A 58,889-nucleotide genomic window follows, 5' to 3' on the forward strand; every position below is an offset into this window, starting at 1 on the left:
CAGGGAGAACATGCAAACCCCACACAGAAAGGACCCAGTCGGCCCATGAATTGGAACCAACCAAAAGGGAAAGCCAGGGTGTCTTGCATTTTGATTAGTAAATCAGTACAATTTATATAATCTGAAAACATATCAGACCCAATGTCTGACCCATGAATCTCCTTTATCCCTCAAGGAGAGAATACAAATTTTTTCACCTGTCCATCACACATATTCACGCATAGACTATTTTTTCATACATAAAAGCTTTTTACCCTTGATAAGATCCTGTGACTACAATAGCATTGTTATATCTGATCATGCCCCGGTCACGCTGGTTTTGAACCTCCCTGATCATAAATCCTTGAAGATTCAGATGGAGTCTCAATCCACTTCTCTTGTCAGATGAATATTTTGTTGCTTTAAACTTATATCTGATGTAGACAAAGTCTATGCAAATACCCCAACCCCAGAGCTTTATAAACAGTGAATTATGTATAAGTCTGAATTTGACATACTATCCACTGGTCAAACAGAGCAGGCTATGTTGAAATCTAAACATAGGTCATATGAATACGGTGAGAAACCAAGCAAAGCTCTTGCTTATAGCTTGAGACATGTTACCACAACCCATTGACCAAGTTAGGACTGATTTCAGGACTGATTTCAGACCCTAGGGATATTAATAAATGTTTTTATGATTTCTATTCCAAATGATCTGAGCAATGGACGCCTTCTTTGAGGGGTTTGGAAATCTCCACTGTGGATTAGAGCATAAGAGTGTTTACATAATCCTATGTCTTTAGAAGAAATCAGTCACGTTATTTCATGCGTGCAAAGAGGCAAATGTCCAGGCCCAGATAGCTTTCCCGCCAAATTTTATAAGAAATTCTCAGAACAACTTAACCTCATACAAGATATGTTTGAAGAGAGTTTTAACTCGGAGCCTTCCACCATCTTTACGCTTGGCATCAATATCCCTTCTTCTTAAAATGGGCAAGGGCCCCCACAAAGTTCTTCATACTGTCCAATAAGTCTCCTTAATGTTAATGTAAAGATTCTGACTAAAGTGCTGGCTCTCCGTCTTGAGTCTATCTTGCCTACTATTATATCACATGATCAAACTGGATTTATAAAAAAATAGACATTAATAAATAAACGTCGTCCTCCTCTCAGCGTCCAGAAGTACTCTTGGCTCTGGATGCTGAGAAGGCCTTCGATCATGTGGAACTCCACACGAGCTTTATTTCTTGGGTTAAACTGTCGTATAATTCCCCTTTGGCCTCTGTCAGAACTAATGACAATTTTTCATCATATTTTCAACTTCAGCGTGGTACAAGACAGGGTTGCCCCCTCTTTCCTTTGCTTTTTGCATTAGTGATGGAAACTCTTGCAGTCACCATCAGACAGTGTAAGGATGTCAAAAGAATTTTTAGGGCAAATCAGGAACACAAAACCTCTCTATATGCAGACGATGTCCCTCTGTATATATCTGACCCTCTCACATCTATTCCACATCTTCTCTCCGTTCTGAAAGTCTTTGGCATTTTCTCAGGCTACAAACTCAACCTTGACAAAAGTGAGTTCCTACCTATTACTAGAGTGTCCTGTCGGCTCTCATTTCACTCTCTAACTTTTAAAGTGACAGATAGTAAGTTTAATTATCTTGAGGTGTGTATCACAATATTTCACTCCCAACTTTTGAAGGCCAATTTTACATCGCTTGCAGAGTGTACACAGCAAGACCTCAGTCGTTGGTTCGCTTTGCCCCTGTCCTTAGCTAGGCAAATCAGTATAATTGAAATGAATGTTCTCCAAATTTTTATTTTTATTTCAGTGCGTCCCAACAAAGGCATTCTTTAAAAAAAAACTTGACAGTCTCATTTCATCCTTTATTTGGAATAATAAAGCACCTGGCATCAGGAAGTTATTCCTGCAAAGACCTAAAATATGTGGTGGTATGGCCTCACCTAATTTTCAAATTTATTATTGGGCTGTCAATATTAGGAGCTTATTATGTTGGCAATGGGATACATCCTCCCAAAAAGGTTGCAAATTTAATCTAGTTCCTACCATCCTATTTCACTTTCAGCTCTCCTGTGTTGTTCAATTCCCTTACATATAGGCGCTATAGGTGACCGCATAAGTGATGATGATTGGCTAAGGTAGGGTAAGATTTCATGGTAAGCCAATCAGTGGCAGGGCAGTGTTCAGTTGGGCGGGTGTTGTTTACACACAAACGCGCGCATAGCAGTATCACACAAGCGATCAAAGATAGCCTGCAGCAATGGTGAGTTCGGAGCATCCAGAGGTAAAGTTGCCTTTTTCAAGGTGGAAGTATAGGCACTACTTTAACCTCATTGAGGTAAAAGGCAAGAACGTACACGTGTACAAGTGTACATTACGCTCAGAAAAAAATTCTAATTCTTAAACGTATTTAAACTTTTTTTTTTTTTTTTTTTTTTTTTTTTTTTAAAAGCAACGCAAATAGTTACTTTCCCTGGTAACTAATTTATTCTTCCTCCATCTGTGTGAGGCATAGCTTCATTAGGTGTCCATGCAACGATTTTGCAGGATCCGTACTGATTTTGTTGTGATTTTGCTTCTTCTTCTTACTGTTTATAATAATGATATCTCTTGTTCTGCGCAGCCAAAAGTATCTGCCCAGGACAAACTGCAAGGGCGAAAGGCATCAAACCTGGTAACTTGGTAGAAGTCCTAGCATGTCACTTTGCCAAGGTGTCAATACACATGCCTGCAGCTAAGTGGCGCTATAATAACCCAATTTACTTTTTGTCTCATATCTCAAGAACCGTGTGCCCTAGAAAACAAAATTCTTTCTCCCTCTGATTCCTTAGATAGCACTGGTTCTAATGGAGTAGGCCACACCCATTTCCACCTGCCTTTTTCTTCCGCAATTTTGAAAAAAAATTGCACCACAAAGCAAAATCAAGTCCTCCTAGCCCGTTCATCCAATTCTCACCAAACTTGTGAGACATGTATCATGTGTGGAAAAAGATAATGAAAAGTTTTCAAAAGAATTTTAGCTGGGTTATTGATTACAAAGTTAATGGCTACTTAATTTTTATGGCGTGCAACAGTAGAACTCAAAAGCTAATATTTTGTGAAGTTACATATCTAAACTTAATCAAACTTCAGATCATTGATAATAATATGATTCTGTACAAGCACCCCTACTTTTGTGACCCTTGGTCTCTAGGGGGCGCTACACAAGCAACATTTCAATATCTCCAAAACTGCAATAGCTACCTTCATGAAATTTGGCATACACGATCTGAAACATATTGTGTAGACGCCCATCAAGTTGCGTGACATTACCTCAACAGGGGGCGCTACAGATGACACGGAAATATTTCATATGACTTTAAGGCCTATAACTTTTGATTCAAATCAAAAATCAAATCAAATTTTATTTGTATGGCACTTTTCATACTAAAAGCAATACAAAGTGCCTCACAGAGGCTAAAATCAGCAAAGACAAAACACAGGCTAAAAACACTAAAGACAAAACCCAACCTTCCCACCCCCGTAAAAACACAGAGATACACAGAGACACACACCCACCCACACACACACACACCCCCCATCCCCCCCACACGTAGAAACACATACACACGCACACACACACAAAGGCTCACACTCACTGTACACGTTAGAGAGAGACATGGCTGGCACTGAGACCTGAAGCAAGGAAAAAGCCACCTTTGGGGGCCGACCGCATCGAGAGGGCCTCCAGCCCACGACTATAGGCAGTGCCGCCATAGAGAGACAGCCCCGACCCGGGTAGACAGGAGGCCCTACACCAAGGTGCAGAGCCCCCCAGCAACCAGGGCCAGAGCCGCCCACAGGACAGCACCCCCGTCAGTAGACCAGACACTGGAGCTAAAAACTGAGGGACTAAAACTGTAAGACAGAATAAAAATGACCAATATAGATAAGATGCCTTCAGCTTGTAAAATTAAGACATGTAGTTAAAACATATTATTAAAGTAAAAAAAAAAAAATGATAAAAAGTCTGAGAAGAACTGCTAAGAACTAAAACTGCTAAAATCTGAGGGCCGAAAACTAAAACTTTAAAATGGGGTAAAAATAAAAAGTATAGATAAAATGCTTTCAACTTGTACATGAAGACATGTAGTTAAAGCATATCAAGAATCTGATTAAAAGGTAGGGTAATAAAAGAAATCAGTTAAAAGCCTGATTGAAAAGGTGGGTCTTGAGCCTCTTTTTAAAAACATTAACAGTCTCTGCGGCCCTGAGGTTCTCCGGCAGGCTGTTCCATAATCGGGGACCATAATAACTAAAAGCCGCCTCCCCGTGTGTTTTCGATCTAACTTTTGGTATGGTTAAAAGGCCAGTGCCGGACGACCTCAGGGTCCGCGAGGGTTGATATGGTAAAAGTAAGTCAGATAAATAAGGAGGCCCAAGACTGTTAAGACACTTAAAAACAAGTAAGAGAACCTTAAAATCAATCCTGAAGCGCACGGGAAGCCAATGCAGCGATTTTAAAACCGGTGTAATGTGCTCCCGCCCTCTGGTCCTCGTCAGCACTCGTGCAGCTGAGTTCTGAAGTAGCTGAAGATTAGAGATACTTTTTTTGGAAAGACCAGAGAGCAGGGCATTACAATAATCTAAACGACAAGAGATAAAAGCATGCATCAGTACCTCCGTGCTGGCCTGAGAGAGAAATGGGCAGACTCTGGCTATATTCTTAAGATGGTAAAAACCAATCTTTGTTATGTTTTTGATATGTGGGATAAAACTAAGCTCAGAGTCAAAAATCACGCCCTGGTTTTTTACAGTTTGTGATGGTTTAAAATCTTGTAATTTTGTTAAAAGTTTCTCTCTCTGGCCTTCAGGACCAATGACTAAAACCTCTGTTTTGTCCTGGTTGAGCTGCAGGAAATTCGCTGCCATCCATGACTTGATGTCTAAAATGCAGTTAAAAAGGGCATCAATAGGCCCTGTGTCATCAGGAGACACGGCCATGTACAGTTGTGTATCAATAGCATAACTATGAAAGCTGATGCCGTGCCTCCTGATAACATCCCCAAGGGGAATCATGTAAAGATTAAAAAGAATTGGACCTAAAATTGACCCCTGGGGAACCCCACACTTGATCTTAAAAAGACTGATGATTGTATTCACCCAATCCTTGTGAAACTTAGCAACCCCCATTTTAATATGCTTGCGTACAATCATAGCACGTTTCGTGGAATTCGGGCTGTAGGGGGCGCTACAACGACTACATGTTTATATTTCACAAACCACCACAGTCACCTGCTTGACGGCATGGACCCCTTTATGATCGCTTGCAGTCATCTAGTATTATTAATGTCTGTAGTTTTGTCTAACATTGTGTTGTTATCTCTGCCTTTTTTGATTATGTCTATTGTAGTATGTAGCTCCATACTACATCTGTTGTCGTGGTCTCATCAACCTGCCCAGTCTTCATGGCCTCCTGCAGTTATCCACTCCAACCTAAATGAGCAATTTTCCACCCTGCCTATGATTCCTCTTACATTTTCAAACTGTCACGTAACATCATCAGTTTGTATCGTAAGATTCCACATGTACGCTTTAGTCAGATATACGTATCTATGACAGATGTATGTTTATCTCATTTCTCCTGCTGTTCTCTTCTCTCTCTCTTTTCTGTCTTTACCTGGCTGGCCTCAGGCAGATAGGTCCCTCCATATGAGCTGGGTTCTGTTCAAGGTTTCTTCCGTCGCCTTCAGGCTTGCTCTGGGTCTTTCAGGCCGGGTTTGGTAAAGCGTCTTGAGACAATTTGTATTGTTATTGATGCTATATAAATAAAATTGAGTTGAATGTCTATTTAAAAAATTAATAAAAAATACATTGACCAAAAAAAAAAGTAGAGTGGGTGTTTGCCTCCAGAACCAAAACTTGGGACTGCTTGCTGAAAGCTCTAACTTCAAGTAGCAGTAGCAAACTGGCTATTCTGTTTCTGAGAAATCCTTTATGACCCCCTCGATAGAATTTAATAGTTAATAGTGGTAGTGAGAAAAAAACAATATGCAGGACAATGGCCACCACCACAACCACCAAACAACAATGCACTGTTGTCTACCCTAGTGAGGAGCTTCTTCAGTACAGGGATCAACTGTCTGAAGGATATGCCAGTTATGTAATTTTGAGGAAAAAGAAGATGAAGAGGAAATGAGCAAGCTGTATTCTTTCTGTTGTTAGGAACGATTGCTGAAAAGAATGTCACTATGAAGACAAAAACCTTCAACTTCACACCTATTAGTGCATTTGATTGTGTTGTGAATAGTCTAACACCTTCAAAACTAAACTGTCCCTTTGAAAATAGTGGCTTTTGAGGAAATTATTAAGATTTTGCCAACTTTAGGAAGCCTATTAGTGTAAAAACGCTAAAACATCCGGGTAAACGCTCTGCACTAAAAATGCCATTAAACTTTCAGTTAATACACTGTCCTGTTGTGTAATTTAATCTAGGGTATCACAAGACTTCAAAGTTTAAAAGCGTGTCATTTGTGTTGTAGATACAATCTTAATGTGCAGAGAAACAAACAAAGTATTGTAGCAAGAACTTGGCTCAACCAGTGGTGGAAAGTATTTAGTGACATTAAATAAAAATAGCACACTGTGAAAGTACTCCATTAGCCATGCTTTGGAAATTTAACTTAAGGGAAAAAGCATATTAGCAGCTCACTTAATGTGTCAAAATAAAAATAACCACAATGCAGAAAAATAGTGTATATTATAATGATTAATTAGTCTAAAAACTGGACTGCCTACGGTTGCAGCTTTCAGTGTCATATGAATTGGAACAATAACATTGGATCATATTTTATAAGACCATCACATGTTTTAGTATGCTGTGACTTCAGCTGTTAAACAAACATAGCTTGTTACCCTGGTAGAGTATCTGATTCTACCGATTTCTTACCGGCGTTGTTGACCAGTATGATATGATCTATCTCTTCAGAAAAAAATTCCTGAGACGTTCTGACGGCGCTATCCAGTCCCTCAGTCTGACCCACATCTGCCACCACACTCTGCACCTTCAAGCCCGCCCTGCCTGCCTCCGACTCGGCCAGCTCCACCTGCAGAACCCGGAGGTCGTCACCGGAGCGGGCCACCAGGACGAGCACCGAGCCCGGCTTTACCAACCGAGACATCTCCCTCGCTACAGTCCGACCAAAGCCTCTGGAGGCCCCGGTGATAATGCAAAGTACTCGGCCCAGGTCTGTACTTTCAGCAGAAGACATGGTGTAGAGACACGGAAGAAGATACAAACACTTGTATGAAAACGGATAAATATGCTTCTACGCAATGTTCTCCCACCTCTTGAGGGTGGTGATTCTTCTTCTGGGATGTTACTGACCTGTGGATCCACTTATTGCAATATCGCCATCTCTCGGTTTAACTTGTCCTGACATTTTTATCTTATTTGACTCTAAAAGTGACAACCAATTTCTACTAAGTCATGCCAATTAATTAAGACACAAAGTATTATATGTTGTAGGCTATATTATATAATGTATACAACGTAATGTGACAGATTTCCAAGAAGAAAAAAGAAAGCAGGACACAAGTGAAGACTGCAGTTCTATTACAGGTGAGTTAGCTGGTATATTAAATACAATATAATTAGGGGTGGGACTCGATTTAAAAAATGATCTAATTAGAGGCTTTGTAATTAATTAATCTCGATTAATCAAATTTTAATCACAACAATATTTGCCCCAAAAAGCAACTTTTTTTTTAAATTTTTTTATTTAAATGAATTTTAGTGGAAGACTGAATCAAATAATAGACCCAGACATGAATATTGTAAACTGCAATTAACTGCATTTCAATTCAAAACTGTAGAAAAAGAAAGAAAATATCCCTGGCCAAAACTTAACAGACCTAAAGTTAAAATGCCATTTAGAACAGTATTGACTTTAAATGGTAAAAAAAATCAAATAAATCAAATAAAAAATACTTGCAGAAATTTTGACTGTGCATGCGGCTGCCGTCCTGTTAAAATTGTGCGTGGTGTCTGCCCTCCAACTTAATTCTCTTTTGAAAGGCATGGCTTCTACTGAAAGTACAAGCAAATCATAATTGATCATTAATCATAATCATTTTAATAACAAAAGTGATTACTGCTATCGAAGCAATCGTTTAACAATTTATGGCACAGTCTTACATTTAGTTAACACATCCAAGTTAACACATCAGTGATGAAATGACGACTTTCAAATTGTAATATGCACTGACGAGAAGTCCTGTTAGTCCAGCTCATAAGAAGAATCATGCTGGACATCACTGCAGCCTGTCTGGATCACCTGGAGGAAAACTATACACTATCATTTGCATTTGATACGGTAGATCATACCATACTTTTAAACAGACTAGAGCTCTGGGTTGGGCTCTCAGGCACTGTACTTAGCTGGCTCAGCTCCTACCTTAAAGATAGAAACTTTTCTGTCTCGATACGTAACTGGACCTCACCCCCCTGTGCTCAAGTCAAGTCAAGTCACTTTATTTCGTCTCCCCAGGGAGAAATTTGTATCGGGTATAAGGGAAGTTACTGCATCAACTAACAATACATACACATACCACAAGCAACAAACAGCATTATAAAAAAGAGACAGTCAATGCATAAAAAGTACAAACAAACAACAGACATTTAGGTTTCTGTGCAAACTCGCCTTACATGTGCTTGTGCAAAAGAGCATTCATTCTGTTCTGCCTTACATGCCTCACAAACACTCATTCTTGCTTACATAGTCATCCATACATCCAGTCCATTCTATATACATTCCTTCATCTGTACCTCCATACATTCAACCTTAAAAAGTATTTTACTTCCTAGTCTGTATACAGTCATGTGTAAATACTCCATTTCTGCATTCAGCCCTGACCATGCGTTACAATTCTACGAAAATATACATTTGTTGTTCCATTGTGCCCATACATACAGCCATGTGAATACATTACTTCCTGAAGTCAATCCTTGTCACTATTTCTCATTTATGAGCTTGATTGACAGGGGGATGAATGAATGTTTGTACCTGTTGTGCTTGCACCGAGAAACCCTGTACCTCCTGCCTGAATTCAACAATATATATTCAGGATACAACAGATGGGAGCTGTTGTTGTTGCCTGGTCAAAGAGCTCCTGCGGGTTGAAAAGTGCTGGTACACCCATAATTTTGCCTGCTGTCTTAACTAGGTTAAAAATCTGGGTTTTAGATTTGACAGTTAGATTCCCAAACCAGCTGGTAATACCATACCGAATAATAGACTCAATTGTTGCCCTGTAGAAGATTAGCATGATATTTTTACTAATCCCAAACACTCTAAGTCTACGCAAGAAGTGAAGGCGCTGATGAGTTCTGGCACAAACATCTGCCACATGTGTGCGCCAGCTCAAATCACTATCTATGTGAACTCCGAGGTATTTAAAGGAGGTCACCTGTTTGATGTAAGCACCGTGAATGGTCACAGTGCTATGGTCTCCAACTGATCTGGGATCTACCAGCATTTCTAGGGTCTTTTTTGTATTGATGTGAAGCTGATGTAGATTACACCAATTAACAAACTTATCCACACCAGCTCTGTGAACGCTTAAGTTGGTGTCTTCAGTGAGAAGACTGAGAATGACAGTATCGTCAGAAAATTTTACTATGTGTTGGTTGGGTTCGGAACTAACACAGTCATTGGTGTATATTGTAAACAGGAAAGGTGAGCTGACGCACCCTTGGGGGGCGCCAGTACTGCAGACTGCTGGGTCTGACAGTGCCAGGTTAAATTTCACCTGTTGTGGCCTGTTAGACAAGAATGAGTGGTACCACCTGATTAAGAAGGGGTTGACTTTTAACTCCACTAATTTCCTGAGAAGGATGTCTGGCTGAATCAAATTAAATGCTGAACTAAAATCAACAAAAAGCAGTCTGGCATATGCATTAGGACTTTCTAAGTGCTTAAGTGTAAGGTGCATTATTGTTGCTATGGCGTCACTTGTGCTCCGTTTTTTGGTGTAGGCAAATTGGTGTTTATCTAACATAGGTTCCACTTCTGTACGAAGTACCTTAATCATAAGCCTCTCAAATGACTTGAAGACATTTGAAGTAATGGCCACTGGCCGATAATCATTGTCCTCCTGGGGACATGCCTTTTTGGGTACTGGGATTATGATTGACTTTTTCCAGAGATTTGGTACCGTATGTGTGTCTATAGACAGCTGAAATAGTTTATGCCATACTGGAGAAAGTTCTTTAGCAAAGGTTTTAAGAAGAAAGGCAGACAGATTGTCCGGGCCTGTTGCTTTGTTAGTCTGTATGCTTGTAAACACCTTTGTAACAGTGTGTAGTTCTAACACAATTCTGTCCTGGTTCACATTGCAAATTACATTATCCAGCACTGCCGCACATTCATTAACATTATCTGAATTAAAACGCATGTAAAAATCATTCAGTTCATTTGCCCTTGCCTCTTCATTCTGGGCAAACAGGGGCTTCTTTTTTGGGTCCATATTAGTCATTTGTCTGATAGAGCCCCACAGTTTCTTTGTGTTGGAATCTGACAGATTTTGTTCTGCCTGTTCCCTGTGTTGCAGCCGAGCTGCCTTCATTTGTACGTTCAAGTCTTTTTGCGCAGCCCGGACTCCTGCTTTATCCCCAGATTTAAAGGCTGCTCTCTTTCTGTTGATGCATTCCTTAATGCTTTTTGTAACGTATGGTTTGTTGTTGGGATATCGTTTGACCGTTTTCCGGGGTATAATGGAATCTGAACAGAAAGATATGTATGCAGTGATTGATTCCGTGATACTGTCTATGTCTGCATCCTTGAAAAATATGTCCCAGTCTGTGGAGAGAAAGCATCCTTTCAGCTCCTCCATTTTGTCCCTGGTTTACTAGCTTTGAAAACTGACTTATATGTAGGAAGCAACTGGATTGCATTGTGATCAGAATTACTCAGGGGGGGTCTGGCTCTGGCTGTGTAGGCATCTTTGATATTGCCATAACATTTATCAAGAATGTTGTTGTTTCTCGTGCTACATTTAACATATTGATGAAAGCCAGGCAATGATTTGTTAAGGCTGCAGTGATTAAAATCTCCAAGTATAAACATTGGGGCGTCAGGTTTAGTCTGTAGATGGCGATGGACACAGTCACTGATTGCATTAGCTGCTCTGCCTGCGTTCCCGCTCGGCGGGATATACACAACACACACAAATAAATTAGTGAATTCCCTTGGGAGGTAATGTGGCCGCAGGGTAACACACAGCAGCTCCAGATCAGGATTACAGATTTTGTCTCTTACTGCAAAGTTCCGACACCAACTATCCTTGATGTACATACACACCCCTCCCCCCCGTGTCTTGCCTGAGTTAGCGTCTCTATCCATACGTATATGTGAGAAACCTTCAATTTGAATGTAGTTGTCCGTCACGTCTTCGCCAAACCACGTTTCCGAAAAAGCCATTACGCCAGACTCTCGGTATTCGTAGCAGGCTCCCACCTGTTGACGCAAGTCGTCCAGCTTATTTTTCAGAGAACGGGGGTTGCAAAGAAGCATAGGTGGTAGCGGTAGCTTGGTAGCTCCTCGGGTGCGATGTCTGATGCCGCCTCTCCTCCCTCGTTTCCTGGGTTTCCTGCCCTGCTGGGTGCCCGGTTCAGGGTGTCGTCGTAGTTCCCCCGGCACTTCATGCAGCAGATCAGGCGGCGGTTGCACTCCACTGTTCTGCAGTCCAAGCAGCTCTGCCCAGCTGTACTTCAGCAGGCCGCCGTTAATGGACTCGTCAGCATAACACCAGATGACTTGGCCAGATAGAATTAGCCATGTCAACACTAGTAGCTCCATACTCCTCCAGTTCATTTTGCACACGCGCAACTTACAGTTCAAAGCACGAGTCATGTCCAGCGAGTTTGCACACTTAGTCCACAAGTGAAAAACATAAAACAAAGACTCAGAGGACGCCGTAACAAACGAACAAACGACCGAACAAACGAGATGCAGCAGGAGCCCACCCAGTCGCCAGCAGAGCAGCGCCATCGTTGCTGTGGTGTCCCCCAGGGATCCATCCTGTGCCCTCTATTATTCAACCTTTATATGCTTCCCCTTGGAAAGGTCATACAGAAACACCAGATCTCCTACCATAGCTACGCTGATGACACTCAGCTCTATCTTGCTCTCTCACCTAATGACATTAGCCCGCTTGAAACAGCTGGATTAGTGATCTTAACAACTGGATGAGTCAGAATTTTCTCCAGTTGAATAACGAAAAAACTGAAGTGATTGTTTTTGGAAATAAAGACACAAGGTTTAACATCTCCTCTTTTCTCAACACCAAAGGTTTTCAAGTAAAAACAACGGTAAAGGTTCCGGTAATGGCGGCTTGCTGAGAGGACGTGCCCACTTCTGCTCCGCTATCTTTCTGTAAAATCTTGAATAATACTCGTTTATTAGACATTGAACGACGCCTGTAGGACAGCTGTGATGCCTCTCTCGCAAAGGAAACCCGGTAAAAACATTAGTAGACCGACTCAGTCGAAATTATCTGACTTCACTTCTAAGTTGAGCTCTGAGGCTAGCTGTGAAGCTAACGTTAGCTGTGAAGATAGCGAGACTAATATCAACGCTAGCCAGGCGATGGAGGAGGAAAATGACAAGCTGACTGAGAGGGAAAAGACGGCCGAAGGCTCAGACGCAATACTGGCGGCTATTGCAAGCTTGAAATCCGATTTTTCCTCCAAACTGGATGGTATTTTGTCAGCAATAGAGACTGTGAGGAAGGACGTTAATGAGTGTGCCAAGCGGGTCAGCGAGGCGGAGGCCCGGATATCTGCAGCAGAAGATAGCATCACCACCTTGGAAGCAAAGGTACGGACTCTTGAAAATAACAACAAAGATCTCGAGGACAAAGTGCTGGATCTGGAGGCCAGATCGCGACGATCTAACTTGAGACTTGTTAACCTGCCCGAGGGCGCAGAAGGGGAGGACGCGTGCGCCTTCTTGGAAAACTGGCTGCCGGAGGCCCTGAACTTGGCACCGCTACGCACCGCTCTGACGCTGGAGAGAGCGCATCGGGTCGGCCAGAAGAATATGTCAAACACCGCTGCACCAAGGACTATGATCATGAAGTTCCTAAATTACAAGGATAAAATGACCGTGATAAGAGCTGCCAGGGCAAAGGGACAGATTCTTTTCAAGAATCGCCCGGTGAGATTTTATGAGGACCTGGCGACCGGCGTACACAAAAAACAGAAAGAGTTTGACACCGTGAGACAACAGCTTCGCTCCATGGGGATCCGGTACGGCATGATTCCTCCCGCGCGACTGATAGTGACACACAACGGACAGTCTCGCATCTTTAACCAGCCAGGTGAAGCGGAGAACTTTGTGAAGGCTCTGAGGTCAGAAAGTGGACCGGGGTGAGATAATGTAATCTCTGGCATACTACAGTGTGTTGGCATGGTGGGATAATTACTGAGCTTTAAGTTTAAAAAAGAAGAGAGAGAGAGAAAGGCCAGTTTGTTATATTTGTTTATTGGTCCAGAGGCTCACAGCCACTATTAGTAGCCTAATTTTCTTAACGTATCCAATAACGAGTTTTCTGTTTATGTAGCGGGGTGGGGTAAGGGGGAAAAGTGTTCAGGCACAGTCGGTTGATCCTCCCTTTTGGGTGGAACAGCCTTCAGCTGTTAGACAGGTGCCAGTACGTATAGGGGGAGGGAAATGGGTACCCAAGTTCAAGTTAAAGGGGCATATTCAATATTCATTGTTATGGATGTAGTTTTTGACATTCAGGTGTTATTTGTTTCTCTGTCTTTTAATATTTCAAATGTGTTGGGAAGCTCATTCAGTGCTATATGTTATGTCTGGTGGAATAAGAATTAAAATTTCTTCTTGGAACTGCAGAGGACTACAAAAACTGGAGAAGGTAAAACAAGTAATGACTAGGGTGAAATCTATGCACTCTGATATCATGCTACTTCAGGAAACACACCTGTTGTCTAGTCAAGAGGTGAAGATTAGGAGGAGGTGGCAGGGCAGTATATATTCTGCGCCCTTCACCTCTCAGGCAAGAGGTGTTATGATTTTGATCCACAAATCTATACCACTTCATGTGACAAGGGTTATTAAAGACAAGGCGGGGAGATATATTATTCTACAGGGCACACTTATTATGGAAAAAATAATCCTGATAAATATCTATGCTCCAAACATTGACGACCCAAAGTTTTTTCATAATCTTTTTCTCACAGTATCATCTCTGTCTGGTAGCTATATTATTGCAGGGGATCATAATTGTACATTGAACCCAGAATTGGATAGGAGCTCAGGTATTGATCTCTCTCATCCTAAAAGTAGACAAACTATTCAACATTTTATGAAAGAACTTGATCTGAGGGATATTTGGAGGGATATGAACCCCAAGGTCTTAAAATACTCCTGCTACTCAAATACACATAAATCATACTCGCGTATTGATTATTTTGTAGAGGGAGAATATTTTCAAACTTTTTGTCCAAGAGTACATCAAAAGCTTCTGTTACTAAGAACAAAGTATAACGAACTTTCTGCTTCTAAAGCAGCCTCACATCTTTTGCGTCTTAAACAGACATTTTATGATCAAGGGGAAAAGCCCGGGAAACTATTAGCCTGGCGCCTCCGACAATTACAAAATGAGAAAAACATTGCCTCAGTTGAAAACAGTGATGGACAGATTATTGTTGACCCTCTAGGAATTAATGAAACTTTTAAGTTTTTTTTTGAAAAATTATACAACTCAGACATAACACATATGGGACAAGAGCAAAATCTCTTCTTAGATACCCTTCAGATACCCAGCATTTCAGGACTAATAAGTGCAGACCTTGATACACCTATAACAAAGGAGGAAATATCTATAGCAATAGACCATTTGAAAACAGGTAAAGCCCCAGGCCCAGATGGGCTGCCGACAGAAATTTATAGAAAATTTAAAACTAAATTGCTGTCTCCTCTTTTTGACATGGTCTCGGATTCATTTGAAAAGGGAATCCTTCCGGTTTCATTAAGAGGAGCTCTGATAACTTTACTGCCCAAACCTGGTAAACCGTGCAATAAATGTGGAAACCTAAGACCAATAAGTCTTCTTAATGTGGATTTAAAGATACTTTGCAAAATTTTGGCTCGAAGACTGGAGAAGTTTTTACCTGATCTAATTGCCTGTGACCAGAAGGTCAGGTTTATTGCAGGTAGACAGGGATTTCATAATGTGAGACGAGTGTTGGATATTCTTCATAGTCAGGAAGGAAAAACAGACTCTGCTTTACTATCATTGGATGCCGAAAAGGCCTTTGATAGAGTTGAGTGGCCCTATTTATTTGAAATATTAAAAAGATTTGGCTGTGGGGATAATTTCTGTCGGTGGATTAGACTTCTATATAATGAACCATATGCTGAAATACTGACAAATGGAATTATATCTAAACCATTTGAAATTAAACGGGGATGTAGGCAAGGGTGCCCTTTGTCCCCCTTATTGTTTATTTTAGCAATTGAACCGTTTGCCATTGCGGTGTGGTCTCATAAAAACATAACTGGTTTATCAGTAAACCAACAGGAACACAGAATTGCTTTATTTGCAGATGATGTCATTCTTTTCTTGGAAAAACTGAAAGATTCTATCCCAGCCTTGTTGGATTTATTACACACATTTGGACGGATATCAGGATATAAAGTGAACAAAGAAAAATCTTCATTAATGATACTTAACTCAGAAGAGAGAAAAAGTGCTGGAAATTCTTTCCAATTCAAAATGGTAGACTGTTTTACCTATCTGGGGATTAAGATAGTGCCATGTTTGAGAGACATTGTTGGAGCTAACTACACCCCTATGGTAGACTCAATCACCTCATCTATAGATAGATGGAAACCCTTGCCCTCGTCACTTATAGCAAGAATTAATGTTCTTAAATTAAACATAATGCCCAAACTTCTGTACTTGTTCCAGAACATCCCATTGTCACCTCCTGCTAATTTATTCTCACACCTGAAAACAATTTTTGTACGTTTTTTGTGGAATAATAGACGACCGAGGCTACGTTTATCACTCTTGTACTTACCGTATGAAAGAGGAGGCCTCAAGTGTCCTAATCCACTTTGGTACTATTGGGCAGCCCAATTGAGGACTATGATGTATTATTTTACAGATAAATCCCTCCCGCCTTGGACGAATATTGAAAACTGCTCAGTGCCTCTTCCCCTTCCCCAGTATCTATACTCAGCAAAAGTCAAAATGTTGAAAAAAAAGACATAAAATCCTATAGTCAGAAATATGATTATAATCTGGTATCAGGTTAAGAAATATCTGGGTGAATCCACCTCTGTCGCACGTTTCAGCCCAATATGGGGTAATCATTTTTTCCCTCCAGGCAGAGCAGACCCTGGTTTTAGGAAGTGGGCTGACAAAGGTTTAAAGACAATAGGGGATCTCATGGGATCAGAGGGTGAGATTTTGATGTCATTTGAGGAGTTGATTGCTAAGTATGATATTCCACGCAAACATCGATTTAAATATCTACAAGTGAGAAACTTTATTAGATCATCTCAAAATCAGTGTTTGTCAATCCCTCCGTTGTCCACTTTGGAAACAGAAATGAAAAGAGACTGCTTTGGAAAGGGAATAATCTCCAAACTATATAATATGTTAGTAGAGGGTTCCCCTGAATCTTCTTTAGGAAAACTTAATGCCTGGAGGGAAGATTTACAGGAGGACTTATCCTCCGAAGACTGGGAGGAGGTATGTGCTGAAGCACAAACACAAACTACCAGTACTCGTCTCAAAGTACTGCAATATAATTGGCTAATGAGGACATATGTGACTCCAGAAAAGCTTAATAAGTATAATGGTGATATCCCAGACTTGTGTTTCAGGTGTGGAGAGGAGAAAGGGACGTTCTTCCACTGTGTCTGGGAATGCAATAAAGTACAACAGTTTTGGAAAGAAATTAAACAAGCTCTGGACACTATATTGGGTATACAATTAGCTCTTGACCCTAAACTTTTTATTTTAGGTTTATATCCTGATGGACATCTTATGTCTAGAAAGATAATTACCGCCCTGGACTTATGTCTACTGCTGGCAAAAAGAGTCATAGCACTCTCATGGAGGAAGACCAGTAAACCAAAACTCATTAACTGGATTAAGGAATTGTCCACAACTTTACCAATGGAAAAAATTACTTATATTATCAAGGGGAAACTATCACTTTTTCAAAACATTTGGGGTCCCTTTATGCAATATATGGAAAATGTGGATCTTAGTAGTATGGTGAATGAGGCAGATGAGGTGTAATTGTTGTTGGTCCTCTGCAGTTTCCTAAACTAATTCCCTTAATCTTTAATGCTGTGTGAATTGTACATTTGAGTTTGTAATTTTGAACCATGCACAACAGTGCAATTGAGTTGAAATTGAGCAACCCTTGGAAAATAGAGAAACTTTTTTTGTTTTGTTTTGTTTGTTTTGGGGGGTTTTTGTGTTTTTCTTTTATTTGATTAAGTTACTATTTACAGGTCATATATTTTGTACTTCCACTTAAATGTTGCTCTATCATCTTATAAATGTCTGATTTGCAAGGAAGGGCGATTGATTGTTATAAAATAATTTAGCTGCCCTGGATGTTTCCTTTGATGTGGAAGCACTCTAATTTCTGTATATCATTTTGAAACTCAAAGATATTGTTGAAAAAAAAAAAAAAAAAAACAACGGTAAAAAACCTGGGTGTCCAAATTGATAGCGACCTCTCCTTCAGCAGTCAAATTAAAACAGTTACGAAATCAGCTTTTATCATTTAAAAAACATAGCCAAACTTAGGGACCTAATGACACAAACAGACCTTGAGAAACTCATTCATGCTTTCATATCAAGCAGACTTGATTATTGTAATAGCCTCTTCTCAGGCCTCCCCAAGAAAACTATCAAACAACTACAATTAATCCAGAATGCAGCAGCAAGGCTCCTGATGAGAGCTAAAAGAACAGATCACATCACACCACTACTCAGACGCTTACATTGGCTCCCTGTGAATCACAGAATCGATTTTAAAATACTGCTTCTTGTTTTTAAAACTGTGAATGGTAGTAGCCCCATCTATCTAAAAGATTTGCTCCACCACTACGCACCCCCAAGGTCACTCAGGTCGCAACAGAGACTACTCCTGGTTCCACCAACTACCAGAACTAAATGTGGTGAAGCCGCCTTTAGCTCATATGCAGTCAAACTCTGGAACCAGCTTCCTGAACACATCAAGACCGCACCCTCAACAGATTGTTTTAAAACTAAATTAAAAACTTACTTCTTCTCTCTTGCCTTTCCATAATTTCATCTTATTTGATTTTCCATTTCCTTATGTCCATCTGTTTTTTTTATGCCTTTTATGGATATGATATGTATGTATTTTTATTAACTAGAGTATTACCCAATTGATTTTATTTTGATGTATATATGACATCTCTCTTTTATGTAAAGCACTTTGAACTGCCATGGTATGAAATGTGCTATATAAACAAATTTTGCCTTGCCTTGCCTTTTGCCTTATCCCTTAATATGCATAAAAGTGATAAGCTCAAGGAGGCTCATGGTTGTTGATGGCAGGTTAGGGAAGTTCTTGATTTCCTGCACAAGCTCTCTATGTCCGAGTCAAATCAGAGTCAAAACATCCATGAATTGCAAATTTAAATAAACATGCCCTTATATGCTAAATGCTATATTAATCTTTCACGGAGGAACAATTAGCTCCTTGGTTACTGCCTCAAATTATGTGCTTGGCACACTTTTAGTTATGACTGGTTAAACTATGTTTTGTCACGAAGTAGAGTTGTAGTGTAGAACTCGTAATAGAATACTCATATTAAACAATGCACAATAGATATGAGTAATAATAAGCTAGGCTACTATATGTAATTATTAGGATAACGCTGGGCTAGAGCTAGTGTAAGGTTCGACTCGTTGAGCTGTGTGAAGATTAATGAAGCACAAGACAGTACTGATGCTACCGGTATTGTATTGAATATTCTTATAACAAAAAATACTTGAAATGTATCAAGGAAAACAAAATGATAAAGCAAAACAGTAATACAAAATTCTCTCAGTTGCAATGCAATAGTTTATATTCACAGTTCTACTAGTAGTAGTTTCAGTACAAGTTCTTTACGTGCACCTCTAAGTTTCAATCAAATTCAAACAGTCAATTAAACCAAAAGCATTATGCAATGGCAGTTCTTTGTTCAAGAGGTGAACAGTGAATGCAGTATATGTTGCTATGTTCCTACCACACCACTGAGAAAAGGCATGAGGCAGGTAGGCTTGAGGTCTGCCAATAGGTGGGGTGGGTGAATGGGTGAATCCTCTCATAATTTGTCCAGTTCTTTCGAAGGGTAGCTTGCCATCAGTCCTTTCTTCATCCATAAAAGCCTAACCTGTTTTGCAAACAGGCGTCATTAGAATCATCATCATCATCACCATCTTCATCATCAGTCTTTCCACACTAATATATGCTCTTTCCTCAGTTTGTCTCACCTCCACCACTTCAGCCAAATGTCATATCCAGAAATCCAAGGCAGCAGTAGAAATAGTTGGGTAATGGAGTGGTGGAGGGCTGTTAGCATTAGCATTTGTTAGCTCTGATACTGAACAGCTTCCAACTTGTTTCAAATGAGATTTAACTCACCAAATCCTGTTTCTAGTTTCCTGCTGGTTTATGATAGAGATTTCTGATGCCGAGTGGTGTGGTGTGATCAAGTGGCTGCTGCTTGTCTGAATGAAGCTGAGTTCACTTCAAACAAAAGAATACCAGGGCTGCAGGAGACTGCAGGTGATTGGCAAGACTGCAGGTGATTGGCTCAGGTGACAGTGAGGAGGTCCAATGCTCTGGAGGTGTCTGACTGTTTCCTGTGATCCATGTTGTGCTTCAGGTTAAATGCGATCCCTTCTGGGGTAATTATGTTATTTAAAAGTACATTTGTACAGAACCCAACACTTTTGCCCTTTGATCCAACCAAATCAGATATAGGCCAGGTTTGTTTCTCCTCAACACGTAAAAGTAATCGTAATATACGCTCTTTATTTCAGAAAGAAGTCGTATCGATTCCATATGTAGTAACTTATTGGAATAACTTTATTAATAACCTTAACTGGAAAAAAATATGGAACCTACCTGCTAGATTCATGATTAATAATAAAGTAAAAGAAGTATCCTTTAAAATAATTCATAGAATTTATCCATCTAAAGTTTTTTTACAGCGTTTTATAAAAGATATAGATTTAAACTGCTCTTTCTGTGCAGGACACCCTGAAGATGTTTTTCATTTATTTTGGTCTTGCCCTTTCACAACCAAGTTATGGGAAGATATTTGTAACCTGATTTGTCACTTGATTGAACCTCTTTTGTCCCTGTGCTTTGAACATGTATTGTTTGGCTTCACTGAAATTCCTTCTGCTAAAGAAAAACAATATTACATCATCAATCTTATTTTACAGTTAGCTAAATGGCACATCCACAAATGCAGATACTCAAATCACAAACCACTTTTTCTTATTTTTAAAAATGAAGCCAAACAATACATTAAATCTATTGAAAAATCCATTAATATGAAAGCCGTAAAAACGCTGAATTTATGTTCGCTTTATAATGTTTTTGTATGAAAGCTTGTCTCTCTACTGTATTATTTGCATTGAAACCCCCTGGCGATATTTTATTTTGTTGATGTACCAATTTGTATGACTATTTTGACCTAATAAAGTTTATAAAAAAAAAAAAAAAAAAAAAAAAAAAAAAAAATGTTGTGCTTCAGGTTGTGATTCGTGTTGGCCAACAATAAACTATGGCAGAGTGATTTAAGTTACCAGTACTACAGTAGCAAATGGCAAATGTTCATCTTTGAAACTACCTACAGATATAAAAATTTCGTTGGCTAATTACCAGAGGTGGCAAGTAACGAAGTACAAATACTTCCTTACTGTACTTAAGTAGATTTTTCAGGTATCTGTACTTTACTTGAGTAGGCTATTTCTTTTTCTTACGACTTTTTACTTTTACTCCCTACATTTGTACACAAATATATGTACTTTCTACTCCTTACATTTGAAAAACAGGCTCGTTACTTTTTTAACCTCCACGGATGACGAGACATAAAACACGTGACATGATCGGACATGATTAGAGCATCGGACTCATATGATCGGACCATTGACTGTATATACTATCGGATACTATCGGACTATCGGATCGGACTAGAGAAGGAAGGTCGACGATGCCAGACGATGCGCTTCCTGTGTTCTTCTTCTACTGTTTTGAACAGGCAGCCTGTTGATTAGTTTGAGCTCTGCTGCCACCTAGTGACTGGAGGAAAAAAAAAAATAATAATTCAGGTATGGTGTGGTTTTTGTTGATATCATTAGCTTTTTGAGGATTTTTTGGAATCTAGTTTACAATGTTAGCAATGCTATGGGAACACATCGTTTTGATAGTATAGCTAACACTAGCTAGCGGTTTAAAAACAACAACCCAGTAACCCTCAATTTATTATTAAAAATTATCCAGATGCTCATGCAGGACATCTGGTCAATTCAGTCTAGATTATTCTGCTAGAACTTTTTCATTTTGCAAAATTATCTACGGATGAATTGTTTCATTAATGGCAAAATCATTTTTACTTTTTACTTAAGTACATTTCAGAGCCTGTACTTTCTTACTTTTACTTGAGTAAAGGAGTTGAATCAGTAGGCTACTTTCTACTTTTACCAGAGTATTTTTTTTTTTACACAAGTGTAGGCCTACTTTTACTTAAGTACAGAATGTGAATACTTTTGCCACCTCTGCTAATTACAGGACCCAATGTGATGGAAGTAAAAAAATAACTGAACTTGTAACAGTTTTGCTGCAAAACATAATCGGTGAAATTAGATGATCTGGTGTTTGTTAAGACGAATTACTGTTGTATAAGCACTGCATGCATCATAGCAAAAAGGCTAACAAACGTATACCACCAATTAACCTTAGCCCTTCATTCATGACATGGATACTATAATCATGGGCGTCACACCCGTGGGGGATGGGGGTGTTGCAACACACCCACTTTTTCAACAAGGTGATTATGGTAACTGAAATGAAGACAATGAAATGCAATAATAATAAGAAGAAAATAATAATATAGAGTATGATAAAGGCTAGGATGAAAGATTAGTTAAAACAGATTAGAACAACAAAATATATGTGAAATAATTAATAAAAAGCAGACGAAAGAACAACAAACGGAATGAATGTTTCCTCATCAAAATCAAGGCTGTAGAGGTTTGTTCTAAGTTTACTATATTTCAACACTTCCATGTTCAGGAATATTAACATTGAGTTATAGGATGAGGAAGGGAAGTCCAGGAGTCAGGACAAAGGAACGCATGGAGAAGATGAGGGAGGGAACAGGAGAGAAGAGAGAGAGAACATAAACGAAGAAGAAGGGGAGAACATGAAAGGAGAGGGAGGGAACACAGTGTTCTTGTCACTCACACTTGTTCCTAATAAAACATAAATTAATTGCTTAATACCATGGGATGTGATTGTTTGTGAATATATATCTTGGGTTATATAGCGTTGTGCTATAATGTACATTTTGAATGCAATATTATTTGCATATCCTCATGATGAAAATCTAGAAATGCATTGCATTAGTTTTGCAGACTGAAACAGGGGCCAAAGGTGGTTGCAGTGCTCAGTACCCCTAGAACCTCCCCACTTTCAAAATTGCTGCTCCACCCCTGACTGTAATCATATAGAGAGAACATAGCATACCTTTATCTTTTCTTTATTTCCTAAACTGGGCACCTGATGGCTTTGAGCTTTCTCTGTCCATCTCTGCATTTATTTGACAATCAACAGATTTCCTATCCCCCAGCGCTGTCACTCACGACCAGAAGTCAAGACTAAACCAATTCACCTTGGTGACCACATAATCGTTTTGTATTACCTATTTTTATTTGGCCATTTCACACAATTCATAAAAACAAAAACATGCAGGAATTATAGGCCTGTATTTATAATATTATAAATGAAATGTGCGTTATATGGAAGAAAGTCGAGGTGTGACTGACTTTAGCCCTTTTATATAGTGGGTAGCGGTGCAGATTTATTTATTTTTTTTCCAAGTGCTCGTGCCGCCCCGGCACTTCTTAGGTGTCTCATATGCTTTATTATGTGTCGAGTGAATGTACTGGAAACACATTGGGCCATTTTGGGTCAAGTGACTCAAGTGACTCGCACAACCCAGCTCATATCAGTGAGCGACTCAGAATGATCCAAATCCCTCGAAAGATCCGGGTTTTACACTACTACTGTCTGCCTCTCTGCTTTCACATAGTGGTATGATCCTACGTTCTCACATGTGATTGGCTTAACCTCTGTAACGGTTTCAGTACGTCCTCTGCTGGACTCTTAGGTACTGCAAAAATCCTATACACTGCTGTTAACTCAATGTAAATACACTTGAAATAATGTTTATACTTGCAGCAATTAGTAATAACAATACAAGTGTAAATTTGTAAGTTATAAACGATAAGCTGCGATACCACAGTTGATATCGATATTTGGATCAATCTGCCCACCACTAACATCCGGTTAATAGAAGCTAACTAATACGCAGCTTATCATTTTAAAGTTTAGAAGTCCTAAGTGAAAAGCTCTGTTTGAGCTCTGTTTCAAATTGCATTATAATAGTTGGTGTTATAGTGTAATTTTAATTTTTAATGTATTTGTACATATTGATTTTATAATTTCAATACGTTTTACCATTTTTACCATTCATGCCTGTTGTCGATAATTTGCATCATACCTAGAATTGTATCTATACTATGTACTATAGACAAAAGAACAATCTCCACTTAATTTAGCATCAGCTGGCAAGAAGAAACACAAATGATTAATTTTTTATATAATTGGAAATCACAGTGGCATGGTGGTTAGCACTCTGGCTTCCTCTCCCTGTCCAAAGACATGCTCGTTACGTTAATTGGTGATTCCAGATTGGCCGTAGGTGTGCATGTGTGAATTGTTGTGTGTCACTCTGTGTTAGCCCCGTGATAGACTGGCGACCTGTCCAGGGTGTACCCCGCCTCTCACCCAATGACAGCTGGGATAGGCTCCTTCACAGGGCAAGCGGTTACAGAAGATGACTGAATGAATGAATGAATGAAAGAATAATTGTAAATCAATTCAGGCGTGAAAAGGTTAACTACAAGAAAGGCTACAACTCAGTGCCTCACATATGGATCGTGGAATGTTTGAAGGTATACAACATCCACCAGACTCTAAGATCCTTCATCAAGACCTGATAGGGCCGAGGAAAACAACACTTGAGGCCAACTTCAAACTAATTGTGCAAGTCACTATCAAGTGCATATAACATATAAAGTGGTACATAACAAGGAGATGCTCACCCCTGCTAGTCTGTATAGGTCTGAATACCCTCAATTAGATCTTTACCAGATATTTTAAGAGTGGGTATAGATACAGTCTAAGAAACCATAAGTCACCTCCTCTATATGGATGGTAAATGGCCTAGCGCTTTTCTGCCTATTGGTACTCAAAGCCCATTCGCTCACACAAGCACACACACATTCACACACACATTCACACACCAGTGCCACTGCACTGGGAGAAGCTGGGGGTGTCTTATGGATGACATCAAGCTGTATGCCAGAATTGAACGGGACATCAACTCACTGATCCACACATCCAGTCAGTCTTTGTGACAAAGTGGGTGAGAACCACACCATTTGTCCCATTTACCGTTTCTGCATAATCATGTTTATTTAATATTTGTTTGTCAAATTCCACCTTTTTCTGTAATATGCCTACACTTACTATCCCGGGTGTTTGTTTGTGTTTGCATTATATTTGGTTACAAATCATACTCCAACATTTCCATATAAAATCAGACATGGACAAGTATTAAGTTAAAACTAGTTTATTTCAAATGTGCATTATTTAAGTTAATTGTTGATTTACTTACCATACCCACCATGCGTTCCAGAGACAAAAGGAGGGAAATTTGGATTTCTTCCTGCTTTTAAGGTCTCTGTGACGTCATCACCCATCACCGAGGATCACAGATAGAACCATCAATGGGGGTATTTTGCAATGAGGTTATAGTTTTGTTATATTTGTTTGTTTAAGATTAGGTAGAGAGGATAAAGAGCAAGGGAAGTTAAAGGCCAATGGAAAGGTGCCGGTCTGTTTGAGTAAAAAGTATATTTAAAACTTGTCACTTACCTTTTCCAGAATGGAAAAGGTGAACATACCTGCTCAATGGTATGCACCAACATGATGTCGGTGAAGTGCTAATGAACAGCACTATAAAAGCAGTTGCTTGTCAGCCCTCAGGGGAGAGAACAACCATGTCTGTGTAGCTGGGTGCACGTTACATTACGTTAAGTTAATCTAAGTTGCTATACATTTAGTTTTATTCAGTTAAGCTTTGTTAACTGTTTATTTTTGTAAATTTTGTAGATATTCCTTTTTTTTTCCATTATATGTATGTTTTGGTGACACCTGGGCTCAGAGAAATAAACACTTTTTTTGGACTGGAACAACGTTTTGAGTCTGTCTCCTACTAATTCCTATCGCTCTGGCCAGGCTTCCCCACAGTCTTAAACAGAGTTTGTACCTCTGTGGGACATAGGCACCGTAACCTATGCACATAGTCTGTGCTGGTGCGAGCCATTTATACTTTTGCACTCAGTCTGGCCCACTCTGTAAAAATGCCACCTAAATGCTAGTCGGCGGTGTGTCTTTTTTTGCTAGTCGGGTTCATTTTTAATTCTACTTCTAATATGACTTCTTTGACTGCCCTGCTCCCTCTACTTCTCTTTCTGCTTTGGCTCAGCTAGCTGCTCCCCCCACACCTCCCCCCAAAGCATCACCAGACTTTGTAGCGCCTCACCATCACCCCCACTTTCCACAGTCAGTCAGGCACTCCCCCCATGTTGCTGCAGACAAGTGGCTTGTAGCCACTCCTCACGCCACCACCATCACTTCGGCTCAGATGAGTGGACAGCTAAGGAGGCTCCGTCCCAGCAAAGCAGCACGCCCAGATGGAGTGTCCTCACGATTACTTGGGGCCACGATTACTGAGCCAAGTGAGTCGCTTCAGCATGTATTTAACTTGAGCCTACATCTTAAAAGGGTCCCCCTGCACTGAGTATTGCGTCATCTCTGTCCCCAAGAAACTACACCCAAGGGAGATGAATGACTACAGACCGGTCGCCCTGACATCCAGCGTCATGAAGACCATGGAGTGGTTGCTGATCCATCACATGAGGACCCAGGACTGCCATGCTCTGGACACATTGCAGTTTGTGTATCAGGAGACGGTGGGAGTGGAGGCCGCCATCTTCTACCTGCTCCATTAGACTCTCTCAAACTTGGACAGGGGAATGTTGCTGGGAGAATGTTTTTTGATTTCTCCAGTTCATTAAACACCATCTAGCCCCTGCAGCTGAAAGACAAGCTAATGGAGATGGTTGTGGACTCACACCTCATTTTCTGGACAGCGGACTATCTCACTGGGAGACCTCAGTATGTCAGGGTGAGGATATGCACGTCCAGGACTATCGTCAGCAGCAATGGAGCACCTCAGGGGACTGTGCGTTATTTTTTTCAGTAACGAGTAATCTAACTAAGTACTATTTCCTCCGTTACAATGCCGTTACCGTTACCGACAATTAAATGTGGTGCGTTACTTGCGCTGTCAGCCAGTCGCAAGATCTACAAAGGTGTTTTTTTCCCCTCTGGGTGGGGTGGGGTGGGGGTAGCCGCATAAGTGATGATGATTGGCTAAGGTAGGGTAAGATTTCATGGTACGCCAATCACGTGCCCTATAAGTACCTGGGTCTACAGCTGGATCACAAACTGGAATGGTCGGCTATCATAGATTCAACCAATCAAGGGCTTAATTAGTTGCATCAGGTGTGCTTGTGACAGAACACCTCAAATACCTCGACTGTTGACGGTGACATTTGATAGCTGTTAGAAACATGGCTAAGTCAAGAGAACTGTCCAAAAAGGTCAGAGAAGAGATCATTGCCTTACGCAAACAAGGAAAAGGATACAAAAAGCTAGTAAAGGCACTGAATGCTCCTAGAGATACAGTTAGAAACACAGTTCACAATTTAAAGTTAAAGGAACAGTGGCTATACTACCTGGACGTGGCAGAAAAGGGAAACTATCAATGGTTGCCACCAGATTCCTGACAAAGCAGGTGCTCAAAAGCCCTCGACCGACTGAAAAAGACCTTCAGCAAGACTTGATGGCAGCAGGCACTGAGGTTTCAGTTTCCACAGTAAGGAAACGCTGGCCTATGGATCAGCAGTATGTCTTGAGGAGGAAGAATGAAGTATAGGCTAAAAAGAACACCCTGCCTACGGTGAAGCATGGCAGTGGCTCAGTGATGCTCTGGGGCTGCTCTGGTTCCTCTGGCACTGGAAAGCTGCAGCGTGTGGAGGGTAAGATTGATTCAATCAAGTATCAGGAAATCCTTGGGCGTCATTGGACCATCCAACAGGACAATGATCCCAAGCATACCTCAAAGTCCACCAAGGCCTGTGTTTCAGAAGAAGCACTGGAAGGTACTAGAGTGGTCATTACAGTCGCCTGACTTCCACTCCATTGAAAATCACTGGCGGTATTTGAAGAAGGTGGTTGCAGCCGGAAAACCCGAGAATATTAGTGAAGGCGTTCGGCCTTTCTCCATGAGGAATGGGCTAAGATTCCCCAGGAATGCTGCCAGAAGCTGGTGTCTGGCAATGTCAAGTTTGCAGCAGATCATAACAGCAAAAGGGTGCCCTATTAAGTGTTAAAGATGTTTGTCATGAAGGGTTTGGATAATTTTGAGACGGCAGTAGTCATTAAAAGTGGCATTTTGTGTTGAATTTGGAGAAACCACTTGTAATATTAGTTGTGTTGAGCTATTTAAATTGTTCTTGATTAATTTGTTTACTGCAAACAGCTTCTAGTTTGCACATTTTGCAAATAATGTAATTTGCAATAGTGGTTGAAACCATTTAATTACTACTCTATAAACTACACTGCCTGGCCAAAAAAAAAGTCGCCACCAAAAAAAAAAAAAAAAGGTCCCACACTCTAATATTTTGTTGGACCACCTTTAGCTGTGATTACAGCACGCATTTGCTGTGGCATTGTTCCAATAATCTTCTGCAATGTCACAAGATTTATTTCCATCCAGTGTTGCATTCATTTTTCACCAAGATCTTGTATTGACGATGGGAGAGTCTGGCTACTGTGCAAAGCTTTCTCCAGCACATCCCAGAAATTCTCAATGGGGTTAAGGTTAGGACTCTGTGGTGGCCAATCCATGTGTGAAAATTATGGCTCATGCTCCATGAACCACTCTTTCACAATTTGAACCTGATGATTCCTGGCATTGTCATCTTGGAATACGCCCATGTCATCAGGAAAGAAAAAATGTGATGGAATAACCTGGTCATTCAGTATATTCAGGTAGTCAGCTGACCTCATTCTTTGGGCACATAATGTTGTTAAACCTAGACCTGAGCAACTGCAGCAACCCCAGATCATAGCACTGCCCCCACAGGCTAGTACAGTAGACACTAGACATGATGGGTGCATCACTTCATCTGTCTCTCTTCTTACCCTGATGCAACGGTTTCCCACTATCCTTCCAATTTTTAATAATGCGTTGGACAGTTCTTAACCCAAATTTAGTATTTTCTGCAGCCTCCTTAAATGTTTTCTCTGCTTGATGCATGCTAATGGTTTGACCCTTCTCAAACAGACTAACATCTTTTCCACAACCACGGGATGTGTCTTTAGACATGGTTGTTTATGAAATGAGAAGCTACTCATTGCATCACTTGAGGTTACATAACTTGTTGCCAGCCGAAAGATGATCGCCCATGAAGTTATTATCCAATAGGAGGCTTGTACCTATATGCTTAAATCCAGGTGGCGACTTTTTTTTTGGCCATGCAGTGTACTTGGACTGTGCATCACATGCTACTCATTTCCTGATTTGGATTTGTCCACTTTGCTATACATGCATCCAGACCTTCAACTACAGTCTCATGGGTAATCATTGAACCCACATATCCCATACATTTTGTATTTCTGTAAGCGTACCACATGGAAATGCAGAACGCACTGTCATCAAGAAGGAAACCTGGAATGTTGTTAGAGAAATGGCGACAGGAAATATTGCCCTTCGAGCACATTCTGAAGGTTTAAGATTTTTTAGAGTAAAGAATTTTAAAATTTTTATTTATTTTTTTCTTAATGCACAAATGCAAACTATGGGGCGGCACAGTGGCGTGGTGGTTAGCACTGATGCCTTACAGCAAGAAGTCTCTTAATAAAATAAGGAGTAGTGTCCAAAAATGTTTAGGTTAGTTGTGCACACACACACATGCATGTAGTATATACAACCGTGTATACCAAAAAAGTTTGGACAACATAAAATATAAATTGAGCACAATGGCAATTATTTAAATCCCACATGACACAGAAAATAACTTGTCGATGTGTTGAATTTTGTAAATGTTTTTCTTTTAAATATTCCCTCAGTTTGAATTTAAAAAATGAGTAAGACAAATGCTAAATGTTGTCCTATTCTTGCTCAATAAAGAATTTAAGCTAGCCAACAGTTTGGAACTTCCTCTGTCATATTTTTTGGTTTAACCACCAAATATTTTTAATGGGTGACAGGTCTACATTGCCCCAAGACTCCAGCCGTGTTGATGGAACACATACACTCTTCCATCTGCCTCAGGACTGAGGACTTACTATTGGACTGCCATAGTGGTTCTGGCGATCAGAACATACTGTAGCAGACCTGCTTTCATGGCTGCTGTTGGCTAAGGCTCAAAAGAAGATACACAAATGTGACTAGGAAGTATGTACGATTCGTAAAAATGAGCACTATACCCTAAGCTATCATTGCACAAAGGTGGAAGAAGCCTCTGCTGTACTCCCAGAACTAGTGGGCATTCGCAAGAGAATCCACCCATGCAGTCCCAGCTCCAGCACATCTCAAACCTTCACACACAGCGATAATAGGTCCAGAGAACGGTGCCGGTTCTCACTTTGAGTACTATGGAACCAGTGGCATTTCTTTTGAAATACTGTTTCACTGGACTGTTTGTGACACTGTTTTCAGATGGAGTGTATGATTAAGAAAAACACTGCCTATATAAACAATAGCACACAGACATTTATTTTATATTTATTTCACTTTAGTCATAATAAACTACTTGTAATGAACAAAAAAACAATATACACTGCTTTCACCAAATGTTTAACTTAAGTCACATCTTGAATACAGACATTTGTAATGAAATCACAGACTTACACATTAATTAATCATCTAAAGTATTCAGTAATACTGTACCACTGGAACATAAAAAAAAAATCTCAACATGTCTAACATTAACCAGCTGATCTTGGGAAGATTATAAATTGATTATTATCAGCTTGAGTTAATCACTGTTGGATGAAAAAATGGAATAAAGTGTGAGTATATATTTAAGATATTCACATGTTTTCATTCTTGTTTGCACACAGCAGCAGATATTTTATGTGGTCTAAAGTACTGGTTTGTTTCAAAAAAACACTTTCACTTCAGTTTTTAAATCTTCTATTCAAAATGCATCAAAATCTACTTTTGCCTCAGCTTCTACATGGTAAAAATATTTATTAAAATATTAAACATGCAAGACAGCCACTACCAGTTTTATTTGATATACACGCATACAGTATATTGAAGGATTTTTGTGGTCATTTAGGCTGAAAAAGGATTGTAAGAAATGTATTACCTCAGGGACATGACAATTAAGGAATGTTCACAAAGCCACGGTGTGAAATGAGTAAGTTGTAAGACAACATCTCACAATTAGGTCCCTACTCCCAACAACAGAACCAGCTGTAGGTATTAATCCCAGTAAGAGAAGCTGAGGGTTGAGCTACATATTTGATTCACTGTGACCACTTTTGTCATTTTCAAAATCACTGTCTTGGGAAATTAGCTTGTACGGTTTCTTCCTCTCCTTCTCCTCCAGCACAGAGTTTCCCATCTCCACATCTTTGCTGCAGAGTTCGTGTCGAGACAGGAACTCCACAATGCCGGCTCCAATTGAGTCCCCCAAAACATTAGTGGTGGTACGCAGACGGTCCCTGCACCCCAGTAAAAAAATAAGGGATTAAGGGATAAGCGTGGAAATTTGGAAATCCTAGATAAACAACAAAACATTGGGTAAAGTCTAAGTTATGGCTACTAAGAATACAATTAGGATTAGTCTGTATGTACTTAATAAATTCTGTGATAATGCTGTCTATTTTCATTCATTCATTCATCTTCTATACGCTTAGTCCTGTTAAGGGTCGCGGGGGTCTGCTGGAACCTATCCCAGCTGTCATTGGGGCGAGAGGCAGGGGTACACCCTGGACAGGTCGCCAGTCCATCGCAGGGCTAACACAGAGAGACAGACAACCATTCATACTCACATGCACACCTACGGCCAATTTAGAATCACCAATTAACCATTAATGGGGGGAGGAAGCCGGAGTACCCGGAGAGAACCCACGCAGACACAGGGAGAACATGCAAACTCCACACTGAAAGGCCAGCTGGCCCATGGATTCGAACCGGTGACCTTCTCGCTGTGAGGCATCAGTGCTAACCACCTTTCCACTGTGCCGCTGCTGTCTATTTTATTATTATTATTATTATTATTATTATTATTATTATTATTATTATTATGTTATATTCCAGTATCCTACCGGCCCTGGGACTATTTGCTAAATCTGGTACAGTGTATCGTCTCCCTTTTTATGTGATTAATGCATTTTGTACATGGTCCCTTTAAGAAATAAACTAAATAAATTAAATATATGCAGCATATTTAAGCATATCATATTATTATAATGATAGTTTTCATGACACTTTCACTTTTCACAAACTGAAATTTATTCAAGTGTAAATTTTTGTGTTTTTGTACCTTATGGATGTTTAAGAAGTTAAAGTTGTTTGCTAACAACTTAGCTTTTTAGTAATAATCAAGACCTCTTTCTGTCACAGAAAGCCTACTCATAATCGCACTTTGCCAATATATAATCTCTGTCTGGGCATCATTTTTTATATGCTTGTATGTCAAATCTTGAGCAGTTAAGTACTTAGTAATGGCAATTCTGAAATAAATGTAAAAGTGGAATAAAAAAAGGCATAAAAAGACATTACCGTCTGAACTGTAATGAGGTATGAGTAGAATGTAGTACAGCAGTGCTTTTGTTGAGTGTGGAAAGTCCTCATGAAGCAAGGGTCTGATAGACATTTATTTTTGGTCCATCCTAGTTAAAGGAGAGACGTTTTTTTTTTTTTTTCTTAATACCCCAGTTAGCTGAACAGTTTCTGGGAAGGGTATTCTAATTGAAATGATTAATTTGGGAAACCTAATTATGTTTCTATGTTAAAACCCATCACAAAAACATTCAATATGAAAGGAAGATGTAGAACAAGACTCCAGGGATTGGGGAGAAGTGTGTCATTAGGTGGTTGTGGTTGTAGAGCTGATTTTAAACCATGATTCATGTGCAGTCACACTTGTCAGAATGATATTGCACTCTGTATTTGAATGGATTTCAGACTAGATTATCAATGTTTATGATTCATAAAGCTACTCACAGGAACCAATCAACGGCAATGATGAGAGTGATGTCATCAGTAGGAAGTCCAACTGAGGTCAGTACAATTACCATGGTGACCAGACCAGCCTGGGGAATGCCGGCAGCTCCAATACTGGCTGCTGTTGCTGTAATACTAAATAAAGGAGAAAAATACATATGATCCAATGTGGGGGTGGTTTCTTTTTACAGCCCTTAGCTAGCAAATTTTTACCTGATAGTTATGATCTGCCCAAAATTCATCTCCATATTGTTGACCTGGGCAATGAAGATGGCTGCCAGTGCCTCATACAGAGCTGTTCCATCCATGTTGATGGTGGCACCCACAGGCAGCACGAAACGTGTGATCCTTTTATCAATTTTGTTGTTTTCTTCCAGACATTTAAAAGTGACAGGGAGGGTGGCAGAGCTAGAAGATGACACAATGGAAACATGTAGAGCGGAGACTATACAAAGACAACCACACGCTATGTATGTGCCAGGAAAACCCCTTGTTTTTAAAAGGTTGGCTGTTAGGAGATTTATTATTCACATCTCATTAATTCATCATAGGGGGAGCTTTGTTTCAGAGGCAGAATACGTTTATGTTCAGTACACTGTTTGATGTATCTCTTTTATTCTCTGTAAAATGCCTTGAATTTTATAGCAAGGTTAAGGAGCTAAGGCTAAGGTTCTATGATTTGCTTCTCCAACAGCATGCCCTGTATCAACAATTACATCAAAAAAGGTACAATAGAAATCCAGACAGAGTTGAGAAAGGACCTGAGGATGCATTAAAACTGCTAAATGGACACAGCTAAGGGTGGATCCTTCCCAAAATCCTAGGCAGTTTGTTCATGTCTGGTATATCGCATATCACCCACCTGGAGGAGGTCCCCAGGGCTGTTACCAGAGCTTGTAGGAGCCCAGCAATGAAGATGAAGGGGTTCTGTCTAGTGATGGCAAAATAAAGAGTGGGAAGAATGAGAACAGCGTGGATCATCAACCCAATGATGACTGTGATGGTATACATGCCCAGCTGGCCACCCATCTGAGTCAGATCATCCATCTCTACAATCTTCCCTGCAATTAAGAACATGATGCCAATAGGAGCATACCTGAGAGGAGGAGAAGAACAACAAGTTAGTTAAAAAAAATGTGAGGGTTCAAATTTTTCAAAACGATTCCCAGTGAAATCACAGAAGTCTTACCACATGATAATGGCAACTAGGCGCATGATGGCTTCATTGAGGCTGTCAAAGAAGTCCCTCAGGAGCTGGCCCTGCTCCTTCATATTGCCAATTATTAGACCAAAGCACATGGAAAAGACCACCAATCCAAGGGCATTGACCCCATTCACCTGACCTGGCACTGGGATCACTTCCTCCCTAGTCATCTCCATGACCTCCTGAGTGCCATTGGTTGAGTTGAAGAGGGTGTCATTCACTGTCACTGTGACATGAACTGTTTTCTTTCCATATTTGGTCTTGAACTGGAAAATGAGTGTAAAAAAGATTTAGGTTGAGTTTGGTGATTTGGAAGCATAGTTTCTTTCTGCTGGTCTATATCTGTGATTCACAATTACCATTTTTCATTAATGGGTGATAATATGACAATGTTTTTGGGAATTTTGTTTAGTGTAATAAATACTGCAGATATTAAGGGCTGTATGGCAAGGCAGGGAACACGTCATGGAAGCAAAATAAGTTACTTCCTGTTTATCATATATTATTGTGCATTAACCTCACCTGCTGTGTGCAGGCTTGGACCAAGTTTGGTGGAAACATATTTCTGAAATGAGAAAGCACTGTGATTTAGAAAATGTGGAGAAATTAAAGTCAGATTTTATGGCTAATGTTGTTCTTATATGCATTCTACCTGATCAGATCTAAGAAGGCATCAGCAGGACTGACTTGCTCTATGGTCTGCTGCTTTCCAAACTCATCTTTTGATCCTTTTCCAGGGTGAATGATGAGCACAATGATGATACCAATAAAGACTGCAATAAAGGTTGTGGTCATGTAGTATATCACAGCTCTCATTCCCATCTTCCCTGAGGCTTTGCTGTCCAAAGCTGCCATTCCTAATGGACAGGGGGTGGAAACAGAAACATTATTTATAAGCAACACTCATGTTAGCATCAGTATGTGTGATATTAGTTTTAGTCTGTCATGTGGTTCTGTACCACCACATACAGTATACTGCACTGAGCAAAAGTGTTCAGATTCATAACCTTCAGTTTAATTCAGTTTTGTTTATAGCGCTTTACAAAATCCGGTCTGAAACCCAGCCTGAAATCCCCAGAGCAAGCATGAAGGTGACGGTGGCAAGGAAAATCTCCCTTTTAACAGGAAGAAACCTTGAGCAGAATCCAGCTCACATGGAGGGATCCATCTGCTTAAGGCCAGCCAGGTAGAGACAGAAAAAGAGAGAGAAGAGAGCAGCTGGAGTAATGAGATAAACATACAGTACATCTGTCATACATACACACATCTGCCTAAAGTGTACATGTAGAATCTGATGATGATGCAAATACAAGATATTTTACGTTACATGACAGTTTTAGAATATAAGAGGTATCATAGACAGATTGGAGAATTGTTCATTCAGAATCGCACAACATCCAGCATGTGATTGGTATCAAATTCCTTCTGCGGCAGCAGAGTCTTTCACCATTTGGGCTGCCTCCCAAAGAGCTTTAATTTAAACATTGTGGAATCAGTCACGGATTCAGAATATAAACATCACATGGACTATCAGTAAATTGTTTAAAAGAGCAACTGTGTGCTTTGTCTGAAGAAAAGCACAGTTGCATTTCCAACCACAGGGGCATTTTCAGGATGTTCAGATTCACGCCTATGCCCCTTGTGTCACAAAATTGTTGAAATTTTGCTGTTATGCAACCAATGTGAAGGGGTTGTCTAGCCTCTGCAAGTCTTGGACTCTGGAGGATGAAGTGATCAGTACAAAATGGCTGAACACAGAAACGTTCGATGTCTGGGTGCCAGGGCACATCACATCACATCCTGCTTACAGCCCAAAGTGACCAGCCAAATGTGCCATTGCTATAGCAAACAAGATCACTTGGTCATGGTGTACCGCTCCCCTATCACAACTTCCCATCAACTAGAGCCATTAAGTTCCAGGCTGGTGCTGACCAAGTTGGTGAGCTCTGCATCTAATGGTGCAGGGTATAGTCGCACAAGGTGTGCTTGCCACTACTGACAGGCTTCACTGTCATTCCACAGTCTGACAACTCTTTCCCTGGTGGAAGTTCATGGCCAACATTGTGGATTTGTTCACTTATGGCATAGTCTGCATGAGAGCCTTCTCAGTTCACTATAGGATCAGGGCGTTTACATAAGTCACCTTCTGAGTGTTCCGTCATGGAGCCAACATTATTTGACTGGACTTCTGTCTGACAATTGGTCCTCCCTCATGGCCAGTGCTGGCTTCACCATCCTGATGTACAGCTATTGTGGAAAGAGCAACAGACAAATGCAGGTATCCCTGCTCTGTGGCCTAGGCTACCTCACTATCTTTACCACCAGTCCCTCCTTAAGCCTGAGATATGCATGGTCAATGCCTTCACCACCTGCCTCTTGGATCTCCCGGCATGTTTAGCTGCTGGACATTGGCATAATTGAGTGCCTTAGATCCAAACTTGTGGTGGCAAAGAAAAGGTTTATGGACCTGTATCCGAAACTTCACCTTAGGTTAGTTAACAAGGCAATGATCATTGACAAATACTCACTTTCCATAGTTTAAGAACTGGCTGCCAAGTTATGCTCTTATGTGTTCTCAAAACTTAATCTTCACAGGGACTCCCTACAGGTACCTGGGGGCGCAATCTCACAGCCTTTGAGACACATGCTGTTTTTTTTCGTCTATACCCAGAGCAATTTTTTTGTGTTGCTATACCCAGCTGCTTCCAGAAGATAATGTCCACCATATTTGCAGCCTGGTGTGATCAGGCCGATAGCCGCAGCTTGTGGCAGCCCCACTAGGATCTTCAGTGTCCTTTCCAACTACAGTCTTACATTGAATGGGAACAAGTGAACCCTCTCAGAACCTGCCATTGATTTTGTGGGTTTTCATCCAAGATCTACAGTACCAGTCTCAGTTCACTCCACTCTGACTCTGTTTAACCTAACCTGCTTCTCAGCAACTGCATGCTGCCAAGCACCCCATTACTTTTGCCTCTGGCTTTTTTTCTTTTTTCTCTTTTTTTTCTTTTATTTCTGTTGACCAGAAAGGTGTGGTTGATACACTGTGCTGTAGTGTAGCTAAAGCTAAAGTTGTATATTTGGCAGACAGGTGACTTGCGAACTCCCCTAATTTATAGTTTCCAGCTTTAATAGGGGTTCCACTCACAGAGTATTTGTGGCAGCAGCGGTGCAAAGTACAATACCTTCTGCTCTTTCCTAAATTAATTTTAGGAAAGAGCAAAGACTTAATCTTGCGAGGCTGCTGGATTCTTGTGAGATTTGTGAGATTATGTGACAACCCATCTTGCCAGACTAAAACATAGAAGGAACATAGAAGAATAAAGAAACATTTAATGCTTTGCACCTGTTATTAGACTGGAGACCAGTAAAGGCAGGACAAGCATCTGAAGCATTCTCATCAGCAGCTCTCCAGGGAAAGAGAAGTACTTCACTTCACGATAAGTCATCTTGTAGGGACGCAGTGAAAATCCAAGAACGATACCTGCAGAGAGAATAAGCATATAACGCCATTGCATTGACAAGACTAAAGTCTGAAATGCTTCCATTTAGCTTGGAGAATCATACACACCTACAACAACTGCTCCAACTGTAAAGAGCACAAAGGCATTCTTTTTGAAGAAGGCTTGGACATCCTCTTTGGAGATCTCCTCCACTTTCCTCTTGGCCTTCATAGTGCGTATGTGAATGCTTTCCCTGATGCGCTGCATCCTGCTCAAAATATAAAAAAATGGAGAGAAATGTACCAGGAGCTGATAAATTCCTGCATGAACTGAATACTAATATATCTATGAAATTATAATTGGTGGCTGAAATCTTCCATGTTGATACAGACTTTGAGGAAATCCTGTTTTATTTCTAAAATGTGAGGCTACCACCTCTACTGCATATAAAGATAAAGATAAAGATAAAGAGCCTTTATTTGTCATTATATTATACAAGTATCATATAACGAGATTGCATGGTCAGACATGGAGGGTTGGTCCTGAGCCGCTGCACTCGCGCGCGCCGCCACTGTGGCCCAACCTGACCGGTGCCTAACACCTAGCATGTTTTGATGATTGCCTCAAACTTTTTTCTGCGAAAAAGTAAATATGATAAGTAAAGATGGTCCAGTTTCAGCTGTGGATGTATAAAGGAAAAAGGGGAATTCACAAATATGAAACATGCATACATTAAAAATATTGAATAGAAAGAGTGTAAACCCAAATTTGATTGCAGTTGGAGGTGTCCGGCAATACCACAAGTGACCACTAGTAAATATTGGCAATAAATCCAGCTTTCTCAATTTATTGATGGTTTCTGTGTTTTCAATGTTGGCCTCTGCAAGATAACCTGGAAGCCATTCAGCATCTGAATTCAGTCTTTACACTGAAGTTGTTCAACACTGAAGTTGAACATTAGCCTCAAGTGCCTAACAACTACTTAAAGTATATGGGATACTTTGTATGTCACTCATGATGCAGACCTTCTGCATGCTCAATTTTCCCAGACTCTTTTATTTTTGGCCTCTGGAAACTGGAAAAATTACTAAAGTTGGAGGATACCCATTTTATTCATCTAACACCCATTAGCTTCAACTAGAATGAACCAGGCTTAATTAACTTATACCCAATCTACCAAGGTTTATGACATATATTTTGTCTCACTATAACTTGATTTAATTACTAATATTTAGAATTGCATTCTTCTTAAAACAGAATATCAACTCAGTCAATTCCTCCATTATATAGCCTCATCTTGTAGAAGGATCCTGTCGCTTCACTTTTTCCACATTTTATGTTACGGTTACAGTGGCCTCCACCATCCATAAATGGAAGAAGTTCGGAACTACCAGGACTCTTCCTAGAGCTGGCCGGCCATCTAAACTGAGCGATTGGGGAAGAAGGGCTCTAGTCAGGGAGGTGACCAAGAATCCGATGGTCAGAGCTCTAGTGTTCCTCTGTGGTGAGAGGAGAACCTTCCAGAAAGACAACCATCTCTGCAGCAATCCACCAATCAGGCCTGTATGGTAGAGTGCCCAGAAGGAAGCCACTCCTTAGTAAAAAGCACATGGCAGTCCATCTGGAGTTTCCCAAAGGGCACCTGAAGTACTCTCAGACCATGACAAGCAAAATTCTATGTTCTGATGAGACAAAGATTAAACTCTTTGGCGTGAATACCAGGCGTCATGTTTGGAGGAAACCAGGCACCGCTCATCACCAGGCCGTTAGCATCCCTACATTGAAGCATGGTGGTGGCAGCATCATGCTGTGGGATGTTTTTCAGTGGCAGGAACTGGGAGACTAGTCAGGATACAGGGAACGATGAATGCAGCAATGTACAGAGACATCCTAAGTGAAAACCTGCTCCAGAGTGCTCTTGACCTCAGACTGGAGCAACGGTTCATCTTTCAGCAGGACAAGGACACTAAGCACACAGTCAAGATATCAAAGCAGTGGCTTCAGTACAACTCTGTGAATGTCCTTGAGTCGCCCAGCCAGAGCCCAGACTTGAATCTGATTGAACATCTCTAGAGAGATCTGAAAATGAAAGTTTTTAACAAATTAAAATCTCAAAAAAAAAAAAAATCTTCTTGTTGTCATTATGTGGTGCTGTGTGTAGAATTTTGAGAAAAAAAATGTAATTTAATCCATTTTGGTATAAAGCTGTAACTTAACAAAACGTGGAATAAGTGAAGTGCTGTCAATACTTTCCGAGCATTGATTTGAAAATTTGGCATACACAATCACTAACATATTGTGTAGACGCCCATCAAGTTGCATGACATTACGTCTTCAGGGGGCACTCCAGATGACACGGAAACATTTAATATGAATTTAAGGCCTATAACTTTTGCAGGGCTTAAAGTAAAAAAAAAATGAGCCTGAACTTTTTTCCGGGGGACGGGGGTGCAGTGGGTCTACGCATACGCTAGGCAATTTTGCAAACAAATTTTTGGCATTGTGCTAAACAGGGTACAAGATAACTTACAATCTAAAATATTATTTTTAGAAATTAAAGGTCTGAAAATGGAGAGAAGAGCTTTAACCAGCTTACACAGGGTGGGATACCTCACAGCTCTCTCTGGATTTTTCAGAGATGCAACAGAGCTGCACCAGTGATCTAAATGATTTTTTGAAATTAAAGGTCCTAATGTCATAAGAGCATGCAAAACTCTGTCAGGCTAATTAATTTGAGGAATTATTCAATTAGCAACCATTTCAATCAGTAAAGGTCAATTTATATAAAAACTATTTATAATCAGTTACAGTGCAACAGTGAACTGTAGATAATATTGTACGTCTAAATTGCAACATTTGCATCAGTTTTTTGTTCAAAACAAATAATGACCTCTCATAACTGCACAACTTTCCAGTAGAATACTGGTTTCTTGTTTCCACTCACGACCATAACACTGCAGGACATCTTTGAGTTCCAGCATAAGTGCTGAAGCATTGCTAATATTAACTTTCCTGCTTGCAAGATGTTTATTATTACTCTGGCCACATTATCATCAAAGAAGTGAACCAGTACATTAAGAACTTTGTCCATGCTCTGGCTAGTGGCTTCATCAACATTAAGAGAAAACATACACTTTTTGAGCTTCTCAGACAGACGTTTGTTAAACTCTGGTGACATACCTTGGGTGTTCATATAACTGGCAAGCTGATTTGAAATGTACAGTTTTGTCAAATCAAAGCTCTACAAGCGGTTGAGCGATCGTCAATGATAAATTGTGTTCTGCAATGAACGCGCACACATGTATTTTCAAGTCACAAACACCATCAGTCATTGACGTCGGTACATCAGCTGTGGATGTTGCTCCCGGCAAACGACTTGTGTGTTGGACAGCGTGAACAGCTGTTCTGTGACCGGGGTCTCCTTCATGACGCCGTAGAACTTTTTTTTGCCGCTAGTAGCGTAAATTAGCTTCTTCGAGCACAACACACAGAAACAATTGCACCCGGCTCTCTTAATTTCTGGCACTAGCTACCAAGAGATTTGCCATCTTTGCCCCTTTCTTCTATCATCGCCCAGCACCATTTATTTTTAAGTTCTTTATCAGTTAGGACGCCTTCCCCTGGCTTCATGAATTTATTCTCCATCTGTCGACTTCGGTGAAACTGCGTTGTGTCTGCTGCGTTCAAGACAACTCGGAAGTAACCGATAAGTCATAGCGTTCACGCTACAGGTTAACTCAGAGGAGAAAAAATAAGTTTGGGATATTGTCATTATTTGCTGAACACTACAAACATATGCAGCAGCAATGTATGCTTATTTTGGATGAAGACGGATATGCGTTAAGTTTGACGCTGTTCAATTAATTTTTCACAACTCAGAGCTCGTTTTATCCCCAAGTCATGAACGCAGCATCAACTGCTGCTGGATCTCAATTAAGATTTTACAGGACCCGCCCCCACCCTACTTATGATTGGCTAGTAATATTAGTTTGGTTAGGTGCGAAAACTGGTTTCCTCTCATTCCATTGGTCCATTATGATTGCTTGCGATCATCTAGGTAAATGGTAAATGGCCTTGCTTTTATATTGGGAGCAACTGGGGATTCAGTGTCTTGCTCAAGGACACTTCGGCATGTGGCACATTCCGGGGATCGAACCGCTAACCCTCTGGGTTGTGGACAACCCACTCTACCTACTGAGCCACAATAGGTAGAGGGTCCATGCAAACGAAGTTGCAGGATCCCTATTGATTTTGTTGATTTTGTAATTTTCTGCTTAGCTAAAAGAGTGTGCCCAGGACAAACTGCAAGGATGAAAGGCATCAAACCTGGTAACTTGGTAGAAGTCTTGCGATTTCACTTTGCCAAGGTGTCAATACACATGCTTACAGCTAGGTGGTGCTATAATAAGCCAATTTACGTTTTGGCTCAGAACCGTTTGCCGTAGAAACTAAATTCTTTCTCCCTCTGATTCCTTACATAGCCCTGGTTCTAATGGACTACGCCACGCGTATTTTCGCCTGCCATTTTCCCCGTCATTAAACTTCTCAAAAGAACTACACCAGGGTTATTGATTACAAAGTTAATGACTAATTCATTTTTATGACGTGGTGCAGTATAACTCAAAAGCTAATATCTTGTGAAGTATTTACCAAAACTTAATCAAACTTCATATCACTGATAATGATATGATTCTGTACAAGCACCCCAACTTTTGTGACCATTGGTCACAAGTATTCACCCAGTCCTTATGAAACTTAGTAACCGTCGTTATAATACGCTTGTGTACAATCATGCCAAGTTCCGTGAAATTCGGGCTGTAGGGGGCGCTACAACGACTACATGTTTATATCTCACAAACCACAGAAGCACCCCAACTTTTGTGACCCTTGGTCTCTAGGGGGTGCTACAAAAGCAACATTTCAACCGCTAACTTTATGAAACTTGGCATACACAGTCTGTAATATATTGTATAGACGCCCATCAACTTGCGTGACATTACATCTACAGGAGGCGCTACAGGTGACACGAAAACATTTCATATGACTTTAAGGCCTATAACTTTTGAAGTATTCACCCAATCCTTATGAAACTTAGCAACCGTCATTATAATATGCTTGCGTACAATCATGCCAAGGTTCGTGAAATTCGACGTGTAGGGGGCACTACAACGACTACATGTTTATACCTCACAAACCACCACATTAAACTGCTTGAAATTTGACAATAATCATCTGTGGATGATTCCTTATAAGCCCACCAAGTTTTGTGCAATATGTCTATAGGGGGCAATACTAGAGACGTGTAGATATTTGAGTCCTATCTCCTACTCAGTTGGCAGACCCAGCTTTCCCCTAGTCACACTTGACCTCCTGTCAGGTCTTTTCCCACCTGCTTTAGCCTATGACTCCCTCCAGTGGCAGACTGAAGCAATGACATCTGTGGAAGACTGCATACAGGCCCACCATATTTTGTTGCTTCCGACCCGCCAGACTCTCATTCAGTTGTCAGCCAAAGGATACCTCCGCAGACACTATGATCACTTTCGATCATCTAGTTTTTTATTTTATTTTTTTTAAACAGGAGCCATTTACAATCACATACACAAGTATGAAACAATAAAATAAGATTTATTCCCAAATAGAAATTTGGTAGATAGAAGGTTGGTTTTAAGTAAGTGTAAACATACATGTAAAGATATTGTCTTTCTAACCCTGCAGAAGCGATGATCGGACAAAACCCACTCTCACTGTTCTTTATCAATTAAATGATGATCTTCAACAGTTTAATCTTCCTGCCGCATTCTCAGTATAGATATGCTATCTGGGGAAACACAAAATGGGGATATCAAGTATTTCAATGCATTAAATTTGGGGATTTGGGGAAGGGATCTACTTGACCAATTCAGGCTGCCAGAGTCAGCATTTGGTTTCAAATTCAACTTTGAATCCAACTTTGCGCAAAACAAACATTGTGAAATTTGCCCATCACTTTAATTAGTTTATATATATATATATATATATATATATATATATATATATATATATATATATATATATCACTTTAATATATATATATATATATTTTTCCAAACTTTGTTTATTGAGTTTTCAACACATAAATGGCAATTATACAAAGCAAGTATCAAGTTTTTTTCAAAAATCAAAAAGGACAAATAAGAACAGTGTACAAGACTAATATATATATTAAAGTGATATACATATATATATATATATATGGGAAATATATATATATTCTTTATGAGGACATAATTAAGATTTATTAAGACTTTACTTATGTTCGACTACAAAAGGGAGTACCCTGTGGAATTAAAGCAGGTACCCACATATGTTTTAAAATGAATCAAGAATGTAAATTCACTCACCTCTTTGGGTCAGCGCTTGCTCTTCAATTAACAGAGATGAAGGTTGACCTGGCTTGCCTGTAAAGCAGCAGGAGACAAGGTCGAGAACGTAGGACTTTTCCTGGAGCTTCTGGGAATCGGCAGGACAGAGTGACTGGGTGATAGCACTCGTAAGTGTGGAAAACAGAGATGTGCTACACCCATCATACTCAGAAAATATGGGAGGGGGAGTCATCCAGAAGAGAGACAGAAAAGGGGAGGAAGGGAGGGAGACAAGAAGGACAGACTGTTAATCCTGTGACAGTTTCAAAGTAAAGCCCAGGTGTATGAAAACCTTATTTGAGACATGTTCTGAAAAACATCACAGAAACACTGATGTGTCCCTCAGCACTCATCTAAACCTCAAGTCTTTTCTCATCTCCTGTTCCTATTTTTCCTTTGAGGTTTTAACACTATTTACCTGCAACAACAGAGGCAGCATATTTATGTACAATTATGTATGAAGAGTTTCTGGCATAAAACAGTAACCAGATTTAAATGATACACATCATCTCACTCGGGACGTGTTATAGTTTGAAATAATTCCACCGAGTAAATGACACACCACAATTAGCTGAAAAAAGTAGAGCTTGAGCTGTAACACGTGACCTCACTGTATGGAAAAATATTCCCTCAGGAAGATGAATATAATTAGTGAAGAATACCCCTCAAAAATCAGGCCAAGTCGTCTTTTACAAACACCATTCCCTAATCACTGTCACTCTAGTAAATTAAACATTTAAGTAATTCCAAAATATATAATATGTACCATAATTTTCCAATGAAGTTGTGATGTTTAAAACATAATAAAAACAGAATACAATGATTTGCAAATCCTTTTCAGCCTACATTTAATTGAATACACTACAAAGACAAGCTATTTAATGCTCAAACTGATAAACTATTTTTTGCAAATATTCACACATTTTAAATTTAATGCCTGCAACACATTCCTAAGGAGTGACTGGTAAAGTTGAGGAACGCTCAAAAAACACCGGTTTGGAACATTTCACTGTTGAACAGTGATGGGAATAACGGCGTTAAAATAAACGCATTATTTTTTTTCAGTAACGAGTAATCTATTTAATTACTATTTTCTCCGTTACAACGCCGTTACAAACACTGAAATGTGGTGCGTTACGTTCTGCTGTCAGCCAGCGACAAGGTGTTTTTTTCCCTCTGGGTGGGCTGGGGGTGGGGGTTGCCGCATAAGTGATGATGATTGGCTAAGGTAGGGTCAGAGATAGACTGCAACAATGGTGAGTTCGGAGCATTCAGAGGTAAAGTTGCCGTTTTCAAGGTGGAGGTATAGGTGTTACAGGTCCGTGGGTGGGGACCGTGGTGACAAATATGTTGCCTGTGAAAGCATTTGGCCTGGACGCCTCTGTCGAGTGGACCGTCTCAAGGGGGTAGGTGAGCTAGACTGAGGTTCTGTTATCTGCTCCCCACAACTCCTGTCATTCCTCTCCAGTTCGAATTGGTGAGACGTCTCAAGTTCATCCCTTAATTGCCACTCATCCTGGCTTGTCTCCTCCACCACCCCATCATCCACCAGTAGTGTGGGCCCAGTCTCAGGTGTCATCTGACTCTCCCTTCCTAACTGACCTCCCTCGTGGACCCCAGCCATATCTGGTGGGTCCTCAAAAATGTCTTGGGCATCCATCTCTGGCATGCTTTGCCCTGACTCATCACGGCCCCTCAGAATCTTAACAGACCTCTCCTCAGAGGGAAGCCGTGTCTCCCATACTGGTTTTCTCCTCTCCTGGCTGACAGCTAGTCTCTCAGGAGCAACTGCTGCTTGGGGCTCAGCCCAGGTTGATGGTATTCTTAACCAATACCCACTTCCTGAGTCATCATCTGAATCAGAGGTCTCAGCATTCCCTGTCTGGTCCCTACTGTTCTCAACTCTCACTCAAGCATTTGCATGTCTTTGTGTTGGTTTTGGGGTCGGTTTAGTTGGTTGTTGTGGAAACTCCACTGGCAAGTCATTAACCAACAGAACCAGGTTTCTGTGCAAGGTCCTAGTTCTTCCTTGGGCATCACCTTCTGGATGGATGACATACACAGGATTATCTGAAACGTGTTCCCTGACCACGTATATCCTGTTCTCCCAGTAAGAGCGCAATTTGCCAGGTCCACCCCGCTCTCCTAGATTCCTAACCAACACCCTATCCCCTGGCTTCAGGACTACTCCCCTCACTTTCTGATCATAATAGGACTTTAGTTTGAGTTTAGCTGTGCTCATGATGTACGTAAGTGGGTTGTTATCAGTGTAAATGGTGAAGTGTGGTGCGTAGAAAAGATAGTCCCTAAACTTTTCACACACTGCCCACTTAAGAGCCAGAAACTCCAACTTGCCACTGTGCAGGTGGTAGTTTCGCTCAGCAGGTGAAAGGGTCCGTGATCCATAACCAATATCACGCAACTTTCCATCCTGTTGTTGGTAGAGAACAGCGCCCAGTCCCTGCTCGGATGCATCAGTGTGCAAGACGAAGGGCTGGTCAAAGTCCGGATATGCTAAAACTGGAGGATGAGTTAGCATATCAACCATTTGCTCAAGTACCCTCTGATGTTCAGGAGTCCAGTCTATGGGTGCCCTAGATGGCATTTGGGGCCCTTTGGTCTTACTGTGACGACCGTGAGTGGGCCGCTCTGAAGACTTGCCCTTGAGTAGCTCGTACAGTGGCTGGGCTATTCTTAAGAAGTTCTGTATGTACGAGCGATAGTAGCTAAGGAAGCCAAGGACATGCCTAAAATCGCCTACAGTCTGTGGTGATTTGGCCTTCAGAGCCAAGACGGCCTCCAGATCTTTTGGGTCAATCCTGACACGCTCAGCACTAACCAGCCGGCCAACATAACGAACCTCAGCTTTAAATAGCTCACACTTTTGAGCCTCAAATGACTGTGAGTAACAAAGGATGTCATCCAGGTATGGTATGCAGCAGTCATCCCTCAGAGAGCCTAAGATCTCCTCCATGCTTCTCTGGAAAGCTGTGGGTGCGTTAGTAAGACTGAAAGGGATTCTCACCCATTCATATAGGCCCCAGGGTGTGATGAAGGCAGTGAGATGGCGTGAGCCTTCAGCCACAAAACCCTGGTGGTAGGCCTTACCTTGGTCAAGGATGCTGAACCAGGAGTATCCACCCATGGTATCAAGCAAGTCACGTATCCGAGGCAGTGGGTGCCTGTCCGGCACCGTTTTCTGATTCAACAGATCGGTAGTCTTTGCATAGACAGAGCGACCCGTCCTTCTTCCGCACACACACAATGGGAGCAGCATAACTTGGATTTTACTATCCATCCCTTCACAAGGAGGTCTTGAACATACTCTTTAACCTCCCGTAGCAGTGGCTTTGGTATGGAGGTGTATGCTCTCTGCACTGGTATATCATCTTTTAGATTAATCACCATTTGCAGATCGGGATTACAACCAATGTCATTTCCATCTCTCACAAAAGCCCTGCACTCCTCAAACAACATTGTCCTAACAACTTCTTGTTGTCCCCCCCGCCCCCAAATGATCCAGGTTCACTGGAGGGTGCAACAGAGATGGAGCTGATTCAGCTGGCTCAACTGTTACTTCATCCACAGCCACAGCAGATACGGGTTCATTTCTGGTTTCTGCATCCACAATCCGCTCAATAGGCTGTAAGGTGCCCAAGGCTGTCTTTCTTGTCAAGGTAATGTCATGCTTGGTGTCGTTACTCACAGCAATTGTGACATAGGGCTTAGCTTGATTCTGTATTTGCACTAACCCTGTCAAGACATCGAGCTGCTCTAGAGCCTGACTGCCTTCATCAGCCTCAAACAACACCAGACAATGAGAAGGGTTCATGGTTGATGGAACCCGGCACTTTACCCAGTAAACCTGTCCAGCAGGGATAACCACATCCGTTTCGCCCGTTCTTAAGCAGCCTTGTGGCATGTTTGGCTCTACCGTCTGGATGAAGTTTACCATCACTTCGGCTTTCTCAGGGGGAAGACAGATGGAATTACAAAGCAACGTAACCTGAGTAGGTATCAACCGTTCTGGTTGCCCCAATAATCTGTTCCAGGTCATTAAAACCAATCAATGGTTTGTCCATAGGCAAAGTGCTGACAAGGACCGGAGTACTGATAGAGAGGCTGGGGTCCTCGCCCCCAGGTAAATTATTCATGATGGGAGTCCAGTCGTCAAATGGTATGGGCTCCCCATTGACTGCACACACTTTCAACTCATCCATCTCCTCAGTGATCTCTGACAGTGGTCGCATGACCAAGTCAGGCAAGTATCGGTCTTCCCAATCTCGACTTATGATACTAACTTGAGCACCTGTGTCAAGTAATGCTTTCACCGCTAAGCCATTCAAATTACATTGTATAAGGGCTTTCTTTCCAATAAGCTTAGCAACTGCTCCACGTTTAGGGTGGAGGGACATAACACTAGACGGAGCAAGTGACTCACCTTGCTGATGGTTAGCTACTTCTGGTGTAACTGACAAGGGAGAATCTGATTTGCTGTTGTCAAGGCTAGGTTGGGCCCTTATTTGCCTTAAGTGCTCACTCTGGAGCTCTTTCCTGGAATCGGTCACTGGGTGCCCCGCGGCAGATACCGATTGGCGTTTCCCTGGTTCCTCGGTTTCTTTAAGCAGCCAACAGCCCGGTGACCCTCTTCCCCACAGATAAAATAATGACAACAATCGGAACAGTTCTGTTCAACACAGGTTGGACACCCAGAAGTCCTGTCTCTTCTACTTCTAGACCGGTTTTGTGAATATGGGTTCACTGGGTCTAATGGTCGTGAGAGGGTCTGTTGTCTCATCGCCTCCACCAGGTCAGTGAGCTCATTAACTTTGGCTGTAAGTTCTTTAATTGGGTCTGCCTTTGTTGTGTGAACTGCTCTATCTTGTGTACTGCACTCCTGGATGGTGTTAAGCTCAGACTGAGCGCTATGAGCACTAGTTGTGTTCTGCCTACGAGAAGAACCTATATAGTATTGTTTCATCACTCACATCCCCACTTGACAACAGAGGCTTTAACTCTCGCCGAATGTCGCTGTGCTTATACCCTAGCCCCTGGTAGACTGAGTGTAAGAAGACATCCTGAACAGTAGCTGGGCTGTACTTTATACCTGCATCTGACAGTTTGGATGTGAAGAGGACCCGCTGCTTCAGTCCTATCACACGGTAGAGGAACTGCTGTGGTGTCTCACTCTCGTCTGGCACACATTAACTCTTGAAACAATTCCGTACTATTTTTCTCTCTCAGGTGGGCCTGGAGAAACCCTTCAGTTCTATCACAGTGAGATCATCCTTATTAATTAACATATCTTTGAAAGTCTCAGGTTTTATTATTCTGAGTACACCACGAACTATCTCTGTGTCAGGGAAGCCTTCTCTAATCCCCTCATCCATCTGCTTGCAAATATGGTTGTAGCTAATGTCTGATGAATGATCACCAACCTGACCCCCTTGCACTTTGAACTCTCTTCTTTGGAGATAAGAAAGATCTCTCAGAGAGATTATCCCCTCACGGGTGGGCTGGGCTATAGGCTGCCCAGGTGGATTGGATCGGAGTGAGTCACTATGGGTTTTGTTAGCTTGAACTGGTAACCTTGTAGAATGTTGTGGTGACTGTTCAGCAGGTACCATTATGCTCTGCCTAAGCCTTTTACCAAGCTCCTCATAGCTATTTAACATTTCCCGTAACTCAGTATTGGTGATATTGGAGATGGCTGTGGCTGATGTTCTCACAGGGCTAACTGTGGAAGCGTCACTGGACTTGCCATCGAAAATAGAACTAGCTGGGCCAGCCTGACTAGCTGCACCTACAACCTGAGGCTGCTTAACCATGTTAGCTGTCGTAGTCACAGGGACAGTCTGTGGAGGGCTAACACCCATGTCACCCGAGGGGTGAGCCGTATACACAGTTTGTGTAACTATCTGTGTTAGGTGTGAATCTGCATCCTCCCTATCGTCAGGTACAGGCAGTGCATCTCGATTCTTAATCACATCATCAATGAAGTCCTTTAACATTAACAGCTCCACCATTCCACCGTCCTCTGTCTCAAGTAAGTGCTTACTGTACATAAAAGAACTGATGTGGTCGAAGCAGCCCTCCTGATCTTCCTCACCGAGCTCCGGCTGATCCTGATCTGGCACTGGACCCACATTTTTGGCGACTTGGTAGAGCTCTCCCGCTGACAAGGTAGTCGAGTAGGATTTTCCTACTGTCCCACACTAGTCTCTTCCTCCCTCTCTCGGCCATGGCTGTAGCTCCTCCTTGTCCCTCTCAATGGGCCACTCAGCACAGTTACGACTCAGTCTTTGCTCCAGATCACTGCTCATTCAGCCAACCTCAACTCCGGTCTTGGTCCCAGATATCATGAGTGGATCAGCTCCAAACCAGAGGGTGGCGCCGATCCTGGACGAGCCCCCAAGATTTGTTACCGGTCCGTGGGTGGGGACCATGGTGACAAATATGTTGCCTGTGAAAGCAGGTATATAGCGGAGAAGTAAAGACACGATGCGTCTTCGTTTCCTTCCAGAATGTGTCTGAGTCTGATTTGTTTTCACAAAAATAAAATATAAACACCAAATAATTCAGTCTTCACTTTACAATTCATCTGGTTCTCTGTTCACATCACTTCCAAATTTGTTCTTTTTTTAAACTACTTTTTTCCCTTATCATCACATTTCTTTTACACAGTTATATTCAATAACAACTGTAAATACATTACATGTTTCCTTATTCAGTACTTTACTGGTAGAAATTCTATTCACTATTCACAGTGTATTATAAAAATCCAGCATGTTGGACTAAAACTTCAAGTGCATCTGTGGCTACGCCCAATTGCTAATACAGTGCTTGTGCTACAATAGTTAATCGACTCAGTCACTTCTAAACACAACTGGAAATATTTACATCTTAACGAAATACAATTTAACTGGATATATAGATAATGCCCAATTGTGGTACAAAGTGTGTAAAGCTTACGAGTTCTCGTTAGCCAGCACTTAACTAAAATGAGCTCGCTCCGTAATGGCGGCCATACGGGAAATTTCTCCCCTTTAGCACATTCTACCCATAAATAAACTCAGGCAAATATCTTAACAGCTATTGTTTCCATTAGCGTTGATAAAGCGACAACATAAAATAACATTTTATCCGGTTAACACACAGGTTACTGACCTGTGAAAGCAGGTATATAGAAGTAAAGACACGATGCGTCTTCATTTCCTTCCAGAATGTGTCTGGGGTGGGGCTCCCTTACCGTACCCCCCGAACACCTGGAGAGATCACAAATGTTCTGTCCCACTGCTTTCAAAATAAAATGACCCACTTCTATAGGTTTCTTTACTTTTTAATGAAAATAAATACATACATTCTTAGACGTATTTAAACATAGCCTATATTTTTTTTACGCAATAGTTACTTTCCCTGGTAACTAGTTACTTTTATAGTGGAGTAATTCAGTGACTAACTCAGTTACTTTTGGGAGAAGTAACTAATAACTATAATTAATTACTTTTTAAAAGTAACATGCCCAACACTGCTGTTGAACTGAAAGCAGGAGAGTGTAATGACTGGATATACACTGCTGGACAAAAAAAAGTCGCCACCAAAAAAAGTAACACACTCGAATATTTCGTTGGACCGGCTTTAGCTTTGATTACAGCATGCATTTGCTGTGGCATTGTTTCGATAAGCTTCTGCAATGTCACAAGATTTATTTCCATCCAGTGTTGCATTAATTTTTCACCAAGATCTTGTGGTTATGATGGGGGAGTCTGACCATTGCACAAAGCCTTCTCCAGCACATCCCCAAGATTCTCAATGGGGTTAAGGTCTGGACTCTGTGGTGGTCAATCCATGTGTGAAAATGACGTCTCATGCTCCCTGAATCACTCTTTCACAATTTGAGGCCAATGAATCCTGACATTGTCATCTTGGAATATGCTTGTGCCATCAGGGAAGAAAAAAAACATTGATGGAATAACCTGGTCATTCAGTATATTCGGGTAGTCAGCTGACCTCATTCTTTGGGCACATAATGTTGCTGAACCTAGACCTGAGCAACTGCAGCAACCCCAGATCATATCACTGCCCCCACAGGCTTGTACAGTAGGCACTAGGCATGATGGGTGCATCACTTCATCTGCCTCTCTTCTTACCCTGATGCGCCGATCACTCTGGAACAGGTTAAATCTGGACTTCTCAGACCACATGACCTTCTTCCATTGCTCCAGAGTCCAATCTTTATGGTCCCTAGCAAATCGAAGCCTTCTTTTCTGGTTAGCCTCACCTTAGTGGTTTTCTTAAGGGTACACAGCTGTTCAGTCCCAATCCCTTCCCTTCGTATTGGACATGTGGAAATGCTCTTACTTTCACTATTAAACATAGCCCTGAGTTCTGCTGTTTTTCTTTGATTTGATTTCACCAAACATCAATCAGGATTTTTTTCTGACCACACTTCTTCCTCGAACACGATGGTTCCCCACAGAGGTTGCGCTAGACTTTTTCGTTGTCAGTCATTTTGACTGACAAGGTCATAAAAATCCTGTCATAATCTATTTACCCGTCACTTCAATGTTTTAAAATGATAATAAAGACATATTCAATAGCATTTAATTTTCATTAAAGTTTCATTAACTTTAAGTACTTTTTTCAGAACAGTATTGACTTTAAATGGTAAAAAAAAACATTAAAGTCTAATGAGGTCTATATTGCATCTGCAAGTAGTGGTTACCATGAATAGCTGAATTACAATAATGCAATGATATAGAATAATTAAACAACCAAAACCTTTACACGACATGACACAAACTCTTTTTCTATGCCTCATTTATTAGCTCCTGACTTACAAAGTGCGGCCACACAAAGATTTAACAAAAAAGTTACATTTCCATGAAATTAAACATGTTAATAGTTTATACTATTTCAATAATAAAATAAAAGTGCACTTCAAGAATGAGGTCTAACAGCCACCAGACAGGACATGTTTTGTAATTAAGTATTTTAGAACCTGTGCATATATCCTGCCCTGAAATAGCAGTAATAAAAAGTGTGTCTCATCTTAAATGAACTAACTGTGGAAATGTTCCCCTGTTCCCTCGGCCTCCCACCAGTACATAAAGTGCACCTTACTGCGAGGTTCTTATCCATTTCTGTGACAAATTCAAAATAGTGCGAGTATAACCACTTAGAAAACGTTGAATTATCAGTTGTTGTTGTTGCCATCTTGCCATCTCCAAACCGTCTTCTTCTTCTTCTGTTGATTTAAAACCGTCTTCTTCTCCTCTTTATTTACGGCTGTTGCGCCTGGGTTGTTTTTTCAAAACCTCCGCCTGTGTGACAGCTCGGAATGTAACGCGTTACCGGACTCAGTAACTGTAATAATATTACCAAAATATAGTTAGTAACGCGTTATATTACTCCGTTACTGCCTAAATGTAATATATTACGGTAATGCGTAACAAAAGTAACCCCCAGCACTGATATTGTATATATGGTCTATGGTGTCTATGGGTTAGCCGAGCTCTGACGTATGCATCAGTGTAATCAGTGTACCAGGAAATCGTACACTGATAAAAGTTCCATGATGTTTGGAACGCAAACTGCGATGAGAGACAAAAGCCAATTAATAAGGTCACTCGCCACCAAGTGGTCAGGGGTGTGAATTGCAATCTGTCAAACTGACGGATGGCCTTCAGATTTTTCCGCCACATTTTTAAAAAAAAATGATCAATGACGGAAAATATTCGGTTAACGCGACCCCTGGTTCCCCAGTATCCTTCCAGTTTTTAATAATGTGTTGGAGAGTTCTTAATCCAATTTTAGTAGTTTCTGCAATCTCCTTAGATGTTTTCTCTGCTTGATGCATCTTTTTCACCACCATGGGATGTGTCTTTCAACATGGTTGTTTAAGAAATGAGAAGCTACTCATTGCATCACTTGGGGTTAAATAACTTGTTGTCAGCTGAAAGATAATCACCCATGTAGTAATTATCCAATAGGAGGTTTAGCTAAATCCAGGTGGCGACTTTTTTAAAAGGAGCCTCCCCGAAAGGCTCAGTCATTTACAAGCAAGGATAGGGCGAGGTTCATCACTTTGTGAACTACTGTTAAATAGTTTAGGGATTTCATCATGTACAGACCATAATTTCATCAAAAGATTCAGAGAATCTGGAGATATCTGCATGTAAGCAGCAACACTTAAAACATTAAATGCCTGTGACCTTCGATACCTGAGGCACCACTCTGTTAAAAACCATCATTCTGTAAAGGATGTTACCAGGTGAGCTCAGGATCACTTCAGAAAACCATTGTCAGTTAACACAGTTCATCACTACATCTACAAGCGCAAGTTAAAACTCTACCATGCAAAGCAAAAGCCATTAACAACACCCTGAAACGCTGCTACCTTCTCTGGGCCCAAGCTCATCTGAGATGGACTGACGCAAAGTGGAAAAGTGTGCTGTGGTCTGACGACTTCACATTTCATCTAGGTTGTTATCAGCACAAAGTTCAAAAGCCAGCAACTGTGATGGTATGGGGGTGTGTTAGTGCCCATGGCATGGGTAACTCCTACATCTGTGAAGGCACCATTAATGCTGAAAGGTACATCCAGGTTTTGGTATGCTACCATCCAAGCAACGTCCTTGTCAGGGACTCCCTGCTTATTTCAGCAAAAGAATGCCCAGACACATTCTACAAGTGTTACAACAGTGTGGCTTAGTAGTAAAAGAGTGTGGATACTAGACTGGCCTCTCTGCAGTCCAGACCTGATTAAAAATGTGTGGTGTACTATGAAGCCCAAAATACAACAACAGAGACCCCAGACTGTTGAGCAAATGAAGACGTATATCAAGCAAGAATGGGAAAGAATTCCACAAAGCTTAAACAACTGGTGTCCTCAGTGCCCAAATGCTTCTTGAGTGTTTTTACGAGGAAAGGTGATGTAACACAGTGTAAACGAGCACCTGTTCCAACTTCTTTGGAACGTGTTGCAGGTATCAAATTCAAAATGAGTGAATATTTGCAAAAAAACATTAAAGTTTATCAGTTTGTATATTAAATATCTCATCTTTGTAGTGTATTCAAATTAAGTCATCAATTAAAAAATTGAAAAATTGAATTGATTGAAAAATATTTGCAAACCATTGTATTCTGTGTTAATTTACATTTTACACAACATCCCAACTTCATTTGAATTGGGGTTTGTATTTGTCCTGCATTCACTGTGCTTACTGCAGCAATCAGTATCTTTTTAACAGTGGATCAAATAACTACATGTAATGTAAAACGGCTGATTCACAGTAAGATTTGGGGGGCTATCCCAGCTGTCATTGGGCAAGAGATCTTGCCCGTTTTTTTATTTTTTTGTTGTTGTTTTTTTTCACTTGGCAGTCTATCACAGGACTGAACACTCACAGCACAGGCCTTCCAAGACTGGTTGGTAACCCAGCATCGAAAAGTCTTATGCACAGTTCTTTCTTGTAAATATAATACACTAAATGAAAACAACAACCAAAAGAAAAATCTTAGACGTCCAACTGTGAAAACTGTTGTCTATTATTGACCCAGTGCCACATAGTGAATGTCCATGGACAGCAAAAGACAAGACTTTGATTGAGACCCAAAGGGGAAATTCAAAAAAGAAAAAGCAGCACAGGGAGTTAACAGCAGGAAAGAAATAATCACAAATATATACATCAAAAGTAGTTTACAAAATCACAAAATAAGTAGAAGAACAGAACGTGCAGAACATTTGAACAATATACACAGCAGAAAACAGAAATCTGTGAGCTAGAATATGTACATGTGCCTGCCATGTCCCTTTATCCATGTATAGTATATCTGTTGTTGTAATAATACATGTTGTAATAACACTGTGAGGCATATAGCTGGAAGAGTTCAAAGTAACTGAACATCCCCTACTCCCTAGTTTCCTCAGCTCTGTAAAAAGGATGGGAGGGGTTTTCCATAATGACTTTCAGCCATTCTCTCATCCTTTTTTCTGTCGCTGCCTGCACACAGTTCAGTTCCACCTCCACAGTGTTGGTCTCCATCACCAGCTTGACCAGCTTGTTGGCACCCCTAAGTCTTGATTCCCCCTCACCTCCTCTCCATTCTTTCAGCAAAGAAGATAACGCTGGCTACTACATACTTACATACTGGTAGAACATGCAGAACAGCCTGAGGTCTTCCTGAGTTGTAGAAAGTTGTCGTAGCGTCATACTATGAAGCTCTCAGCTAGGTCTCTGTACTCCTTCTCCTTATCATTCAGAAGGAGTAATTCAAGAACTTCTGCTTGAAGTGGCACTCAAACAAGTTATACAACCATTTGTAAATGGGTGGTCGCGCTCAGCACCTCTACCCCAAGGACATGAACAGACGCAAAAGAACAATTGAACCACAACAGGTTTCACCAGAACCAGAATTCTGCACTGGTCAGCTTTTCAGTTACACACCTCTGTTTTAGTGCAACATCTGACATACACTGCCTGGCCAAAAAAAAACGTCACCACCAAGATTTAACTAAGCAAATAGGTACGAGCCTCCTATTGGATAATTACTGCATGGGTGATTATCTTTCAGCTGGCAACAAGTTATTTAACCCTAACTGCTGCAATGAGTAGCTTCTCATTTCACAACCATGTTGAAAGCCACATCCCGTGGTCATGGAAAAAATGTTAGTCTGTTTGAGAAGGGTCAAATCATTGGCATGCATCAAGCAGAGAAAACATCTAAGGAGATTGCAGGAACCACTAAAATTGGGTTAAGAACTGTTCAACACATTATTAAAAACTGGAAGGATAGTGGAGAACCATCGTGTTTGAGGAAGAAATGTGGTCGGAAAAAAATCCTGATTGCTTGTGGTTGCCAATCACTTAAACGTTTGGTGAAATCAAATCGAAGAAAAACAACAGTAGAACTCAGGGCTATGTTTAATAGTGAAAGTAGGAGCATTTCCACACGTACAATGCGAAGGGAACTCAATGGATTGGGACTGAACAGCTGTGTAGCCTTAAGAAAAACACTAATCTGTGAGGCTAACTGGAAAAAAAGGCTTCAATTTTGTAGGGAGCATAAAGATTGGACTCTGGAGCAATGGAAGAAGGTCATGTGGTCTGATGAGTCCAGATTTACCCTGTTCCAGAGTGATGGGTGCATCAGGGTAAGAAGAGAGGCAGATGAAGTGATGCACCCATCATGCCTAGTGCCTATTGTACAAGCCTGTGGGGGCAGTGCTATGATCTGGGGTTGCTGCAGTTTCTCAGGTCTAGGTTCAGCAACATTATGTGCCCAAAGAATGAGGTCAGCTGACTACCCGAATATACTGAATGACCAGGTTATTCCATCAATGTTTTTTTTTTTCCCTGATGGCACAAGCATATTCCAAGATGACAATGTCAGGATTCATTGGCCTCAAATTGTGAAAGAGTGATTCAGGGAGCATGATACATCATTTTCACACATGGATTGAACACCACAGAGTCCAGACCTTAATCCCATTGAGAATCTTGGGGATGTGCTGGAGAAATCTTTGCGCAGTGGTCAGACTCTCCCATCATCAATACAAGATCTTGGTACAAAATTAACGCAACACTGGATGGAAATAAATCTTGTGACATTGCAGAAGCTTATTGAAACAATGCCACAGCGAATGTGTGCTGTAATCAATTTGGCCAGGCAGTGTATTTTTAGACAAATCGAGGGGTGTGCGAGCTGCCTCTAGGGGGTGCGCGAAAAATGTAATGGCGGAGAAGAAGTTATCTTTAATGTATTCTTCAAAGTCACATGTGAATCGTATAAAGCAGGGTATTACTTTGGCTACTCTACTTTTGTGCAGATGAAATTTTCCAAACAAAATCAACAAGTTGACAGTAAATTCAAACTGGTCCTTGTCATGAACAAAATAAGTGATATTTTTGCATTTAAGTTTCGCATTACATTTAGTTTTGCATAATATAAATTCTTCCAGTCGAGTCCAAAACTGAATATATACAGTAGAAAAATAAATGTGTCAATGATTCTGGTTCATTTTTACAAAAAGTACAATTGTTTTCAATGTCTAGAATAATGTGTGTTGTGATTGTGATTATTTTGTTATATGTGTGTTCTTGTCATTTGAGCATGACTAAACATGCCGCCTTTAATGACTATAAAAAAGTTTGTTGCATTTTTTTTTTTTTTTTTTTTTAAAGGTGTCAGGGATTGGGGGATGCCCCTTAGCAAAAAGTAGTATACTTGAAGTTCATTTTATTAAGTATACTTGAGTATAAGTATAGCAGGTATACTACAGACCATGTACTTGCTGTGTACTAGAAAGTATACTAATTGGACTAAATTGGAACATATTTAAGTTTATAAAAGTACACTTTAAGTATGGGGCAACGTGCAAACAACTGGGCTATGACAAAGTGACAGATTAAATCAATGTTATCAAGGTAACTGGGAAGCAATAAAATGCAACAACTTACCACCAAACATTAAAACCTTTGCTGGGAAAAAGGCTGGACTGTCTGACTTTTTTCTGCCTTTAATGTCCCACTTCACCTCCATGCATACATGCCAACCCTCCCGATTGCCCTGCTCCTGATTTGTAATTTCTCCCGCTATCTCCCGATTTTAAAGTGAAATCAATCAATGGTGTTTCATGTGTCCTGGTACCTGACAACCTGGCAACCCAACCCTACGTGCCTTGTGTGCCATACCTTACTGCCCACGTCTAAGCTCACGTCAATTCCCAGCTTAATTCGTCAAGTCGTAGCCTAGTTTGTAATTTGCATGTACAAATATTTATAGTAAAATTTTGCAATGTGCCACCAATTTAAGGAGAGATCTTGAATCTGGTTTTGTTTTCAAAGGCAATTGCTACCCATGCACTATGTACAGTCTCATCCCAAAAAATGCTGGGCTGATTTTATGTTAAAAATGCACTCAGTATACCCATGGGGAATGAAATGACTTGAGTAATAATTGACATTCATATTTGAACACCCCACCTTTCCAGGACAGGGCAGAACTACAGGACAACACACAAGATGACATGAGTCGGCCTGTTGTTTCCCACAGAGAAGTTAGAGTTGATGTCAACAGTAGGAGCTCCTCCACACCTAGGCTTTTA

The 58,889-nt window shown here is 40.7% G+C and overlaps 2 protein-coding genes across 4 annotated transcripts in view; both read right to left on the reverse strand.

Annotated features, from left to right (window-relative positions):
- The window catches only part of spra (sepiapterin reductase a), a 10,550-nt gene extending 3,050 nt beyond the window's left edge, over positions 1-7,500 (reverse strand). For all 3 annotated transcript variants that reach the window (XM_084572798.1, XM_084572797.1, XM_084572796.1), the window contains exon 1: positions 6,935-7,500. In XM_084572798.1, coding sequence (XP_084428924.1) covers positions 6,935-7,256 — 322 coding nt within the window. In that variant the 5' untranslated portion in view covers positions 7,257-7,500. The remainder of the gene's footprint in view (positions 1-6,934) is intronic.
- A 23,269-nt stretch (positions 7,501-30,769) lies between these two features.
- On the reverse strand, positions 30,770-38,314 carry LOC311507643 (excitatory amino acid transporter 1-like). Its single transcript, XM_084572070.1, has 9 exons — positions 37,505-38,314; positions 37,280-37,417; positions 34,586-34,790; positions 34,456-34,498; positions 33,919-34,199; positions 33,592-33,825; positions 32,943-33,137; positions 32,730-32,864; positions 30,770-31,222 (listed from the first exon to the last, which is right to left on the reverse strand). Exons 1-9 carry the CDS (start codon positions 37,641-37,643, stop codon positions 31,012-31,014), a joined length of 1,581 nt encoding a protein of 526 aa, XP_084428196.1. The 5' UTR covers positions 37,644-38,314; the 3' UTR covers positions 30,770-31,011.
- Positions 38,315-58,889: the final 20,575 nt, after the last annotated feature.

The sequence above is a fragment of the Chelon labrosus genome (assembly GCF_963514085.1).
Source record: "Chelon labrosus genome assembly, chromosome: 22".
Taxonomy (NCBI): Eukaryota; Metazoa; Chordata; class Actinopteri; order Mugiliformes; family Mugilidae; genus Chelon; species Chelon labrosus.

Coding starts and splice junctions, on each gene's coding strand:
- LOC311507643 (XM_084572070.1), bottom strand. CDS start 37,643: ATGCAGCGCATCAGGGAAAGCATTCACATACGCACTATGAAGGCCAAG. Junction 37,418..37,504: donor AGTTGGAGCAGTTGTTGTAG/GTGTGTATGATT, acceptor TTCTCTCTGCAG/GTATCGTTCTTGGATTTTCA. Junction 34,499..34,585: donor GCCTTCTTAGATCTGATCAG/GTAGAATGCATA, acceptor TTCTCATTTCAG/AAATATGTTTCCACCAAACT.